The sequence below is a fragment of the Sciurus vulgaris genome (genome assembly GCF_902686455.1).
Source record: "Sciurus vulgaris genome assembly, chromosome: 17".
Taxonomy (NCBI): Eukaryota; Metazoa; Chordata; class Mammalia; order Rodentia; family Sciuridae; genus Sciurus; species Sciurus vulgaris.
This window is the reverse complement of record NC_136478.1, coordinates 74,448,984-74,517,872: the sequence shown is the minus strand read 5'-3', so window position 1 is coordinate 74,517,872 and position 68,889 is coordinate 74,448,984. Positions and strand designations below refer to the sequence as shown.

Here is a 68,889-nt window from a genome sequence, read left to right as displayed (position 1 = left end):
CGGCGGCACTGGCCTCCCTGACCCTGCGGGCATGTGGCTGTGGGCCCTGCTGCCTGCCGTCCTGGGCCCTCTCCCCAGCGTCACCCTCTCTGGGCCCATCAGCTGGCGCCTGCCAGGCAAGAGCTCCCGTTTCGACCGACCGGGGGACGTGGTGGTGGGGGGCAGCTTCTCCATCTTGTGTTTCGATGAGCTCACCCTGTTCAATTTCACTGCTCCTCCCGTGGGACAGGCCTCCTCATAGTAAGTGCCCGGGTGCTGGGTGGGAGATGCTGAGGGCAAGGGGGATGTAGAGGGCATCGCCAGGGTCATCGTGCGTGTCCAGGCTGGTGGGTGGTCACCAGCCTTCCTCAGGGTCAGTCCCTGTGTGTCCTGGCTGGTGTGTGGTCCCCAGCCTTCCTCAGGGTCAGTCCATGTGTGTCCAGGCTGGTGGGTGGTCCCCTGCCTTCCTCAAACCCTCCCTGTCCAGGTTTGATCAAGCTCTGAGGCCTAGGTGCTGTGTCACTGCTCTCCTGATGGCCCCCACTGGCCAGGCAGGGGTCTCATGCACCTGCGGTATGAGACCAGGGTGGGCACCCAGCAGAGGTGACATTAACAGCTCTGGTGACACTCCTGTGCATGTGGCCCTGTGGGTCCTGTCTGCCTGTGTCCCTGTGTCCTCCCGGACTCAATCCCACCTGCCTCTGCTCTCGGGGTCCAGCGTGGTCCTCCCGGCCGTATTTAAATGGTGGGCTCAGCTTTACTAAACGTCTGCCTCGTGTCACGAGGGCGCTGTGCTGGGACCCCAGCCAGGAGCCCGTGAGCCTGGAGGATGCCCTTCAAGGCCACCCTGGCGACTGATCCAGACCCTGCCTCAGCAAAAACGCACAGGGGCTGGGGTGTGGTCAGCGGCAGAGCCCCTGGTGCCCTGCCCAGTCCCAGAAGGGGCAAAAGAAAATGCCGACTGTCTTCCCCAGTACCTGCCTCCTTCCCCATCTGACTGGAAAGGAGCCCCAGGAGGCTCCATGTCTCACATGGCCCTCAGGTTGAAGTGAGCAGCGTGAACTGTGGTGTGGGCACCCTGTGCTGCGCTGGGACAGGGGTCCTCCAGGGACGGCCGAGCTCAGAGTCCAGATCCTGCCCTTGGTGAGGTGGACATTTTAGGTGGCTTTCCTGGAGGTTTGAGACTCTTCAGTCAGCCTCGTCTCTGCCCAGCTGAGGGTTGTGGGCTTTGTCCTCCCTTCCTCCCCTGCAGGGGTTCTGGGGGTCCCCCTGTGGGCTGTCAGGTCCCTGGGCATGTGCCTGACCCTGCCCTTTGTCCAGCCTGGGAGCGGCAGGGACACAGTCCTGCTGTCTGCCCTGTGGGCAGCGTCAACATGGGCTTTTCCACTCAGCCTGTCCCTGTGGAGCTACCTGGTGGCCCAGAGCTTTGTGTTTGCCGTGGAGGAGATCAACAGGAGCGTCCACCTGCTGCCCAACCTGACCCTGGGCTTCTCCATCCGCAACTCTGGGTGTTCAGCGCACGGAGCCGTGTTTGAGATGATGAGCTTTCTCACGGGGCAAGAGGAGCCCATCCCCAACTACACCTGTGGACCCCGTCTGCCCAGGGTTGCTGTGGTCGGGGACACGCGGTCAGCCCTGTCTGTGCCCATGGCCAGGCTTCTGGGGCTCTACAATTTTCCCCAGGTGAGTCTCCCCAGAGCCTTCACGTGAGCTCACCCTCAGCAGGGCAGCAAGGGCTAGGGTGTCGGGAAGGGTACTGAGCACTGTGCTCTGTGCCTGGTTCCTTGTACCTCCCTGCTCTCTGTCCAGTACTGTCCTCCAGGTCACCTTCTTTTGAGTCAAGTGCAATGCAACTGATCAGTGAGAAAGCTGGGGTTCAGAGGAGTGGGGTTCGACCACTCACCCCACATGCAGGTGCCGGAGCTGAACCTGAGGTCAGGAATTCCCCATGTCCAGGTCCAGGACCTGGACTTGAGTCCACAAATCCCCATGCCCAGGTCCAGGAAGTGGACGTGAGTCCAGAAAATCCCCATACCCAGGTCCAGGAGCTGGACTTGAGTCCAGGAAATCCCCATGCCCAGGTCCAGGAGCTGGACTTGAGGCCAGGAAATCCCCATGCCCAGGTCCAGGAGCTGGACTTGAGGCCAGGAAATCCCGATGCCCAGGTACAGGAGCTGGACTTGAGGCCAGGAAATCCCCATGCCCAGGTCCAGGCGCTGGACTTGAGTCCAGGAAATCCCCATGCCCAGGTCCAGGAGCTGGACTTGAGGCCAGGCAATCCCAACCCCAGGAACAGGAGCTGGACTTGAGGCCAGGCAATACCCACCCAGAGCCAGGAGCTGGACTTGAGGCCAGGCAGTCCCCACCCCAGGTCTAGGAGCTGGACTTGAGGCCAGGCAGTCCCTGACTCAGCCACTGTGTCACCTCCCACCCTTCCCGAGTCACACTCTGGTAGCCCCAGCCTCCTCTTCCTCAGTGCTGACCGTGATGAAGGTGATGTGGCCACAGTTCACCCCTTGAGGTGGGCGACTCAGTGGCTCTCACCTCAGGGTGTGTGCGGGTCAGCTGAGGGTGGGAGAGCAGGGGTCTCCCTGCACAGCCCACCTGGCAGCTGCCGCTCCAGCCCCCACCCGAGGCAGGCCCTGTCCTGCCCTGTCCAGGTGGGTCCCCTTGGCCAGCGTTTCCCAGTGTGACTCAGCTGCCCAGGTCCTCACTCCCCAGGGTCCTGCAGGCTCCCTGTGGTGCAGGTCAGCCCCTCCCTCCTCTCCTTGCAGTGGGCACTGCGTCCTGTGCAGGGGCCCCCTGCTGGCCGCCCGTCGGGTCCTGGGCGTGTTAACTGTGCTCTCTGGCCGCAGTGCCCCTTGCCGTCCACGAGCAGGTGTGGGCCTGTGGGCCTCCCGTCCCCTGGTGTGGCCTTGCTCGCTGGCGGAATGCTGCCTGTGTGGTCTCTGAGGCCCTCGTGCTTCCCAGAGCCTGCTGTTTGTCCTCCCTGCTGGGCCCGTGCCCACCACCTGGAGTGGAAGCCCTCAGCTGGAGGGAGTTGCTCTGTCCTGCACTGGGCTGAGTCTCAGGCCTGCTGGGCATCGTCCCTCACCTGAGGGCGGATCCCTGGAGCCAGCATGCTGTCCTGGGCTCTGGTCCTGGACAGCCCCACTGTGGGTGCTCTTGGAGGCTGGTCCCTGGTGGGCTCCTCTCCAGGTGAGGCTCCAGGCCTGGTCCCTGGCACCCTGAGCTGGTCCATTTCTGTCCTGCCGATTGTGACGGGGCCTCCTCCCAGCAGCCCCACACCTCACCAGACCCCTCTGAGCATGGGGGGGACCCGCCCTGGCCCGTCGGGCAGACGCCACTCATGTTTCCGGGAGACGTTCACGCCCCAGCTCTGCTCCAGCTTGGGGGACCTGCTGCCCTGATGCCCAGGGAGTGCTGCTGAGGTGCAGGACTTCCATGGACAGTCGTGGGGAACCCTGCAGCGCAGAGGGGCACACTGGCCACTCCCTCTCTCTGGCTGTCCTCCTTCCACTCTTCAACCTGGGGGCCTGGCCTGAGTCCTGGTGCTGACCTTCTCTCTCCCACTGCCCGGCCCTTCCCTGCAGGTCAGTCACTCATCCACGCTGCCCATCCTCAGTGACAAGGCCCAGTTCCCGTCCTTCCTTCGGACGCTGGCCAGTGACCTCACATCGTGTTATGCGGTCACCCAGCTGGTGGTCCGGTTGGGGTGGACCTGGGTGGACATTCTGGCCCAGGATGATGACTATGGGCAGCAAGCCAGCTCACTGGCTGCCCAGGAGCTGAGGCAGGCTGGCGTCTGCATTGAGGCCCATCTCTACGTGCCTACCCAGCAGTCCCTGGAGGAGACAGAAGCCCTTGTCCAGAAGATGCACATCTGCACTGCCACAGTGGTTCTGGTCTTCCTCAACAACTCGAGTTTCCTGCTCGTCCTCCAGGGGCTGCTGGGCCTGCAGGTCTCGGGCCAGGTCTGGGTCAGCAAGGACAGTCTGTACATGACCATAGCCCTGACCCTGCCAGGTGCCTCTGAGGTCCTGCATGGATCCTTTGGCCTGATGGTTCGCGGTACCCAGGTACCTGGCTTCCCCGAGTTCTTGGATCACCTGCATCCGAGCCAGACCACAGAGGACATGTTCATAGAGAGGTTCTGGGAGATCACCTTTGGGTGCACGTGGCCCCCGAAGAATGGCTCAGTGGCAAGGGGTGTCCAGTTCTGCTCAGGGAATGAAAGTATGCGAAGCACTGAGAACTCTTCCTGGGAGGCTCGACAAATGGACATCGCGTACACCCCCGTCTACGGCATCGCCCACGCCCTCCAGGACCTGCTGGGATGTGAGCACTGGGCTGGGGCCTGTGCAGACCCTGGGCGCGTCCTGCCCTGGCAGGTGAGCAGAGGGTGGAGGGGTGCTGGTGTGCCCGTGCAGGGCTGGAGCGAGACGCACTCCTCAGCCACAGGCCTGCTGTCTGCATCCTGGCAGGAGCACGGCCGGGGACCCAGAGCCCCCCATCGCCCAACCACAGGTGAGTCACGGGGCCGTGGGGTCGCTCCATTAGCAGAGCCGGGATCCTAGCGGAATTCCAGGTGCAGGCAAACCTCCCAGTAAACCCCCAGGTAAACCTTCCAGAGCCCCCTTCCCTGTGGAATCCAAGGCCGAGTCTGCTGAATTTACCTGGCTGCCCCAGCACCACCTGTGAATTTCCAGAGACTCAGCACAAGAGAGGAGAGCGCAGGTCAATGGCCAGGGGTGTTGGGACCTCGTCCAAGAGGACTGTGCCCAAGTGCATGGGTGAGCCCTGCAGGCGGTGGTGAGCCGGGTGGGCAGCAGCCCCTGGCCTGTCTGCAGAGGATGGCGTCCTAGTGCTGATCACCAGGGGCCATCAAGGCGACCCATTCCCAGTCGTATCTCTGACCCAGCATCATCCTTGGGAGCAGGGATGCACAGCCACCGAGAGAGGAAGGAGTCTCCTGGCCTCCATGCAGAACCAAACTGTGAGTGGTCACCTCAGCCTTGCTGGCCAGCTCCTGGCCAATGAGAGCAGCCCCAGGGTCTGGAGGTGTCCTGAGTTTTGACTTCCTCACCAAGGTGTGATCCTCAGGCCTGGGCAGCAGCTCCTTCTGGTGGACACTGGACAGGAGGCAGTAGGAGGGCGTCGACCTGGTCACTGGGGTGCAGGCCAGAGGCCCCACCTGAGGTGAGCGTGGAAGTCTCAGGGCCGGCTGCTGGCTCGAGGGAAGCCAAGGTGCTGAGGCTGAGGACGGGGTGCCCTGGGCAGGTCCTCTCAGGCCGCCTGGGCCTCTGCTGTGTGCAGACACCCTCCAAAGCCCAGGACCGGTTCGGCCGAGCACTGGGTGCTGAGTGCTGAGTGTCGGGTGTGGGCAGAGAGCGAGATGAAGCCCATGTGGTCCAGGGTCTCCCATGTGCTGTAGGGGGACAGAGCAGAGCTGGGGCGTGGTGGAGGTGTGGACCAGGGAGGTCCTCTCTCTGGGGAGACCTGTGAGCTCCCAGGTAGACGGTGGGAAGCGGCTGCCAGGTAGGTGTGGGGCAGGGTGGGGTAGGTCCAGCGGGAGTGCAAGGCCCAGTGTGGGGAGAGGCAACAATGGCCAGGCAGCTGGGCCTCGCCTGCCATGGTTAAGGCCGTGGACGTGCTCCCTAGTGAGCAGGGCCCCGCGTTGAAGCCCCGCCAGGGTGGCCTGCCCAGGCGTGTGATGGAAGGCCGAGGGCTGTCCCAGCCCAGGCGGCCCTGGAGCTGGGTGTTAGCATTCGGTGGGTTCCTCCATCCAGGGCGACAGGGCTCAAGTGAGGTGTGCGGCCGCCTTGTCCTCAAGTGTGTCTGGACTCTCACACTCACCGTCCCGTCGGAAACGTCCCTCTGCTTCAACAGGAAGTTAAGCTCTGAGACGTGCGCGGGCCCTGCTCACTCTGCAGGCTCTGGTGCCCATGTGGCCAGCGGGCGGGTGGGCCCTGCGTGGAGCTGTGCCCGCTGAGCACTGGGGCAGTGGCCTTGGCCTGTACCAGGCCCAGGGACCGTCCTCGGCCAGTCTGCAGCATGGCCCTTCCTTCCCCAGCTGCTCCGGCCCCTCAGAAAGGTGCGCTTCAAGACCCCGGACGGCACCGAGGTCACGTTTGATGCCAACGGGGATTTGGTGTCCAAATTTGACATTGTGCGGGGGCAGAAGACCCCCGAGGGCTCCTTCCACTTGGTCCACATAGGCGAGATTGACCCCCGAGCCTCCTCGGGGAGCAGCATGACCGTCCACCTGCCGGAGGACCTCCAGGTGAGCCTTCGGGTACCTGGAATGGGGTCCTGGAACGCTGGAGCTGGAGGGAACCTCGGAGGCCAGGGTCCTTGTCCCCAGCACATGTGTGACGTGCCCTTGGCGCTAGGCGGCACCAGGAAGCTTCAGCCCTGTGGGTCAGCCCTGGGCCCCGTCCTTAGGGGACAGGCCTCTGCTGAGTGTGACTGGAAGGGTCAGCCAGGCCTGGGGTCCACCCCGTGATCCCAGCTGCTTAGGGGTTGAGGCAGCAGAATCCCTCAGCCCAAGCCAGCCTGGGCACGTGGGTGAGGCCCAGTCTCAAGAGGAGTGGGTGGCAGGTCAGTGGTGGAGGGCTGGCCGCGCCTGGCAGGCCTGGTTCCCACCCAGAGGAGAGAGTCATTCTCAGCTGCAGGAGTGGGTTGGCCGTGCATGACTCTGTGTGTGATTGTGAATGGGTCTGTGTGAATGTGCATGTTTCTGTGTGTGAGTGTGCAGGGAGTCTGTGTGTGTGCATGTGTCTGTGTGTGTGTGTGCATGTGTCTGTGTGTGTGAGTGTGCTTGTGTGTTTGTGTGAGTGTGCATGTGTGTTTGTGTGAGTGTGCATGTGTGTTTGTTGTGAGTGTGCATGTGTGCTTGTGTGAGTGTGCATGGCTCTGTGAGTGTGCATGTGTGTGTGAGTGTGCATGGGTTCTGTGTGTGTGTGCATGGCTCTGAGTGTGAGTGTGCATGTGTTTGTGTATGAGTGTGGATGTGTTGTGAGTGTGCATGGTTCTGTGTATGAGTGTGAATGGGTCTGTGTGTTAGTGCTCATGTGGTCTGTGTGTGTGCATGCATGGTTCTGTGTTTGTGAGTGTGAATGGGTGTGTGTGTGATTGTGTGCATGGCTCTGTGTGGGGTGTGCATGGTTCTGTGTGCGTGAGTGTGAATGCATCTCTGAGTGTGTGTGTGTGTGTGTGTGTGTGAATGTCTCTGTGTGTGAGTGTGCATGTGTCTGTGTGTGTGTGTGCGTGCATGTTTCTGTGTTTGTGTGTCTGCGATCTGTGTGTGTGTGTGCTTGGGGTCTGTGTATTAGTGTGCATGTGTCCGTGTGTGTGATTGTGCATGGGTGTGTATGTGTGTATCTGCGGTCTGTGTGTGAGTGTGCCTGGGGTCAGTGTGAGTGTGTGGTATGTGTGCTCAGATTCTCAGTGTCTGAGGGCAGGTCCTGGAACCTGGGAAGGCACACTTCACACTGTCTGGTCAACTCTGCCTCCTTTGTCCAGGTGTCCAGGTGGAGCCCTTGGCAGGTCCGCTCACTCACTGCAGGGCTGGGCCGCTCCAGTCTGGCTCTGGTGGGCAGAGACACACCTGTGTCTCGGGTGGGATGCACTGCGGTTGCTTCCGCAGGCAGGCTCAGGCCCGCTGGCCACCCGTGCCCTGCGGGTCGCTGGTGACTCCCTGCTCTTGGTCCCCAGGTGCCCAGCTCCGTGTGCAGCAGGAGTTGCGCTCCAGGGTTCAGCCAGACCCCCCGACAGGGAGCCCCCCACTGCTGTTTCGAGTGCAGCCCCTGCCCCGAGGGACACTTTGCAGAGCACACAGGTGAGGGAGGGAGGACCCTGGACCCAGGGGCCATCATGCCCTGCCGGCCTCTCAGGTGGCTAGTCCCGGGAGCTGTGGACCACACCCTTGTCTGTGCCCACAGTAGGCCAGGACCTGCCCGCCTGCTGGGCACTGTGGGCACTGATTCCTGTCCTCTCTGTCCTCCCTGGGTGTCTGTGTGCCATTCCCCTTGTCAGAGGACAGCAGGCGTGCGGCCCCTTCCCAGGGGACAACAGGCGTGCAGCCCCTTCCCAGGGGACAGCAGGCGTGCAGCCCCTTCCCAGGGGACAACAGGCGTGCAGCACGTTCCCAGGGGACAGCAGGCGTGCAGCCCCTTCCCATGGGACAGCAGGAAGTCCTCGGCCTTCCTAGGGGACAGCCGGCAGCAAGAGCAGGCCCTTCCCAGGGGACAGCAGGCAGCAGGAGCAGGCCCTCCCCCTGTCCTCCTGGTCTGCACTGTACCCGTCTCAGCACAGGCCTCTCCTGAGGTGCTGGGTTAGGTCCTGCCCCGTGGATCCTGGGGAGCTGGTGAGCCCAGGGCCCTTCCCGAGGTCAGTTCCTGCCCGGCTGGGGAGACTGTCCAGGTGATACCTGTGCCTCCTGCCCCGTCTGAGGTGGCCGCCCAGCACAGGTGACCTAGGGCCGTCCGTGGAAGGCGCTGGGTGTGAGCCGCGGGGGGCCCTGGCCCCCGGCCTGTGTTCCCACAGACGTGCAGCGCTGCCTTCCCTGCCCCGAGGAGCAGTTCCCGAGCCCGGCCAGAGACCGCTGCCTGCCCAGGACAGAGACCTTCCTGGCCTTTGAGGAGCCCCTGGGACTGACGCTGGCCACAGTGGCGGTCGGCCTGGCCGGCCTGGCAGTGCTAGTCCTCGGGCTGTTCCTGAGGCACCGGGACTCGCCCGTGGTCAGGGCCAACAACAGGGCCCTGAGCCACACGCTGCTGGCCTCCCTGGCGCTGTGCGCCCTGTGTCCCCTGCTCTTCCTGGGCCGCCCCACTGCCGTCACCTGCCTCATGCGCCAGACCACCTTCGCCGTGGTGTTCACCGTGGCCGTCTCCTGCGTCCTGGCCAAGACGCTGACCGTGGCCCTGGCCTTCAGGGTCACCAGGCCCGGGTCCAGGGCCCGGGTGTGCCTGGGCCCCCGAGCCTCCTCCTCGGTGGTCCTCGTGGCCTCCCTGACGCAGGTGGCTCTGTGCGGGGTGTGGCTGGGCACCTCCCCGCCGTTCCCAGACAGGGACGCGGACTCTGAGCCCAGGCTGGTTGTCCTGCAGTGCCAGGAGGGCTCCGGCCTGGCCTTCTCCTGCGTGCTGGGCTACCTGGGCCTCCTGGCGGGGGCCACCTTCTCTGTGGCCTTCCTGGCCAGGGGCCTGCCTGCTGCCTTCAACGAGACCAGGCTCCTGACCTTCGGCATGCTGCTCTTCTGCAGCGTCTGGCTGGCCTTCCTGCCCCTGTACCACAGTGCCCGGGGCAAGTCCACCGTGGCCGTGGAGATCTTCTCCATCCTGGCCTCCACGGCGGGGCTCCTGGGGGGCATCTTCATCCCCAAGTGCTACATCATCCTGCTGAGGCCTGAGCAGAGCACACCGGCCTGGCTGAGGCCCGGACAGGGGGTGCTGTGGGACAGGCAGGGCCCGGGGCCCCGCAGGAGGGCTTCCCACAGACCAGCACCTGTATGCCCAGGACATAGGACACCCGGACCCTGGGCAGAGGACACCCAGGTCCTGCGTGTCGGGCTCAGCACTTCTGTGAGTGCTGGAGATCAGAAGGGCCCCAAGAAGGGAGAGCTCGGCAGGGTGCCGACGGCCGTCGTGGAGGGTGGACCTGGGTCCGTGGTGGACGGTCCTGTGTGTGCTCAGTGCTCGAGGTTTCACAGTGACAAGAGCCAGAAACGGGCTGACGTGAGTGGCCGCAGCAGCAGGAGGAGCATTGTGGGAGGGGCGGGCGTCAGACCCCTGCACGCTGGTGGATGCAGGGAGGACCCGTCTGGCACTTCCTGAAAGGTGGACACGGAGCTCCCAGGGCCTGGGGTCCCACTGCTGCACAGGGCGCGGGAGATTGAGCACCTGTCCCCCACAGGGAGAGCGAGGGTCAGGGAAGCCTCAGAGCCCAGCAGTGGGAGCCAGGTCCATGTCCGTGTCCCGGGAGGGGGAGGCAGCACGAGGCTGCCCGTCCTGGAAGGTCCTGGCCCTGAGGAGGACGCGGTGGTGCCCAGCACGGCAGGACAGGCTCTGCACACTGCTGCTGAAGGGCCCAGACTCAGAAGCACAGGTGGCTGAGCCCTGGACGGAGCATGGCACGGGCGCGGGCAGGGGACAGTGCGGTCAGGGCTGCCTGGGGCAGGGAGGCTGGAGCGGGCGAGGACCCAGGGTGCAGCTCTGTTTCTGGTGACGGTGGTCAGTCCACTGTGGGTGAGGGCGCACCTCTAAGTGCTGAACCGCACTGAGCGCACACGGGTGGACGGGGCTGGGCTCTGTCTCAGGGTCGGCGTGGTGAGGACGCACGCCTAGTGCACAGTTGTGGACGGTGGTGACGTCCTGGTCTCAGCTGTCAAAGTGAGGAGGGTATGTGTGGACGAGCCAGCAGTGCAGGAGGCCATGCGGGCGTTGCTGTGGCTGTGTCTCAGTGCCCAGCCTCGTGGGCAGGGTGGAGAGGGGCCCTGGTCCAGGATGGCCAGGGTGGGCAGGTGGTGTGACGCGGGGCTGGTCTCCATCGGTCAGTGTGGCAGAGCCGCCGTGAGGACGGTGTGCAAGGTGGACGTGCAGCCCTGGCCCAGGGGTTCCTCCCGTGTGCGTTGACCGTTCTGAACCCTCCTTGAAGGACTAGCGATGCCGGAGACCACGCCTCCCGGTGCACCCAGCTAGCGTCACCTGTGCCTATGTGGGGACACCCTGGACGCAGGCAGGTCCCTCTGAGGTCCAGTGCCCCAATCTGTGGCCCCAGCCAGCAGCTCTGTGTCCCCCAGGCTGCCTTGTCGTCCTCCTGTGACCATGTGAGGCACAGGGGTGGGGAGCTCGCCCGCCAAGCTCCTGCCAGATCCGTGGGTCCTCCCAGGCCCTTTCCCTGTGCTGATTTCTCCCAGGCGATGACTTGAACAGTCCCCTGTCCCCTGCTGTGTCCCCTGTCTGGCGGGCATCAGGGAAGCCTCACGGAGGTCGAACTGAGGTGCCTCCAAGGGCACTACGTCTGCAGGTCCACGTTTCTCCTGTGGCCTGAGGAGGCCCAGGGCCACCCAGCAGGCTTTCCTTGTTGTGGTGGCGAAGTGACTTTTTATTCTGTAGAATTTTGACACTTTTGGAAATACCTGGAGCACTTTGTGACGGGCATCCCTAGTGTCCCGGGAGTGCTGGGTGACAGATGTCACGAGTGTCCTCTGTGTGGCCACATTCCAATTGTCATGAATGTGCCCTGTTCAGCTGTGGGACAGGGTCACTATTGTCCCATGAGGTCATGTGACATGGTCATGCGTGTCTCCTAGTGTCCTTTGAGAGGCGTCCTGAGTGTCCCCTGAGGTGGTGTGACAGGGTCATGAGTGTCCCCTGAGTAGGTGAGTGGAGTGCAGTGACACAGGGTGGTCCAGCAGTGACTGGGACTGGGGTCTCTGGTGGCCTCATGGTGTGGCGTGCCTGGTGCCTGGGGGTGTTCCTGAGCAAGGGCACAGGATGCCCAGCTGCGGTGGCAGTGCCCTGCATGAGGAGGCTGTGCAAGGGTCCTGGGGGCTCTGACCTTGACCTAGGCTCGCAGCTCCGGGAAGGAAGGAACTCTTAAGCTGGACAGCACAGTGTTTCCGCAGCTCGCTTCCCAGGTCCCTGCCGCCTTACAGTGACTTCAACAACGGGCTTTCCTGAGAGCTGCTCCAGCTCCTCAGGGTGCACTCTGCAACTGTGGGTTGCAAGTGGGAAACGCTGCAGGATGTGCTGGTCTCTGTAACGCTGCTGAGTAGGAAGAATCGCCGTTGCTAGTCTTGAACCTGAAATGAGCCCTGTATGAATGAAGATTGCGGGTGAGACTCTAGAGCTGCGTCTCCGTCAGAGGGCAGAGCTCCACCTGATCCCACTTAGTCTTCAAGAGCTGTGTCTCTGAGTCTTTTTTTCCCATCCCGCCTCTCCCCTTGTGGCCTGGGCATGTCGGTCATGCTGGTCGTGACAGTTGGTGGCCCGTAGGGAGCAGGACACAGGGGAACTTTCTGCAGCCAGTGGAACAGGTACACTCCCGGAGGTGCACCTATGAGCCAGAAAATCCCTCACAGGTGAGGTGGAGGGCAGTGGTCAAGGCAGGAGTGAGACGTGGGAAATGCAGGTCCTCAGAAAGGGTCATGGCGGGTCTGTGCTGAGGGCTCTGCTGAGGAAGAGCGGCAGTGTGTCAGAGAGCACGGTGTCAGGATGTGTGCACTGTACGACTCAAACTGACTTTTTCTGAGCTAAAAGCACACTCTGACCTGATGGTGATGTTAGGATTGAGGGTTTAAGTTTTTTTTTTTTTTTTTTTTTTTTTTTTTAAGAAAACTCCTGTTTTTTGAAATTCTATACATATTAATTTATTTTCTGATCAGTATTATTTTATCTAAGTATAATAGTTATGTAATAGTTATTACCCTGTTTGTTCAGAAGCCAGGTTCTCCAGGGTTTGCTCTTGAATACATAAAAAAATTCCTTTAATCAGTCCTAAGGAGGACAGAGACGTGGTCATGTAGGGAATGAGTCTGATACCCATGGAGGACAGATAGCCGGCTACCTGAAACCTTTGATGTGAGTGTCCATCTTGGCTGCTGGGTTTCATAGCTGGTGTCTCCAGTTGGACAGGCCTGTCCCATGATTATGTCATAATATCAGAGTCTGCTGGGCTCTATTTTAATTTCTAATAGGTTAAATTGAATAGAGGCTTAATATTCATCACTCACACGGCCTTCTACCTGGGGCTCCACATACAATAGTCACAAGGTCTGCTTCCTGTCTTTTTGGCGTGTGTGCACACCTGTGTACTGTGTTGTTGGATGTATGTGTTATTATGTGGTCTCACAATTGGCATTTAGAGAAATGAGCATGCAACAATTAAAATTTGAATAAAGAGATGGATCCAAACACCATAATTGAAGCAATCAATCAAATGGAACATATGCTTAAAATTCCAACTGACAAATCGTTTTCTAGGTGTTCAGACAATAAAGTGTGATTTCTACTAAACGTCCATAATGTGTCGTCATTTCCATTGCTTCTAAGACATGTCTTGCAGTGAAAGACATGGTTCACACTGCTAACTACATTTGTCTGACATTTCCATTTCACAGTTACAATGGGTAAATTGTGGTGGGCTGACAGATTTGGCTCCATGGAAATGTTTAGGCCAGGCCATGTGGGCAATGACTCAACAGGCTCCGTGTTACGTAGGAAATCCTTCTCCATGGAAACCCCCCACCTGTGTATCCATCTGCAGTTGCTCAGCATGACTTTCTGGCAGTACAAAATGTCGAAATGGCCATTCTCATGTAATGAAAACTTGTTGTCTGCTGCATTCCTAGTTTCCTAAGCAATGCACCATGTCAACCGTGCTGCCAACAGCGAGTGTCGAGATGTCTTCACCATTCTTTAGTTTGTACCTGAGTGAGGTCCTTCAACCCACTGCACGCTCTGCTGACGAGTTCAGATCCCATGATGGTTGTTTGTAATGTTGAATCACAGCAACAGACACTTTGGATCAATGTGGTTTTGGTATAAGAACCCAGCAACCCTGTGGTCATGGCTGTTCTCCCGATAGCCATTTTGGGGGCATCTTGTGAGACAGCCAGCCGGCCGGCTTAATGAAGACTCTCAAAGTTGGACTTCTCAGTGGTGATCGGTCTGTTCTTACGTTGACCCCATGACATTTGGAGGCCTGAGTGAGATCCTGGCTGCCTGGTGGGCATCCACTGCCCACCCCTGACCTGGGAACTCCTGCGGAGGGAGAGGCCACAGCGGTGCTCCTAGGGGAAGGCCTGAGAGACGTTCCTCAGCTCCAGGCTGCATGGTGTGTGGGTTCCCAACCAGGACTGAGCTAAATTCTCCCAGAGTCTCCTGTTTCTGCACCCCAGGGACGGGTAAGTCTGTTTCTGGTGGATCCGCACCTGGGGACTCTGAGGAAGGCTGGACGTAGCCTTACTTCCCGAGTCCGGGACTGCCCAGGCCCTCAGGGCAGGAATCAGGAGTGGCCACTTGTCGTTGTCTTTGGTGTCTTACCTGTTCTATGTTTGTCCTTTTCTCTCTCTTTTTTTTTCTTTTTTTGTATGTGGTGATTTTAAAATTTGTTTATTGACACATAAGAACTGTACACATTGAAGGGATTCATGTTATATTTCCACACATACATACGGAGTGCATTGTTGCTTCCATCCACTCTTCTACCATCTTCCCTCACACCCTTCCCAGTCCCTAATAAGCACTTTATGAGGTAGTTCCATATTCCAGGTAACTTTTTTTAAAATTTCCATAGTTGAAAGAGAATGTACCAAATTGCAGCTATTTTCAGAACAGCTGGCAAAAGTAAGCAGTCTGTATATGAAAGTGAATATTTATGGAAGGTTTATGACATTGAAGGTAAAAGGATCATTAAACAGAGAAGACTGTGGACCTATGAGATGCTCAATAATGTATGATTCTGTCAATTTTTAAGTGAACCTGATAGCCAAGCAGCAGTGGGCCATGCCTGTGATCCCAACTCTTCAGGAGGCTGAGGGGGGAGAATTTCAAGTTCTAGAAGAGCAGAAAAATTTAGGAACGCCCTTTCTCAAGGAGAAAAGAAAAATAATGCGTATCTGGTACAAGGATGTAAAAAATCCTCTTACATTTAGGGCGATCGTTAAAGGGTCACAGGTATGCACTGGTCCTTCATTGGGGTTTTGCTGCTGGTGTTAACGGTTTGAGCACACACGGATGATTCTGTCTTTTCAAAGGTTATTAGTTGTACTGTGTCTCAGGAACTGTCACTTGACTTTTATTTCCTTTTTCCTTCTGCAGTTCTGGGAATGGAAGACACTTGTACTAAAGCTACATCTCCTAGGTGTTTATCCTTTGGAGACAGGGTCTCTCCCAGTTGCTCAGCCTGGCTCCAACATGCACTCCTTCTACCTCAGCTGCAGCAGCTGGGGATCCAGTCACATGCCACCGTGCCCGACTCACCTGTACGATTTCTTAAAATACTAAAGCTACTTTTTGAAAGTTGAACAATCTTGGTCCTCACGTCACAGATTGAACAATGACCACCACCTGTGGCTTAGAAAATTTAAATGACACTTAAGTCTATTAAAGGTTGAGATAAGAATTTGATTCTGAACCATATTTGGTTATTTGATATTTAAAGTCTAAAGCCTCCTCTCTCTCTCTCTCTCTCTCTCTCTCTCTCTCTCTCTCTCTCTCTCTCTCTCTCTCTCTCTCTCTCTCTCTCTCTCTCTCTCCCACTTACTCCTTCTTACTTAGGCATTCAGCAGGAGGGAAACAAAACAGGTAGCTGAGAATCCACGTCAAGACTGCAGAATTAATCTCTACCTTCTCTCCTAACATTCCTCCCCAAGAGGTCCCAAGTTGCAGTCTAGCGGCCTCATAAGCGAGGTCCCCTGCATCCTGCAGGACTCTGACCTGGAGCTTCTGCTCTGTCAGAGTGGTGCGCACAATGTCTCTCTGGAACACCTGTCCCATTCTGAAACCAGCCCAGGTCCTGGAATTGCCGCTCCCTTCTCAGCGCTGCCCGAGTTTTACCCGCCGCTCCGCTGATGGAGCCAGAGGCCACAGTTGCCTTGGGCCTGGACAAAGCTGGCCGCTGTGTGCGGGGCCCTAGGCGGGGCCCGCGCCGCCAGCAGGTGGCATCGCGGTTCTCCAGCGCCGCCCCCAGAAGGCAGGAAGCCCTTGGCTGCTTCCCAGCGCTGCCCTCAGCTGCGCGGGGAGACCTTTCTCCGCGCTCTCCAGCGTCCCTCCCTCTTCCCAGGCCGCTAGCGCCACCGTTCCCGCTCGGAGATCCCGGCGTTCCCAGTTGCTCTCTGACCAGCCGCGCGCCCCCGACGGTTTTGCGCTCACGCATTTGCACGAGCCTGGGGCGCAGCCCGCTCCTGTCCGTGTGTCTCCAGATTGTCGGTGGCAGCACGGCGCGGGCGCCAGAGCGGACGTCGGTCCTGGCGTCCAGGCTAGTGGCGGGCCTTGCACGATCCCGCGGCACCATGTTCTCTGGCCCGCTCTCGCGCGGTCGCAGCTCAGCTAGCGGGTCCGTGCGCGGGTGCTCACCGTCGCCAGCGCCGGCCCGGGCGCCTCTGCGGCGGGGCCCTGCCTGGCCGCGTCGCGCGTCGTGGCTTCGGCAGGCTGGACTTGGAGCGCCTGTGAGTCCCACTCCTCGTCCGCCCAGGGACCGCGGAGTCCACGAGGCGCGGCCGCTGCCGGGTTGCCGGCCCACGGAGGCCCTGACGGCCGTGGCCGGTCGGAACCTAACACCGCGCGATGGCGGCGTCCCGCGCGGACCGGCCTCGGGTTTCCAGTGGGATGTGGGGTCCTGGGCCTCGGGCTGCGCGCCCGCCGCTGTGCGCAAGCAGGTCCGCATGCCCAGCGCGACGCAGTGCGCTCGGCCGGTCGCGCCGGGTCCAGCCGGGCAGCTGCGAGTGCCCTTCTCCTGGAAGACCAGCTCAGTGATGGCCACGGAGCGCGGCCGCGGTGTCCTCCTCCTACCACGCTGGGCTCCCGGGAGAGTCCCGCTTGGAGCCCTTCGGACTGGCACCTCGCGGAGAGGAGGCAAGTGGCCGCCAAGGCCATCTCTGGTGGCGCCGCTCCCCTAGCTCCATAGCCAACCGCCTGCGGCCACCTGGACGCCGCGCTCTCCCAGAACTCGGGAGCACCGGCCACGGCCACGTTTCTGTGTGTCCTTTTCTGTCCATTGCTGCCTTGAGTGTGGACGAGGGTCGGTCTCCCTCGTGTTGGTCCTACACACCCTTCAGCGCGTATTGACCAATTTCCAGGAATTCCCGAGAAGGGCCGAGGCGACAGGACCCGCTGTGCCATCTTCTCTCTCCCTCAATTCTCGGAGAGAGAATGGCCATTTTCCAGGTCAGATGGCCTCCTCGGGGGACCACCAAATTGTCTTTGGGCAGCCTGGACATCCTGATCAAATGTTTTATAGTCAAATTTAAAAAAAAATGGCTAACGAGCTTTTAACCTCGTTCACTAAAGCTTGCATTAAAACGCAAACTGCTGCCAGGAGGAACTTCCAACTATTGCAGTTGGTCAACCAAAGTGCCAGGCCAACATTTGGTGGCGGCCTCCAAGAGACCAGGAGAACCGGGTGGGAACAAGACGCCACCCTGAGGGGCTCTCCCAGGAGACCAGTGGAGGCAGCTCCCTTGCTGTCTCCTCGGGAATCTCCTTCAGGGAGGGATGGGGCACAACCTTGTCCCTGTTCTCTTAGTTCCTCTTCATCTCCGATGAGCCACCACATCAGGACAAAAAGACTTAAAATTCTGTTTCTTTGAGTTCATAATTTTGATCTGGTGCGCCTAAGTCAATTTTTGATCAGACCTGTTTTATTCAAGTATGAAGTTTTCTTAATGCTCTGTGTCATTCAGAGGCCAGTTTACGAGGGTCAACTCTCAGTCTAATGGGTTTTAAAAAATAAGCTATGAGGCCTTTGTCCATCTATTTTATGTATATGTGTAAAATGTTTGGTTCCGAAATTGACATGTGAGCTCATCAATGAAAATAATAAAAAAAGAAGGATCCAAATACCTGAACTTCACATGATTTAAAAGGTTCAATTTAAATTGGGTAAACAATTAAAAGAAAAGCTGTCTTTAAAACTTGCTAACTCACAAGTTTCTCTATGTGGTCACACAACTGAGAAAATGTTAATTTCATAAAATGTCTAATGTCTGTGGTTTCTCAATATTTTGTCAACTGTGAAGAAAAGGTTGATGCTGTCCAATACACTTCTGTGATATCTTGGCAGTTTTTACAAAACCTAAAGTAGATTTGACATATATGGGATGAATCATGGATTGATTTCAGGAGTTCAAAGTTAACTGTGAAAGATGACATCCAGTACTCGTAACTCCTTAAATTCCACAGGGTAACATACTTAAAGAATTTTGGTGCTTTCATAAATTGGTAAATAAAAAGAGTGCTTAAAATTACTTTGTGTTATCACTGAAAACTAGGTTACTAAAATTCTCAGGTATTATTCTATATAAAGGGTCCAAAAGTATGAACTATGTTTAAATAGAGTTCTATAAATCACCAAGTATTTCACCTTATGAAAATGGAGTAATTAATCTCAATTCAGAAATTTACAAGGGTTGTTTCAAAATATAAATTCTAAAAAGGGGATCAAAAGATTTAAAAATTTAAATGGTTGTAAGTATAAAAATATAATTAGTAAAAATTGCTTCTAGGTAAGAAAATCATTATGTGATAAAATAAAACTGTAATACATCTAAGTAAACAACAAGAGTGTCTAAGGCATTAAAAAGCATAAATTGAGGGTAAATTTTAAAAAGTTTGTGTGTACGTGTAATTAAACAATAGTTAAGTATTCAAGCTTATTTTGTAAGGTCAAATATTAATGCACTGATATTAACTGTAGTTCAGTCTATATGTAAAATGACAAATAATTCTTAAAGTATCAATTTTCTATTAGAATTGTGTCTGCTAATTTTATTCTCTAGAAGAGCTGGTCATAAAAATTGGGGTTTGTTCAACTCTGGCTAAACAGCGCCTGTTATTTTAGAGTATTGTACCCCACTCCAAAGTGTAAATTTTCTTTAAAAACTCAACTTGGTTAATATAAAGATATTAATGTATTCATAATGGTATTACTCTTCTTTATATATAGAATGTGTTCATGTCTTCTGGGTATAAAATCTTTCAAGGGAATGGTTTAAAGGAACATTTTATGAAGCTGGTGTTCTTCAACCTAAGGTTGTAATGGTAATTATAAACTTATCAGAATAGAAAATTTTATTGGGGATTTATTTATATCATTTAATGTTCTGTATCTGGACCTGAACCTTATGTCACCTGCTACACTGGGATAAAAATGTAAGTGTATTTCTAAAAGATAATGAGAGCCTGCTCTGTTTAAATGTTAATATCATGAGACAGGAAAACACTTTGCCACTTTATTACGCAAAAGGAAAGTTAATACGCTCTCAGCTTTCTAGATGTAATATTGTATTGTGTTAACTAACATTCACATAGACTTAGGAACCAATAGATGAAAAATTCGTGAAATGCTATTTAAAAAAAAGACAAAGACCAGCTTCAGAACGTGAGCACTTTACCTAAGATTTATGAAGAGCCCCCTGACCTGAGATGAGGCCCTGCCTCCCACCTTACTACGTGTTACTGTGGCTCCAGAATAAGCCAGACGTCAGCTCATTTAAAGTCATATTCAAAAGATTGGTTTTTGTTGTAAAATGACTGTGATCTCCAACAGGGGATATAATGTGTAGCTCAGCGAAAATTCAAGACGGCCATTACACAAGGAAATACGCTTTCACTGGTGTTAATTCCATTCTGTATTTTCCTTGTAAACTCTTCAACTGCTGCTGGATTAAGGTTTTGCTGAGGTAATGCTTCAAGAATAAACTATTTGAGTTAATTTGAAATAATAAGCCATCACGTATAGGACAGATAATATAGACCCCAGTTATTAAATGTGGGTCAATGACTGTAAAGCCATAGACATTAACGTAAAAGCCCAGCACTCCTACTGTACGACTGGGAGACTGAATGCTGGAAGTTTAAGATCACATTTACAGACTGAGACTAAAATAAAAGGGCCAAGGGAATCAGTATTTGGCTCTTTCCCTCAGGGTCAGCCTGAACCCAGGGAACAAGAGAACTTCTCTAAAAACTCTGCAACTCTGGGCCACAGGACCTGCTGATCAGGGAGAATAATGAGAGCACTAGAGGATAAAAGCCCATCAGTGCACCTGCTGCAGAGGAGGGTCCTCGGAAAAGGGAGACGTCCCTGATGCTTCCAAAAGAGCCACCTCGTCAAGGAGACCCTCCCAGGTGGATGGCACTAAAGGAGCTAAGAAGCTGCTCTCACGTTCCCCAGAGTGACCCCTGTGGGAACTCAGCTGACCCTTAACAGCAGATAGGAACAAGGTCAATTTGACCAGCTTGATCTTAAGCACCTAGAAAAAGAGTTGAAACCAACACACAGCCATTCACGGACATTTAAAATCTAAACAATACTTATTTTAATGTAACGTGACGTGCACACTTGTGTTATCCCCCAAAATAAGTAAAACTGGAGGGGACAAAGAAGATCCTTAGACAGAAATGCCTGAAAACTGTCAAGAGGAACTAGTAGAGTTACACGTTTTTAGTCAGCTTAAGGCCTACGGATCCTTCTAACCTCCAGTACAGGTAGACTCCATCAGTGTTTGCTGGCGAGATTCTGCAGCCCAAGTAACAAAAGTAAAGGGATCTCTAGTAAACACAGAGATCATGCCTGCAAGAAGATATTCTACGAACATCAGGTGACATTGGGTAACTTCACTAAACGCTGTGTTCACGTTCCCGGTAAGTCCGACAGTGCTAAAGATTTACAAATGAAGGCCTTATCCTCTCCAGCCTTGTTAGACTGTGTTAGGCCTTGTTCCGGGAGCAACATCTCAGTCCTCGCACCTCCTGGTAAGAGATTACTGATTTCTATCCTCTTCATGGTATTCACTGAGGGGTTCCAGATGCTACAATATTTATTTCGTATTACTCTCATTTCAGTATTCATATCTTTTTGTCGTTTCATGGAACGAGACTTTTACCCCTACACAGCCTCAATTTCTAAAAAGGGGGTCCAAAGTGCTTGCTCCATCCCTTGTGGCCCCCTCTCAGCTTGAAGCATCAAGAGCGCTCATTGCCTGTTTTCCTTACAGTAGTAAGATGTCCCTAAAATTAGAGGGGAGGTAATAAAAAGATCAAAAGGCAGTCGATATAGACAGGTAATTGGGTTTAAAATAAAGGCTGGTTTGGGTCCAGGAAGTTGGGGGCCAACGACGTTCAAGAGACTGAAATGCTAATGCCTCCGGAGCCCTTCCTCCACCCTTACCGAGAACCTGCCCCTGCTCCAACCTGTGGTTACGTCTCTCCAACAGGCTCAACTTAGGAGAGAGCCAGCCCAAGGGAGCACGGTTTCCAACACCCATTCCAGCCAGGAGACTACAGCCATGAACGTGTTTCCAGAAAACGGACAAATGCCCGGCTGAGATGGAGGACCCCTTGCTCACCATGTGGATCGATCACATCTGAGGCAAGACAACAGAAAATGGACAGCCCTCAGAGACTCCGACCACCCTCTAAAGATACGACTGAAAAATGGGAATCATGTTTTCTCTCTTGCTTATTCTTGCACTTGCAGCCCTTGGGACTTCCTCAGGCCCACATGACCAGCATGCTGCGTCCCCCGAGGGAACATGGTTTGCTTGTGCATCAGGAGTAGCTCCATGTCTGGCCCTTCACCTGTTGGAGGTCACCAAATGACGACTTCTGTGTTACTGTCCACATCACCCCGGATGTACTATTGTGACAGGGAGGGAGGAAGGGACATCGGGCGCTACTACATTGATCTAAACGAGCGGCCCCTGTCTTAGTTCCCCTCCTATGGCATTAGGGACAGCTGGCTGCACTGCAATGACCACTACACTCATTACAGTGCGACTTTGAACTGTTGTCTAAGGTCAGAGGTGTCCCGCAGTGCCGCCTGGCTCCTGCCCATTGCCAGAATGGTTCCATGACCCTGATGGCCCCCAGGGCCCCTCTGCTACACTTGCAGCCTCTGGGCAGCACTGACCGAGCTCTGTGTGTGTGGAGTTGGCAGTTCTCGTGGCTGCAGGGCAGTGTGGTCAGCGTAGCTGGCCGACGTGTACACGTCCTCTTGGACCTGGGTGTTTCTGGTGTGGGCAGGTTGAGCAGCCTCTGCACCCCGCTCCTCTCCTGGACGTAGCCCTTCCATTGTAGGCGCCGTGACCAGTGGACACTACAGGCTGGTCCGTGGACGCCTGCTGACCCCCTGCGTCTCTGTGGTGGCTGCGGTGGCATTCCTGAGCCCTTAGATGTCCTGCCCATGGTGTGCCGTCGGAATGGGCCTGGCCAAGCCGCCACACGTGCGTGTCATTTGGAGGCTCTGCAGTGCTGCCCCAGAGGGGCGGCACCATCCTGTCCCCACCAGCGACCAGCAAGGGCTGGGGGATCCTGGTCCACTACTGGTCCCCATCCTGCTGGTGCACCAGGCCTCACCGGCTGCCGTGTGCCTCCCCTGCCTCCAAGGTCATGGGGCAGCTTTCTTCTCCACAGCGCCGCAGGCTGTGGCCAGCCACCCTCAGCCGCCTGGCCTCCCTCCTGCCTGGACCTGGGCCCTGGACTCAGAGTGGGGGCTGAGGTTCTTGGCTGGGGCCCATGGAGCCCTGCTGCAGCCTGCTGGGCCTGGCCTCCTGCAGCTGGAGGACACGCCCCTCTCCAGGGGCCACACGCTCTGGGTTCAGGGCTTTGGGCCTCCTGGGCGCCTCTCCAAGCAGTGTCCTGGGGACCCAGAGCAGCTGCTCCTGGGCCTGCAGTCCCTCAGAAAGCAAGCAGGACCCAGGGGGCCCTCCCAGGCGGACAGAGGACGCCAGAGCCCAGCCCCTGCCGCAGGGAGCCAGGGAGCCAGGGGAGGAGAGAGAAACTTGTAATAGGCGTGGGACTTGGTGGCCACCCAGCGCAGCCCGGGGCCCCGCCTCCACAGGGCCTGGAGGCTGCTGGTCCACATGAGCCTCAGCCCCAGGCGCCTGGTCCAGGGCAGATCCAGGTAAAAGGCGCCGTCACTGCAGGACACAGTTCCACACAGGGGCTGCCACGGCACTGGCCTCCCTGACCCTGCGGGCATGTGGCTGTGGGCCCTGCTGCCTGCCGTCCTGGGCCCTCTCCCCAGCGTCACCCTCTCTGGGCCAATCAGCTGGCGCCTGCCAGGCAAGAGGTTCCATTTCGACCGACCGGGGGACGTGGTGGTGGGGGGCAGCTTCTCCATCTTGTGTTTCGATGAGCTCACCCTGTTCAACTTCTCTGCTCCTCCTGTGGGACAGGCCTCCTCAGAGTAAGTGCCCGGGTGCTGGGTGGGAGATGCTGAGGGCAAGGGGGATGTAGAGGGCATCACAGGGTCATCCTGCATGTCCAGGCTGGTGGGTGGTCCCCTGCCTTCCTCAGGGTCAGTCCCTGTGTGTCCAGGCTGGTGGGTGGTCCCCTGCCTTCCTCAGGGTCAGTCCTTCTGTGTCCAGGTTGTTGGGTGGTCCCCTGCCTTCCTCAGGGTCATTCCCTCTGTGTCCCGGCTGGTGGGTGGTCCCCAGCCTTCCTCAGGGTCAGTCCCTGTGTGTTCAGGCTGGTGGGTGGTCCCCTGCCTTCCTCAGGGTCTGTCCTGGGTGTCCAGGCTGGTGTGTGGTTCCCTGCCTTCCTCATGGTCAGTCCCTGTGTGTCCAGTCTGGTGGGTGTTCCCCAGCCTTCCTCAGGGTCAGTCCCTGTGTGTCCAGGCTGCTGGGTGGTCCCCTGCCTTCCTCAGGGTCAGTCCCAGTGTGTCCAGTCTGGTGGGTGTTCCCCAGCCTCCCTCACGATAAGTCCCTGTGTGTCCAGGCTGGTGGGTGGTCCTCTGTCCTTCCTCAGGTTCAGTCCCTGTGTGTCCAGGCTGGTGGGAGGTCTTCTGTCCTTCCTCAAGTTCAGTCCCTGTGTTTCCAGGCTGGTGGGTGGTCCCCTGGCCTTCCTCAGGGTCATCATGTGTGTCCAGGCTGGTGGGTGGTCACCAGCCTTCCTCAGGGTCAGTCCCTGTGTGTCCAGGCTGGTGGGTGGTCCCCAGCCTTTCTCAACCCCTCACTGTCCAGGTTTGACCAAGCTCTGAGGCCTGGGTGCTGTGTCACTGCCCTCCTGATGGCCCCACTGTCCAGGCATGGGTCTCATGCACCTGCGGTGTGAGAACAGGGTGGGCACCCAGCAGTGGTGACATTAACAGCTCTGGTGACACTCCTGTGCATGTGTCCCTGTGGGTCCTGTCTGCCTGTGTCCCTGTGTCCTCTTGGACTCAGATCCCGCCTGCCTCTGCTCTCGGGGTCCAGCGTGGTCCTCCCGGCCGTATTTAAATGGTGGGCTCAGCTTTACTAAACGTCTGCCTCATGTCACGAGGGCGCTGTGCTGGGACCCCAGCCAGGCGCACGTGAGCCTGGAGGATGCCCTTCAAGGTCACCCTGGCGACTGATCCAGACTCTGCCTCAGCCAAAACACACAGGGGCTGGGGTGTGGTCAGCGGCAGAGCCCCTGGTGCCCTGCCCAGTCCCAGAAGGGGCAAAAGAAAATGCCGACTGTCTTCCCCAGTACCTGCCTCCTTCCCCATCTGACTGGAAAGGAGCCCCAGGAGGCTCCATGTCTCACATGGCCCTCAGGTTGAAGTGAGCAGCGTGAACTGTGGAGTGGGCACCCTGTGCTGCCGGGACAGGGGTCCACCAGGGATGGCCGAGCTCAGAGTCCAGATCCTGCCCTTGGTGAGGTGGACATTTGAGGAGGCTTTCCTGGAGGTTTGAGACTCTTCAGTGAGCCTCGTCTCTGCCCAGCTGAGGGCTGTGGGCTTTGTCCTCCCTTCCTCCCCTGCAGGGGTTCTGGGGGTCCCCCTGCGGGCTGTCAGGTCCCTGGGCATGTGCCTGACCCTGCCCTTTGTCCAGCCTGGGAGCGGCAGGGACACAGTCCTGCTGTCTGCCCTGTGGGCAGCGTCAACATGGGCTTTTCCACTCAGCCTGTCCCTGTGGAGCTACCTGGTGGCCCAGAGCTTTGTGTTTGCCGTGGAGGAGATCAATAGGAGCGTCCACCTGCTGCCCAACCTGACCCTGGGCTTCTCCATCCGCAACTCTGGGTGTTCAGCGCACGGAGCCGTGTTTGAGATGATGAGCTTTCTCACGGGGCAAGAGGAGCCCATCCCCAACTACACCTGTGGACCCCGCCTGCCCAGGGTTGCCGTTGTCGGGGACACGCAGTCAGCCCTGTCTGTGCCCATGGCCAGGCTTCTGGGGCTCTACAAGTTTCCCCAGGTGAGTCTCCCCAGAGCCTTCACGTGAGCTGACCCTCAGCAGGGCAGCAAGGGCAAGGGTGTCGGGAAGGGTACTGAGCACTGTGCTCTGTGCCTGGTTCCTTGTACCTCCCTGCTCTCTGTCCAGTACTGTCCTCCAGGTAACCTTCTTTTGAGTCAAGTGCAATCCAACTGGTCAGGAGGAAGCTGGGTTTCAGAGGAGGAACATGGCCTGGACTACTCACCACACCTGCTGGTTCAGGATCTGGACTTGAGGCCAGGCAATCTTGAGACCAGATCCAGGAACAGGGCTTGAAGCCAGAAGTCCCTACCTCAGGTCCAATACCTGAGCCTGAGGCCAGGCGCTCCCCACTGCAGGTCCAGGAGCTGGACTTGCGGGCAGGCAGTACATATCCCAGGACTAGAAGCTGAGCCTTAGGCGAGGAAGTCCCAATCCCAGGTCCAGGAGGTGGACAGTCGTGGGAAATCCTGCAGGGCAGAGGGGCACACTGGCCACTCCCTCTCTCTGGCTGTCCTCCTTCCACTCTTCAACCTGGGGGCCTGGCCTGAGTCCTGGTGCTGACCTTCTCCCTCCCACTGCCCGGCTCTTCCCTGCAGGTCAGTCACTCATCCACACTGCCCATCCTCAGTGACAAGGCCCAGTTCCCGTCCTTCCTTCGAACGCTGGCCAGTGACCTCACATCGTGTTATGCGGTTACCCAGCTGGTGGTCCAGTTGGGATGGACCTGGGTGGACATTCTGGCCCAGGATGATGACTATGGGCAGCAGGCCAGCTCACTGGCTGCCCGGGAGCTGAGGCAGGATGGCATCTGCATTGAGGCCCATCTCTATGTTCCTGCCCAGCAGTCCCTGGAGGAGACGGAAGCCATTGTCCAGAAGATGCACATCTGCACTGCCACGGTGGTTCTGGTCTTCCTCAACAACTCGAGCTTCCTGCTCATCCTGCAGGGGCTGCTGGGCCTGCGGGTCTCCGGCCAGGTCTGGGTCAGCTCAGAGAGTCTGCACATTGCTATAGCCCTGACCCTGCCAGGCGTCTCTGAGGTCCTGCAGGGAGCCTTTGGCCTGATTTTTCAAAGTAGCCATGTGCATGGCTTCCCCGAGTTCCTGGCTCATCTGCACCCGACCCAGAGACCAGAGGACATGTTCATAGAGAGGTTCTGGGAGGTCACCTTTGGGTGCACATGGACCCCCAAGAATGGCTCAGTGGCAAGTGGTGTCCAGCTCTGCTCAGGGAATGAAAGTCTGCAAAGCACCGAGGACCCTCTCTGGGAGGCTCGAAAAACGGACATCGCGTACACCCCCGTCTACGGCATCGCCCACGCCCTCCAGGACCTGCTGGGATGTGAGCACTGGGCTGGGGCCTGTGCAGACCCTGGGCACGTCCTGCCCTGGCAGGTGAGCAGAGGGTGGAGGGGTGCTGGTGTGCCCGTGCAGGGCTGGAGCGAGACGCACTCCTCAGCCACAGGCCTGCTGTCTGCATCCTGGCAGGAGCATGGCCGGGGACCCAGAGCCCCCCATCGCCCAACCACAGGTGAGTCATGGGGCCGTGGGTTCGCTCCCTTAGCAGAGCCGGGATCCTATCGGAATTCCAGTTGCAGGCAAACCTCCCAGTAAACCCCCAGGTAAACCTTCCAGGGCCCCCTTCCCTGTGGAATCCAAGGCCGAGTCTGCTGAATTTACCTGGCTGCCCCAGCACCACCTGTGAATTTCCAGAGACTCAGCACAAGAGAGGAGAGCGCAGGTCAATGGCCAGGGCTGTTGGGACCTCGTCCAAGAGGACTGTGCCCAAGTGCATGGGTCAGCCCTGCAGGCGGTGGTGAGCCGGGTGGGCCGCAGCCCCTGGCCAGTCTGCAGAGGATGGCGTCCTAGGAGTGCTGCTCACCAGGGGCCATCAAGGCGACCCGTTCCCGGTCGTGTCTCTGACCCAGCATCATCCTTGGGAGCAGGGATGCACAGCCACCGAGAGAGGAAGGAGTCTCCTGGCCTCCATGCAGAACCAAACTGTGGGTGGTCTCCTCAGCCTTGCTGGCCAGCTCCTGGCCAAAGAGAGCAGCCCCAGGGTCTGGAGGTGTCTAGAGTTTTGACTTCCTCACCAAGGCGTGATCCTCAGGCCTGGGCAGCAGCTCCTTCTGGTGGACACTGGGACAGGAGGCAGCAGGAGGGCGTTGACCTGGTCACTGGGGTGCAGGCCAGAGGCCCCACCTGAGGTGAGCGTGGAAGTCTCAGGGCCGGCTGCTGGCTCGAGGGAAGCCACGGTGCTGAGGCTGAGGACGGGGTGCCCTGGGCAGGTCCTCGCAGGCCGCCTGGGCCTCTGCTGTGTGCAGACACCCTCCAAAGCCCAGGACCGGTTCGGCCGAGCACTGGGTGCTGAGTGCTGAGTGTCGAGTGTGGGCAGAGAGCGAGATGAAGCCCATGTGGTCCAGGGTCGCCCGTGTGCTGTAGGGGGACAGAGCAGAGCTGGGGCGTGGTGGAGGTGTGGACCAGGGAGGTCCTCTCTCTGGGGAGACCTGTGAGCTCCCAGGTGGACGGTGGGAAGCGGTTGCCAGGTAGGTGTGGGGCAGGGTGGGGTAGGCCCAGCGGGAGTGCAAGGCCCAGTGTGGGGAGAGGCAGCAATGGCCAGGCAGCTGGGCCTCGCCTGCCATGGTTAAGGCCGTGGACGTGCTCCCTAGTGAGCAGGGCCCCGCGTTGAAGCCCCGCCAGGGTGGCCTGCCCAGGCGTGTGATGGAAGGCCGAGGGCTGTCCCAGCCCAGGCGGCCCTGGAGCTGGGTGTTAGCATTCGGTGGGTTCCTCCATCCAGGGCGACAGGGCTCAAGTGAGGTGTGCCTTGTCCTCAAGTGTGTCTGGACTCTCACACTCACCGTCCCGTCGGAAACGTCCCTCTGCTTCAACAGGAAGTTAAGCTCTGAGACGGGCGCGGGCCCTGCTCACTCTGCAGGCTCTGGTGCCCATGTGGCCAGCGGGCGGGTGGGCCCTGCGTGGAGCTGTGCCCACTGAGCACTGGGGCAGTGGCCTTGGCCTGTGCCAGGCCCAGGGACCGTCCTCGGCCAGCCTGCAGCATGGCCCTTCCTTCCCCAGCTGCTCCGGCCCCTCAGGAAGGTGCGCTTCAAGACCCCAGACGGCACCGAGGTCACGTTTGATGCCAACGGGGATTTGGTGTCCAAATTTGACATTGTGCGGGGGCAGAAGACCCCTGAGGGCTCCTTCCACTTGGTCCACATAGGCGAGATCGACCCTCGAGCCTCCTCGGGGAGCAGCATGACCGTCCACCTGCAGGAGGACCTCCAGGTGATCCTGGCGGTTACCTGGAACGGGGTCCTGGAACGCTGGAGCTGGAGGGAACTTCGGAGGCCAGGGTCCTTGTCCCCAGCACATGCGTGACGTGCCCTTGGCACTAGGTGGTACCAGGGAGCTTCAGCCAGGCGGGTCAGCCCTGGGCCCCGTCCTTAGGGGACAGGCCTCAGCTGAGTGTGACTGGAAGGGTCAACCAGGCCTGGTGTCCACCCCGTGATCCCAGCTGCTCAGGGGCTGAGGCACAGGATCTCTCTGCCCAAGCCAGTCTGTGCACGTGGGTGAGGCCCAGTCTCAAGAGGACTGGGTGGCAGCTCAGTGGTGGAGGGCTGGCCGCGCCTGGCAGGCCTGGTTCCCACCCAGAGGAGAGAGTCATCCTCAGCTGCAGGAGTGGGTTGTCCGTGCATGACTCTGTGTGTGAGTGTGAATGGGTCTGGGTGAGTGTGCATGTTTCCGTGTGTGAATGTGCATGGTTCTGTGTGTGAGTGTGCAGGGAGTCTGTGTGTGTGTGCATGTGTGTGTGTGTGAGTGTGCAGAGTTCTGTGTGCGAGGGTGCATGGGACTGGGTGTTAGTGTGCATGTGTGTGTGTGAGTGTGCATGGGTATGTTTGTTAGTGTGCATGTGGTCCGTGTGTATGTGTGTGTGCATGCATTTGTATGTGGAGTGTTCATGCAATCTGTGTTTGTGTGTGTGCATGGTTGTGTGTTTGTGTGTGTGAGTGTTTACGGGATCTGTGTGCTTGTTTGTGTGTGCATGATTCTTTGTGTGTGTGCATGGGTCTGTACGTGTGTGAGTGTGCACAGGGTCTGTGTGTGAGAGGTGCATGTGTCTCTGTGTGTGTGTGCATGGGTGTGTATGTGTGTTCACGGGACCTATGTGTGTGACTGTGCATTGTTGTGTATGTGTATGCATGGGTCTGTGTGTGTGAATATTCACGGTATCTGTGTGTGTGTGTGTGTGTGTGTGTGTGTTGATTCTCTGTGTGCATGCGTGGGTCTGTGTGTGTGTGAGTGTACAGGGGGTCTGTGTGTGTGTCTGCATGGGTCTGTGTGTGTGAGTGTGCATGAGCTCTGTGTGTGAGTGTGTGGTGTGTGTGCTCAGATCCGCAGTGTCTGAGGGCAGGTCCTGGAACCTGGGAAGGCACACTTCACACTGTCTGGTCAGCTCTGCCTCCTTTGTCCAGGTGTCCAGGTGGAGCCCTTGGCAGGTCCGCTCACTCACTGCAGGGCTGGGCCCGCTGCAGCCTGGCTCTGGTGGGCAGAGAGACACCTGTGTCCTGGGTGGGATGCACTGCGGTTGCTTCCGCAGGCAGGCTCAGGCCCGCTGGCCACCCGTGCACTGCGGGTCGCTGGTGACTCCCTGCTCTTGGTCCCCAGGTGCCCAGCTCCGTGTGCAGCAGGAGTTGTGTTCCAGGGTTCAGCCAGACCCCCCGACAGGGAGCCCCCCACTGCTGTTTCGAGTGCAGCCCCTGCCCTGAGGGACACTTTGCAGAGCACACAGGTGAGGGAGGGAGGACCCTGGATCCAGGGGCCGTCAGGCCCTGCCAGCCTCTCAGGTTGCCAGTCTGTGGACCACACCCTTGTCTGTGCCCACAGTCGGCCATGCCCGGCCCGCCTGCTGGGCACTGTGGGCACTGATTCCTGTCTTCTCTGTCCTCCCTGGGTGTCTGTGTGCCATTCCCCTTGTCAGAGGACAGCAGGCGTGCAGCCCCTTCCCAGGGGACAGCAGGCAGCAGGAGCAGGCCCTTCCCCTGGCCTTCTGGTCTGCACTGTACCCGTCTCAGCACAGGCCTCTCCTGAGGTGCTGGGTTAGGTCCTGCCCCGTGGATCCTGGGGAGCTGGTGAGCCCAGGGCCCTTCTCGAGGTCAGTTCCTGCCCGGCTGGGGAGACTGTCCAGGTGATACCTGTGCCTCCTGCCCCGTCTGAGGTGGCCGCCCAGCACAGGTGACCTAGCGCCGTCCGTGGAAGGCGCTGGGTGTGAGCCGCGGGGGGCCCTGGCCCCCGGCCTGTGTTCCCACAGACGTGCAGCGCTGCCTTCCCTGCCCCGAGGAGCAGTTCCCGAGCCCGGCCAGAGACCGCTGCCTGCCCAGGACAGAGACCTTCCTGGCCTTTGAGGAGCCCCTGGGACTGACGCTGGCCACAGTGGCGGTCGGCCTGGCCAGCCTGGCAGTGCTGGTCCTTGGGCTGTTCCTGAGGCACCGGGACTCGCCCGTGGTCAGGGCCAACAACAGGGCCCTGAGCCACACGCTGCTGGCCTCCCTGGCGCTGTGCGCCCTGTGTCCCCTGCTCTTCCTGGGCCGCCCCACCGCCGTCACCTGCCTCCTGCGCCAGACCACCTTCGCCGTGGTGTTCACCGTGGCCGTCTCCTGCGTCCTGGCCAAGACGCTGACCGTGGCCCTGGCCTTCAGGGTCACCAGGCCCGGGTCCAGGGCCCGGGTGTGCCTGGGCCCCCGAGCCTCCTCCTCGGTGGTCCTCGTGGCCTCCCTGACGCAGGTGGCTCTGTGCGGGGTGTGGCTGGGCACCTCCCCGCCGTTCCCAGACAGGGACGTGGACTCTGAGCCCAGGCTGGTTGTCCTGCAGTGCCAGGAGGGCTCCGGCCTGGCCTTCTCCTGCGTGCTGGGTTACCTGGGCCTTCTGGCGGGGGCCACCTTCTCTGTGGCCTTCCTGGCCAGGGGCCTGCCTGCTGCCTTCAACGAGACCAGGCTCCTGACCTTCGGCATGCTGCTCTTCTGCAGCGTCTGGCTGGCCTTCCTGCCCCTGTACCACAGTGCCCGGGGCAAGTCCACCGTGGCCGTGGAGATCTTCTCCATCCTGGCCTCCACGGCGGGGCTCCTGGGGGGCATCTTCATCCCCAAGTGCTACATCATCCTGCTGAGGCCTGAGCAGAGCACACCGGCCTGGCTGAGGCCCGGACAGGGGGTGCTGTGGGACAGGCAGGGCCCGGGGTCCCGCAGGAGGGCTTCCCACAGACCAGCACCTGTATGCCCAGGACATAGGACACCCGGACCCTGGGCAGAGGACACCCAGGTCCTGCGTGTCGGGCTCAGCACTTCTGTGAGTGCTGGAGATCAGAAGGGCCCCAAGAAGGGAGAGCTCGGCAGGGTGCCGACGGCCGTCGTGGAGGGTGGACCTGGGTCCGTGGTGGACGGTCCTGTGTGTGCTCAGTGCTCGAGGTTTCACCGTGACAAGAGCCAGAAACGGGCTGACGTGAGTGGCCGCAGCAGCAGGAGGAGCATTGTGGGAGGGGCGGGCGTCAGACCCCTGCACGCTGGTGGATGCAGGGAGGACCCGTCTGGCACTTCCTGAAAGGTGGACATGGAGCTCCCAGGGCCTGGGGTCCCACTGCTGCACAGGGCGCGGGAGACTGAGCACCTGTCCCCCACAGCTAGAGCGAGGGTCAGGGAAGCCTCAGAGCCCAGCAGTGGGAGCCAGGTCCATGTCCGTGTCCCGGGAGGGTGCAGGCAGCACGAGGCTGCCCGTCCTGGAAGGTCCTGGCCCTGAGGAGGAAGCGGTGGTGCACAGCATAGCAGGACGGGCTCTGCACACTGCTGCTGAAGGGCCCAGACTCAAAAGCACAGGTGGCTGAGCCCTGGACAGAGCATGGCACGGGCGCGGGCAGGGGACAGCGCGGTCAGGGCTGCCTGGGACAGGGAGGCTGGAGTGGGTGAGGACCCAGGGTGCAGCTCTGTTTCTGGTGACGGTGGTCAGTCCACTGTGGGTGAGGGCGCACCTCTAAGTGCTGAACCACACTGAGTGCACACGGGTGGACGGGGCTGGGCTGAGCTCTGTCTCAGGGTCGGTGTGGTGAGGACGCACGCCCGGTGCACAGTTGTGGACGGTGGTGACGTCCTGGTCTCAGGTGTCGAAGTGAGGAGGGTATGTGTGGACGAGCCAGCAGTACAGGAAGCGATGCGGGCGTGGCCGTGGCTGTGTCTCAGTGCCCAGCCTCGTGGGCAGGGTGGGAAGGGGCCCTGGTCCAGGATGGTGTGACGCAGGGCTGGTCTCCATCGGTCAGTGTGGCAGAGCCGCTGTGAGCGGCCAACGGGTCCATAAGTGTGGACGTTCATTAAAGGTAAAAGGAGATGAAATGCCAGAAATGTCAATGACGTTAGGAGAGCAGCGACTTGGGGAGATGTCTGGTGCTGCACCCGCTGTCGGAGCTCGCGACTGTCTGCAGTGGCGACATCGCCTTGGGTCCCTCGCCTGGCGCTCCCCGGGATAGGTGGGCAAGGAAGGCCCCACGGCTGCGCATCCAGCGTGATCTGCTCCAGTTCCGGAACTGGGGCTTCCAGTTGGGTTCTGAATCCGCAGGATTCTAAGAGATAACAGAGTAGAGGGCACCAGCAAGGTCATCGAATCCATGTCACTATCAAGAGACCACAGGTGCCGCGAGCGTCTGCACTGTCACCGTGGACCGGCTGAGAAACGCGGAAGAGGGTCTGCGCGTGAGCGGCGTCGGTGCCCGCGGGTCCGGGAAGGGAGCCGGGCACGGCCGCCACACGCGCCCTGCGCTCCGGAGCGCAGCGTGCGCTCACTGCGCTCCGGGTGGGAGGTGGCGGTGCCCGGGCTCCGGGCTGGAGGGCGGTCAACTGCCACTCCCCGACGGCCGCGTCGCGTGCGAGGCCTTCTGGGGAACCTAGTGGGATGCTCCGGGCGTCCACGCGCGCACTGACCAACAGCCCCAGGCCCCGCCCCTCCGCCTGTGACCCGGGGAGCTAACAGCCAGGTTTCCAGGCTCTCCCGAGGGGCGCCGGCGCTCCCCACCGAGGCTTCTGCACTGCCAGGTTCCTGCGAAGTGCAGTTCTGATGCAGGCCGGGACGCTGGACCCCGGGCGAATTTTCAGGAAGCCGGTGTATTTAAGCTGCAGCGGTCCACAGGGACTGACCGCTTAGACTCTCTGGACCCCACTCTAGAAATTCTTTTAGATTTATACTTGGCCGGGTGGTTGGTTATATGACGGTGGGTGGTTACATAGCAGGTACTTTTTTTAAAATTTATTTTTATTGTAAACAAATAGGACGCATGTTGTTTCTGTTTGTACATGGAGTGACAGCATACCATTTGCGTAATCGTACATCTACATAGGGTAATGGTGTTTGATTCATTCTGTTATTTTTTCCTTCACCCCACCCCTCTCACCCCTCCTTTCTCTCTATACAGACCCTCCTTCCTCCATTCTTGCCCCCCTCCCACTCCCCATAAGTGTCAGCGAGATCATTCGTCCTTTGGTTTTTTGAGATTGGCATAGCAGGTAGTTTTAATCCCATATTTTAGGTGAGACAGAGGTTTCACAAATTTTTACCAAGGAAAACAGACGTAGTAACTTTTTGCACAGCAACAAGCTTGAGACAGAGTCTCTCACACCTGTTGTCTGCAAACCTAGCATTTATGAGAAAGAGGAAGCTTCAAATCACATTGAGCTCTCTGCAGAACTCCTGTGAAATCCTTTTGACACCTTTGGAAAATCTTGCTGACAAGAAGCCTAATTATGGTGAGGGGTCCGTGGAAAAGCTTACATCTTAGAATCATGGTGGTGTGGTGGTGGGGTGGCTGTGGCCTGACTGAGGGACTGCACCTCTCAGAATTCTCCCCCTGCCCTCTGGCCAGAGACCTGGGCCACATGCTTGCACTGGCCAGTCTGGGTTACCTAGTGAGGCCCTGTGCTCCCTGTTAAAGCACCTGGGCTAAATCTCCATGACCACAAAAGTGGGGGGATGGGCAAAAAGAAAGAAAACGAAATCGTATGACATTATTTATCAAAAATATCAAAAATATGGAATGCCTAGGAATTAATCTTAGTAAGAGTGAGACCAGCATACTTAAGTGCAAAACCCTTAGAGAAATCAAAGTTCCTAAATGTGCGATTCTCCTGCCCCAGCCTTCCGAGTAGCTAGGATTATAGTGGTGCCTGCAGGGAAGCAGGTGTGTGTAATATGGAGATAGCAGGGTTAGCGGTAGCAGACATGAATGTCTGGTTGGCAGGCTGTGGCCCTAGGCCACATCTGGCCAGCATTTGCGTAAAGTTTTGTTGGATAAGCCACACCCACTCTTTTCCATGTTGTTTATGGCAGCTTTAACTGTTAGAACTATAAAGTTGCAAAAGACTGTGTGCTCCAAAAAAACGGAATACATGTCATCAGCCTTTACAGAGAATTCTGCCAGTGCCTGAAGTACAGCTGTCTCTATCCCACTGAGGGAGGACCAGGGCAGGGTTGCCCACAAATCCTGATGTGTGAAAAAACAATCCACAGAGAACAGTGGGCAGCAAGCATGTGCACAAGTGTCATCAGCAGTCAAAAGTGCAGATAAACAAGTGTGAGTGTGAGCTGTGTTGAGGCAGATAGCACCTCAAGCACTCGGTCTGCATAGCCTGTCTTAATACAGCTCCTGTTAAGGCAAGCACCGTTGTCCCTGTCTTAGAGATGCCAAAAGTGCAGGCAGAAGAGGCCACTGGCAGTGAAAGGTTGGTAGGGGTCTGAAAGTCTGCTGGTTGCGGCACAGAACTGGGAAGATGACACTGTCAGCACTCATGCATGGCTGTGGGCGTGCCCTCTATGTTGGACCAGAGGGTCCCGTGGGCGTGCCCTCTTTGTTGGACCAGAGGGTCCCGTGGGCGAGCCCTCTTTGTTGGACCAGAGGGTCCCGTGGGCGTGACCTCTTTGTTGGACCAGAGGGTCCCTGGGCGTTCCCTCTTTGTTGGACCAGAGGGTCCCGTGGGCGAGCCCTCTTTGTTGGACCAGAGGGTCCCTGGGCGTTCCCTCTTTGTTGGACCAGAGGGTCCCGTGGGCGTGCCCTCTTTGTTGGACCAGAGGGTCCCTGGGCGTTCCCTCTTTGTTGGACCAGAGGGTCCCGTGGGCGAGCCCTCTTTGTTGGACCAGAGGGTCCCGTGGGCGTGCCCTCTTTGTTGGACCAGAGGGTCCCGTGGGCGTGCCCTCTTTGTTGGACCAGAGGGTCCCTGGGCGTTCCCTCTTTGTTGGACCAGAGGGTCCCGTGGGCGTGCCCTCTATGTTGGACCAGAGGGGTCATGGGTGTGCCCTCTTTGTTGGGTGGCACTGTCAGTGCCCACAAAAGACTGCATGGGAGCATCCACTTTGTTGGGTGGTCTTTTGACTTCAAGCCTCTTGTCCTTGTTTTGTTGGTTGTTTGTCTCTTACTTTGTCATAGGAGTTGCGTGTCAGTTCTGGATACAAGTCCTTTGCCAATGAGTGTGTGCTGACATTTTCAAAATCAGATTTTAGCTGGGCGCCATGGCACAAGCCTGTAATCCCAGCAACTTAGGAGGATCGCAAGTTGAAGGCCAGCATCAGCCACTTAGAGAAGGCCTGAGCAACTGAGTAAGACCCTGTATCAAAATAAAAAATAAAGAGCTTGGGGTGTAGCTCGGTGGCAAAGCACCCCTGCGCCAATCTCCAGGACTACCAAACAAATGGAACCTGCCAAACTCTAGCTAATCGAATCCAGTGATGTAGTAAAAGGACAAAGTGGAATTTCAACAAAAACTAATATAATCCTCAATATTAACAAACTAAAAAATAAAACCCAATATCATTATCCTAATGCATTCAGAAGATTTTTTACAAGATACAACATCCATTCTGGATAGAGAAAAAGAATCAAAACAGAGCAAGCTCTTTTGCCAATCTCAGAATAGAAAGGAATGTCCTCAACATGATAAAGGGCATCTATAAAGAACTTACAGGCAACATCGTAGGTGATGGTAGAAGACTGAAGACCTTTAAGATCAGGATGTCTGTCTCACCACTTGTATGTGACACTCTAATGGGGGTTCTATCCAGGCCACTCAGGAAAATGCAACAAATGGAAGGAGGAGAAACCACTGTTATTCACAAATCTCACAATTTCCAGTGCAGAAACTCTGGCGGAATCTACACAAAATGCTATTAGAACTAATAAACGAGTTTATCAAGCAAGCAGTAAACAAGATCAATACAAAAATCAGTTACACTTCTATATACTTTAAAAATTGTACAGCAACATTAAAAATACCTTTTTACAGCATATAAGTATGAAATATGCCAGATGTGGGGTTGTGGGGTCTCACACTTTTTATTCCAGCAACTTGGGAGGCTGAGGCTATAGGATTTCAGGTTTGAGGCCAGCCTCAGCAACTTAACAAGACCCTATCTCAATCTCTGGTTAAAAAAAAAAAAAAAAAAAAAAAAAAAAAAAAAAAAAAAAAGGAGGAGAAGAAGAAGGGAAAGAGGGAAAGAAGAAAAGAAATGGTGATAAATTCGACACAAGATGTGAACTATGTGCACATCAAAAAACAAAATAAAATACTGGGTTGGGGATGTGCTCAGTGGTAGAGTACTTGGAATCCCCAATATGTATGCACACACACATCCAAGATACACTTGCATGTGTATCTACAGCTAAAATGAACACTTCTAAGTAAACTGAGAAATACACTTGTTCACATATCAGAAGACTCAATATCGTCTGTAAGTCAATTATCCTCATTGATAAATTGATTTATAAATTCCATGAAAACCCAAGTCAAAATTCCAGCAGGACTTTTTATACAGATGGAATCCTATGAAAATTCAAAGGATCTAGAATAATCATTCTGAAAAGAAGAAAGTCAAGGATTAATACTACCTGATTTAAAGAATTATTATAAAACTGCAGTAATATAAACAGTATTGTATTGGCATAAATATAGACAAATACATTAAGGGAACAGAATAAATAGTCCAGAAATAAATCGATGCATATGTGGGCAACTGATTTTTGACAAGGTGATGCAGCAGAGGAAAGCTCACTTTTCCAAGAAATAGCATTGGAGCAACAGGGTATCTCTCAGCTGATCCTTACACTGCATATGAAAAAAATCAATAGATCTAAATGGAAAATCTGAAACTATTAAAATTCTAAAGAAAAAACTAGGACAACCTTTGTGACCTGGGACTAAACAAAGATTTCTGACATGTCATCAGGAACTATTCATAAAAGGGAAAAAATTAATATATTATACCTCATCAAAATTTAAGACTTCTTCAAAAGAAACTGTTAAGAAAATAAAAAGAAAGTCACAGTTTGGGAGAAAATATTTGCAAAACATATCTGATAGAGAACTTGTTTCCAGAACATGTAGAGAACTCAAAGTTCGACAATAAAAATAGTCCAAGGATTTTTTGTGCAGGGGTGGGGGTGTACTGGGTATTGAATTCAGGGGCCCTTGACCACTGAGCCACATGCTCAGCCCTATTTTGTATTTTATTTAGAGACAGGGTCTCATGGAGTTCTTAGCACCTCACTCTTGCTGAGGCTGGCTTTGAATTTGAGATCCTCCTGCCTCAGCCTCCCCAGACGCCAGGATTGCAGGTGTGCACCACTGCACCTGGCTCAGCCCAGGCTTTTAAAAATGGACAAAAATATTTGAATAGAGAGCTTGCCAAAGAAGATATGCAAATGAAAAAATAAGCACATGAAAAAGTTCAACAAATCACAGTGAGAAGCCTACACACACGCATTAGAATACCACATGTTGATAAAGTTGGGAGGAATTGCTCTAATTCATTGCTGGTGGGCATGTAAATGGTACAATCACTTTGGAAAACTAATTGGCAGTGTCTTAAAATGTTGAACTTATACCTACCACAAGATCCAGCCATCTACTTGTAGGTGTTTATTTAAGAATTAAGGGACTATCTGCCCATTCAAAGACTCATAAGCAAATGTACTTTATTTTTAGTCATCCTAGCAGATGTGCTCATGTCATTTAGGATGGGAATCAGCAATAGTGAAACAGAATCTATGCAGCAATGACCTGTTCTTTGTTTACAGAGAAACCATGCAGTTCCTCCCCTGGGCTAAGATCTAAGACACCAAGTCTGACTACAATTCTCTTCCCTTTCTACCTCAGAGATTGTCTTAGTCTGTGCAGCTACCATTCAATACCTGAGGCTGAGTAATGTATAAAGGAACGTGTGGCTAACAGTCATTGGGGCTGGGAACCAATTTAAAGGTGCTGGCAGGTTTGGCAACTGTGATCCAACAAGGCACCTTAAATGCTACCCCCTCACAGGGCAGAAGGCAGAAGGGCAAACCGGGCTACAGAGAATGTGTCCCCATCAAGCCCTTTATAAAGGCATTAATCTGTTTGAGGGCCTCACCCTCATAACTTAGCAGGTCCCTAGGCCCCACCTCCCTGAGCCTGAAGCAGCTCAGACACAGCCTGGCTACCCATAGAGGTGTGTCCAGGACGGCACACCCTGGATGGTGGCATGGGCTGGCCTTTGCCACCTCCCAGCACACAGGGGTACTGGGTGGGAGGGAGTGTGGGCCAGAAGTGAGCAGTGTCTTCACACACCTGTTGCTCAGTCCCCAGCAGGGTCCCTAGGTCACAGTTCTGTTGGGGGACCTCTGTGCTCCGCCTTGTTCTGGGGATCCTAGGCAGTCCTCGATGGGAGTCTTCAGCCCACTTTGGAACACTGGCCCTCCAACATGGCACTATGGATGGCTAACACATACATTTGTCCACAGTGCAGCCACCAGTCACCAACACCAGCAGGAGCTGCCGTCTCCCCTTGACAGCTGCCTTGCTTTGCAGGGACCGCGTCCTCCTGGCCTGTCTGTTCACATGGAGGCCAGTGATGTTTAGACGGAGCCGGAACCCGTCGCTGCTCTGGTCACACTGGAACCTAACATGGTGCTTTGTCTGGTTTCCTGACACCTCTGGATGAGGGGATTGCGGCCTCTCTGCATGAATGGAGCCATCTCGTCTCTTGGGACATGAATCTTAAGGAGAACACTGAGGTTTGGGGAGCAGGTGTTCCGTGACTGCATATTACAAAACAGCTTCTGTGGGAGAAGATCAGTCACCTATCTGTCATTGATCACTGAGGGAGTAAAGGTACACTGTGAGGTCACCACCTTCCCCTCGGTCTCAAATGCTTTCATGGCTACAAAAGGGCAACTTCCTGAGATTCTTCTTTGCTTGTTAGCATTTCCTATACGAATGCTTGGGTCATTTTCAAGGCTCAGGAAATACAAATGTTTATTACTTCCTTGCAGGCACAAACAGAAAGAGTCTGTCTAGGTGGACCTTACAGTCAATAAAACAAATGAAGTGAGCCGATTTTAGGTAGCGTTGGCACGAAGAAAACAAGAGGGCGATGAACTGAGAACTAGGGAGGACTAGTCAGAGCTGGTTAGTTTCAGGATGTGATGGCCTCGCTGAGATATGGAAAAAAAGAAATGACTGTAACTTGAGAAAGAATATTCCTGCTGGAGGAAACAGCAAGAAAGGCCCGGGGCAGGAATGGGCTGGCCTTGTTGGAGGTGGCTGGAGTCCAGGGGTGAGTGGGCAGGACATGGACTGAGACTGCAGACTGCCCTCCTGTTTCCTAAATCATGAACTGGAGTTGGGATTTCGCTCAGACCACAGCAGGGGCCTGAGATCCTAAGGTTCCCTGGGCTGCCCGCAGGGGACGGGCTGTGGGGTGAAGGCACGCCCCTCTCACCTCCAGGGCTGCTCCTTCTGCAGCCTGTCTGCATGGTCCTGAGTGGTGGGAATTGTGGGCATACCCTTCAGACTGCTTTCCTCCCAGAACCCACTCTGTCCAAACTCACCTTCCCACTGCCTGGGAACCCTCCCAGCACCTTGCCCCTTCCTCCTTACTTCTTGTGTGACTCTCAAATTCAGTGGCTACTCCCCTCTGCGGTCAGCAGAGTGCCAACGCAACTCATAGGACGGCTGGGGTGAGCTTCTGCTGGTAGCAGAAATACCTCTAGGATCTCTCTTGCACAGTGCTCACTCAAGTCCAGAATCCTAAATGGCTACCCCGTGTTTGGGTTCAATTCCTAGTTTCCTCTCTACATTAGCTGCCCAATCAGAGTTTTAGGATGAAAGGCCTGGTTCTAGCCCCCAGGTCCCATCCCAAGGTGTAAGTGGAAGAGTAGTAGTGAAGGAAAACTTTAATCAGGACGTTCACAGCAGGACGAGAAAGGGACAAAGTGAGTCCTGGCATGAGTCTGGGGTTTAAACAGAGGAAGTGGGGCAGGGGACAGGAAGTACGCACAATTAAAAAGTCTTGGTCAAACTGTGCTCTGGTTGATCGTTTTCTCATTGCTGGTTCCCTGAGGTGGCTCTGGAGAAGTCTTACCACTGAGGTGGCCATTCAGGACTCATGACATGATGGCTCTTGCTTGTGTGTGTGTGTGGGGGGGAGGACAGGGCAGTCTCAGTTTCTATCATGGGGTGACTGATCCCTATCATAGTGATCTGCCTGCAAGGTCATACTGTTGAGAACTATATTAGATTCTCTTATCTTGGTGTCCTTGGTCTTGGAGGAGTGAGGATAATACAGGGCTGATCCACCTTATTATTATTATTTTTTGCGGTACTGGGGACTGAACCCAGGGCCTTGTGCTTGCGAGGCAAACTCTACCAACTGAGCTATCTCCCCAGTCCGCATGAGTGGTTTTTAGATGCTCCTTAAGTGTGTAACGTGCCTCCTCCACCCCTATTTCTCCTCACTCGTGTCCATCTCTACCTGCTGCACTACAGCAACTTAAGTTACACGCCTGCCCGCCCCACCTCTCCGCCGTTTGCACACGCGGCCACCGTGCCTTTTCTCACTTGCTCCTCCCCCTCGACTCCTGCCCCTGCCCGCCCCACCTCTCCGCCGTTTGCACACGCGGCCACCGTGCCTTTTCTCACTTGCTCCTCCCCCTCGCACTCCCGCCCCACCTCTCCGCCGTTTGCACACGCGGCCACCCTTCGCCTTCGCGTCAGAGCTGAGCCGCTGCTTCTCCACCGACAGCGGCCGCCTGAGCCACCGCTCCACGTCTCCCTCGCGTGTCCTCCTGTCCTCCCGACCCTGGCGAGCCCGGCGTGCTCCGGCAGCCGCGTGACTGGCTGTCAGGAGCCCTGAGCTGGGCGGCCGTGAGAAGCCACTTTCCCACCGAGGGGGCGAGCCCGGGGGGACGCCCCGCCTAAGTCGGGCCCCAGGGCCCTGGGCGCCGGTGGCTTCGCCGGGGACCCGGGGCTCGCTTCGCTCCCCGTCCCGCTCCGGAACCGCGGTCGCGCGGGCAGCCGCCCCACGGGAAAGGCCGGGCCCGACTCCGCGCAGTTCCGCGGTCGGAGGCGCAGGGCGGCCGGGCCTTCTCGGCGGCGTGCCCCGCAGGCGAGCGGGGCTCAGACCCGGGTTCCTCCTCTCGGGGGACCGGCACAGCGCGCACGGCCCTCGGCAAGCTCCTGCGGCGAGATCGGACGGCAGGCACAGCTCGGGCCGCGCCCCCGGGCCTCAGAGGCGGCGGGTCGCACGGAACCGCGGCCCGCGCGCCGACCCTGGCGCCGCTTCCGGCCGGGACCGGAAGCGCGGCCCTGTGAACTACAGCTCCCAGCAGTCCCCGCGGCACGCCCTGGTCGGCGCCGGGGGAGCGGCCGCCATTGTCCGCGGCCGCGGTGAGGCCTTCGCCCGCGCCTTTGGGCCGCAGGTGCCGCCGCCCGAGGCCGGGGGACGGGAGAGTGGGCGCGGAGAGGTGGCGCCTGCGGTGGGGGCCGGCGCGGCTCCGGGGCGGGGCCTGCGCCTGCCCTTCCCGCGCCCCGTTGCCCTCGGCCCGCGGCTGCGGCGGGCGCGACCTGTCCCCGCCGCGCAGGGGGCCGCGAGCCAGGTAAGGCGGGCCGCTCGCGGGGCCCGCCCGGGCGGCAGTAGGGCCCGCTCCCCCCGGCGGCCGCGGCCCCGCCGGCGCAGGAGGCGCCGCGGAGGACGTCAGCTGTGGGTGGGGACAGCCCGGTGCCTGGGCGTGCGGCGCGGGCTGGCGTCAGGTCGCCCGCCGCGCTTTGTTCGCGCCCCGGCGGGACAGTCCGCGCGTGGCGCAGGCCTGCAGCCTGGCAGCGTGGGCCTCGCGGCCCTGCTGGTGCTCTCTTTTAACGATAAGACTCACGAGACACAGGATTCACCGTTTTAAAGTGTGCAGTTCAGTGGTTTTGTTGCATACCCATAAAGTCGTGCCACCGTCCCCGCGCTCCAGTCCCCGACATCTTCATGATCCCCGAGGACACTCCTGCACCCACTGTCCCCTCCCGTCTTCCACCTTCAGACCACTACTCTGTCTGCAGGTCGATCTTACAGTGATTTTTGTTGATCATCCGAAAGTTCCATCTAAATCGACTCCCTTTCTTGGGAGTGACAAATTCGCATCCTTATCCAGGATTGTACTCCGGGTTTATTCCAGTTACCCCTCATTGCTCTCCAGAAAGTCTGCCATGTGTTGACATGTGAATTATGTTTTCCTACCATGCTTACTGGAGTCTTGTTTCCGCCGTGGGGGATTCTCGTTTCCACTGGTCTTCTGTGAGAAAGGACCACTTCTGTCTTTTTCCACTTTTGTCTCTAGGCTGGGAATCAGGCTCTCTTGGGCAGGTGGTGCTCCTGGACAGGCACCTGGTTGATCCGTCCTCAGGGATGGCGGCCATCAACCCGTGGGCCTCCAGGGGTGAGTCCAAATCACGTGTTGTCTGGGCCTTACCTAGATGGGACCTGGATCAGGGCTTAGGGCTTTTGGGGAGAGGATTAGAACTGGTTGCTGGTTAAGGGGAAAAAGTTGTTGCCATAAATGACCAACTTGTGTGTATTTTATAGTCAGCTCCTGAAAAGTGTCACTAGCTCAAAAGATTTTTTTGGTGATTTGTGGAGTTTCTTGGAAGAAGTCTTGTGTATAACAGAAATGTCCTTAATGCCTCCATGTTTTTTACTTTTACTCATTTTTCTTTTTTTTGGTACTGGGAATCAAACTCAGCAGTGCTTTACATTCCTAGTCCTTTTTATTTTTTATTTTGAGACAGGGTCTCACTGAGTTGCTGAAGCTGTCCCCTTGAATTTTATAATCCTCCTGCCTCAGCGTCTGGAGTCACTGAGATTACAGGCATGTGCCACCATTCCCAGCTGCATTGATCTGTGATTTAAAAACAATGTTAACTGATAGTATGATGTCAGTGGTATGTTTTGTCTCTAAGTGAGATTCTTCATCACTAGACATCAAGAAGATATCCTACTTGTTAACTGTTTTAAAAAAATGAGATGATACTGTATTTGTCAGATACCTCAAGCCATTTACAAGGTTCTGTTTTTAATTGTCCTATAGTTAGATTGTAGCAATACATTTCCTAACTCTTACCACCAATCCTTGTGCCTTGGACTCTATGGAACTTTGTTGTGCCCATCAGTGAGGCAGTCTCCTTTTCCATTTTGTCACCTTTATTCACTTGGCTTGGTGTCACAGTCCTAACCTGATCCTTCTGTGCAGGTGCCCTTGTGGACCAGTCCTGGGGGATGGCAGCTGTTGACCCGTGGCCCTCCTGGGGTGAGTCGAGAACCTGTGTCCTTAGCTATGTTGACTGCCATGTGCGGCCTCCCTCTGCAGTGATCTGCCACACTGGGGTTAGAGCTGGGGACCCAGGCATTCTTTAGGGTAGGGGGATTCTTGGTCCACATGCGTCACTGAGGAATTGGAGAACTGAGGGGGATAAAGTGATGGTGTCAGTCCCAGGACAGGATGTATGCAAATCAGCGTGCAGCCATTCTGGGCTCTGGCCCAGAAGGGCTGTGAGTGGACCCTGCTGCTCAGAGGCAGCGCGTCCTGGCTCAGGGTGTCGGGACTCGTGTGTGCAGGTAGATTTCCTTTCCTTTTCTGAGCCCCATGTCCTTCATCTGTAGGAGGAGGAAGTGAGTCTACCCCTTTCTCATGGAGGGAGGGACAGGGACTGGCCCTCCTCAGCCCCCAAGGAGGAAGGGCTTATGTGGTGGAGCTTTTGGAAGGAAGAGCTGCCTCCATGACTTCTTTTTCCTTCCTTAGCTCTTTGTCCTCAGGACCCTGTGTGGCACGTGGAGTGGAGCAACGAGGAGGGGAGGAGGGCTGCTGGGCACCCAGCAGACCAGGTCCAGGTGAGATGGCCTTCCACTTTTTCCTGAAGGGCCACCATATTTCCAAAGGACAGGTGTCCAGGTTGTCTGGCTATTGCGATCATTGTGGTTACTCAATTTACAATAGCAAAAGAGTTGGGGTAGAAAAGAAGTCAGCCAGATGTTAATGCTTCCTGAGTATAGATGGGGATGATTGAGTCAGTTGTCCATGGTTTACAGCCTTGCCACACAGCCTGTCCAAAGTGCTGAGCCACAGCTGTGCCTTGGGTCCTGTGCAGGACGAAGGACAGCCCCCTTGGCCGGCAGCCCCCGTCTCCTCCTCCCACCTATTTCATGTATTCAGGACCTGATTGAGGCTGATGCTGTATAGTGCGCTCCTTGATGTAAGGAGTATAAGGACAGGAGTCAGTCTGTACCCTGAGAACCTCCCAGATTACTTTCCAGGTCATCCGCTTGCTTGATAATGCCATCTCACAGCTGGCCTGGGCTGCATATGTTCTGTGGGGTGGGCCCTGCAGCAGCTCAGTGCAGCCGATGCCTAGGAGACCGGTATCCATGTTGCCAGTGGGCATGGAGCAGCTGGGACTCTTGTTGTTGGGGGTGGGGTACCTGAAGATTGGAGCCAGGGGGTGAGGGGATGTACCAGCCAGGTGGGCATTGCTGGAGTAGGGCCTGACCTGCAGCACCTCAGGTATGTTTTGGGGCTGGGGGTGCACTGTATGGCGAGCGTCTAGACAGAAACTGACCCCAGGAAGTTTTCAGACTGGAGAGATCAGAAAGAACCCTGCTGGGCCCTGTGTTCTGGCTGCAGAGCTGGGACTCCACCTGGGAGTGATGGAGCATCTCAGAGGTGTTGGGAGCAGCAGGTACCACATCCAGATGTGACTGGAAAGGTGCTCGTGGCAAGTGTGGAGGGCAGGGGGTGTGGGAAGCAGGATGGCAGCTCAGGCCTGGGAGCTGGGGAGGAGAGCAAGCTAGGAGATAGAAGGGAGTCAAAGCAGGAGACCGGTCAGGACCCAAGGTGGCTCCTGAGAGAAGTGGAATTGTGGGACAGGTGTGGTCCCTTCCCCTTCCTGCCCAGTCTCCACCAGAGGCAGGCACTTACAGTTGTTTTCATTACAGCTTCATTGAAATATCCACATAAACTTTGCTTTTTAAAGTGTATTTCATTGGTTTTTAATATACTCACAGAACTGTACGTCCATCACTAGCATCTAACTCTAGAACATTTTTATCACTCTGAAGAGAAATCCAGTCCCCTCTAGTAGTCACCCCGTTTCCCTGCCCCGAGCCCTGGCCACCACTGATCTGCCTTCTGTCCGAGGATTTGCTGGGTGCAGTCGTTTTGGGTCCGTGGAACCACAGTGTCTGGCTTCTCCACTTGGTGGGTGTTGGCAGGGCTTGTGCCCGTGGTAGCGTGCATCAGTACAGTATTTCCTTTCATGACTGAGGCACAATTTTAACTTGTTTCCGTTTCTTAAGGTTATCACATGTTTCTGAGTGGGAGATTTTAAATCTGTTTTTTTCTAATTCATCAAACTTACATTTGCTTTGTTGATTCCCTGTTATAAAAGGTGAAGAAAATAGTTTCATTACTTTATTAGGTCTTTTATTTATAAACTAAAATAACAAATCAAGTAAATGTGAGGTACTGTGTTATAAAAAGCTTTTAAAAATAACATCACTTTAAGCCTCCTTCGAAATTTAAGAAATTTATAAAATCTGCATTTTCAAAGCTGAAAGGTGAAGTGAATCACAATTGTGTAGTCCCCATGTGGCAGTCTGCTTCCTGGGAAGCAGAAGGGCCTGAAGGCGTGATGTGGGTGGTGCTTACTGCGTCTGAACCTGGGCAGCTGTGGGGCCCACTGCTGTCATTGTGCACACAGTCATTTCTAGATGCCTAACGATCAGCAGCAGTGAAAGCAGCCTAGGCTGAAAGACGGGCCCTGAATCAGTCTCCTTGGAACAAGTTAGCTGTAACAGAATGCCATGAAGAAACCCGACTGACCACTGTGCTCTACCCTGCTGTTAATTTATGTGAGGGTTTCTGAGAATTTATTAGAGTTAATGCTGAGAAAATAAAACAACAGTACCCTCTAACGTCTGAAGAGTTGTGATTTCTGAGAACATGCTTCTGGCCCCTTCCCACACTCACTTTGAATTTTTTCCTGTGGGAAACTTGGACTTGAATTGTGAGATTTTGATCAATCAAGGTCTTCAGGAACACAGATGAGCCTATGTCCTTTTATCGTTCCTTCCATGTTAAATGTTTATGGAAATAAAGCATCCACCTAGTGAGAACATCAAATGCTGTCATCCCTCATTATCTGCACAGTCTATCTTGGAAACAAGCTACTTAGTGAAGTGTTGGGTAGCAAGAGTCCAGATCCTGTTATTTTGAGAAATAGAGAACCATAATAACAACAGTGATAATATCTCAGTCTCTCTAAAATGCCAGCCAACTTCTCCAAATAAGAAATGCTTCTAAACCCTTCTGCAACAATTCACCAGGAACTTCTGCATGACAAGCAGGTGTATAAAACACCAGTAATACTGTGCACCCATTCTTGGCCCTACTTGAGGATGTTGTACACAGTCTAGTTATGTTTTTCTCTGCAGAGAGATTATATTAAGATACTAATAGCAGGCACTGCGGTTTTAGCTCAGTGATAGGGTACTTGCAAATGAGAGGTCCTGAGTTTGATCCCCAGTACTGGGGGAAGAAAAAAATATCAAAGAAACAGTTGCACAAGATTCCATGAAGGAGCAGCATGTGGAACCCAGGTGATGAGTAATCAGGCAGTGTCCTGTTGGTCAGACAGCTCAGACTTCTCTCAGCCCCTCACAGTGGTTGTGTGTAAGCAGGTACTGGGAAGTGCCTAGCTGAGTGCACTCATGCACAAGGGTGAAGTGCAAAGAGTTCTTGGGTTTGGTGGGATGTCTTTGCAGCCATCTTGGGAAAGGAGGTCTAGCTTGGAAAGGCTCCATTAGAGCTGAAGGCCTCACTCCAGAGAAGCAGGGTTTGTGTAGGGGTCCCTCATCTCTGCACTGGGGAAGGACTTGCCTTCAGCTCCTGGGCTTTGCATTTCATGTGCAGTTCCGCAAGCTGTTTGCTGACCTCTTACCATCCCTGAGGTGAGGCCACTAGCATGGGGGGTATTCAGCAGGGCAGTTTCTTCCTGCGTTTAATCCTCAGGCCTCCCAGTTTGATAGTATCTCTTTTTAAATTCTGGAAATGTTTATTTTAAATATTGTTTTGACTGATTGTTCAGTTACAGAAAGATATAAAAAGCACCAGGGTAAATACTATTCCCGTCACTGAATGAACAGTATCGTTTGGTCACATTTGCGGTGTTCCTTCTTTACCTTGTCCTCAGTGGCTCTTGTCCTTCACTAGAGCTGCTAATCATGAATTTGGTGTGTACTCTGAAAATGCATTTTAGTTTTCATACATAAACTATGTAGACAACGGAGATACACAATCGAGTCTTTCTGAAGTTTTTTCCCCTGTACCTGTTGCTTCTTTAAAGCTTTCATTGTGGAACTTGGATGTTGCCTGTGTTGGTATAGGTGGGTCTCCAGGTGGCACTGCAGGGACGCTCATCCTGCCGTCCGTTCTTATGGATGGGCCTGTAAGGCCTGCCTCTGTCGTTCTCTCTGAACCACAGCGTGGGAATGCTCCTGTGTGAAGAGCTCACTTAGCTACCCTGAGCCTCCAGGTGTGCTGCTCTGTGGCTCTCCCTGGGCAGCCTCTGCTGGGCTCCCCACTCAGGGAGAATGTACCACTTCCCTGCATTTTTTTGCCAGGTCCTTTAATTTTTGATGACCTCACGACCAACAAGGCATGTTGCATTATTTTAATTGGATTACTAGTGAGATAGAAGATCTTTTGTTGTCTTCACTGGCCATTTGTATTTCTTCTGTGTCATTCCCCTGTGCCTAGGTTTCCAGAGAATGACATGCTGACGTACTGACGTGTAGGTATTTCCCGTGCATTCTGGGCCCTCGTGTTTCGCCATGAATGAGTTGTCTTCTGTTTGTTGCTTGTCTTAACTTGTGGTGTCAGATTTTTTTTGGTACCTTTTTGTCAGATGCATGACTTTGTTCGTGACTATTTCTCTGCAGGTGTGATAGTAAGAGGACTGTGTTTTAAAAGAGCTTTCTTCTTTTCCTATTCTGCCTTGTTTTCCACTAGGGTCTTCCCAGGCTGAAAGCCTGAGAGTAGACTAACAGTTCATTGAAAGTTGGGTGCTGGTGCTGTCTGGCTCTGTCCTTCTGGCTGCCGCGGTTCATCTTCCTGTGTGGCGGGTGTGTCTGTCTCCTGTCCCAGGGTCCTCTGGGCTGCGGATACCAGGGAAGGGCTGTGAGGCTGTGCGTGTCTGCTGCAGCTGAACAGATCCTGCTTCTGAAAGCACCCCCCCCCCCCGAGGCAGTGGGCCTCGGTGGGCCAGGATCCGCCTCAGCTCTGCTTCCTGTCTCAGCTCGGGCCACAGCTCCGCACCCCGCAGGCCAGCCTGCAGAGGTCTCAACTCCGGCATCAACCTGAGAGCCCCCTTCCCACACGGGTCCAGCAGGGCCGTGGGAGGTGGGTGCCTGGAGAACCGTGCTGAGTCAGTCCCCGCCCGAGTCCCTCCTGCCTCGCTCTGTTGTTGAGGTGGGTGCAGGTGTGGTGCTCTGAAAGCCCATGTGCTTGGGCTTTGTGCGCTTCTCTGCCCTGGGTCACATCCAAACAGAAGCCCAGCGTGCAGACAAGGAAGGCCGTGCGGCAGCAGGTCTGCGCAGGGCTGAGAGGAAAGGCAGGGAGTTAGCACTGAGTCCACTTGGAGTGGTTCACAGGGATGTGGTCAGCACCGTTTAGGTACTGCAGAGGGTCAGAGCTGAAGGCAGGAGTCCACCTGGGGCCTAGAAGTCACCAGGCAGCAGGGGTCTTGGTGTGAGCTTCTGAAAACAGGCCTCCTGCACTTAGTGCACGTTTGCTGCCCCAGACACTTGGTGCGGATGGGAGAGGGCTGCAACAGCTGGCCATGGGGTGTGGGCAGACCCCCAGGGACTGCAGCAGGGTCAGTTCCTCAAGCCGTCACAGCGTGAGGGCGGAGAGTTGGTCGTGATGAGCTCAGAGTTGGCAGGCTGTGTCTGATCTGTGCCTAGCAAGGATGAAGGGAAGGCCCCAGAAGAGAAGAGAGGTGGGTGCTGCCGGGCGGGGAGGGTCTGGGGACCCTCAGAGTAGAGGTGATGCTCTGCATAGGTCTGCTCGGCAGGTGTCCGTCTTGGCTTGACTGCCCTGGCGACAGGGCTGTGGCCCGTGAGGACCATTGTGGGCACCTGTCCTCACCAGCTAGCGTCACTGGAATGGGGCAGTTGTCCTAGGAGGCACCTGTCCAGACCAGCTAGCATCACTGGAATGGGGCAGGTGTCCTAGGAGGCACCTGTCCACACCAGCTAGCGTCACTGGCAGGTGTCCCACAATGGGGCAGACCTGGTCATCTTTGCTGTGGTGATGTGGGCCTTGCGTGTCCAGTTCCCCAGTGTGGACGCTGAGAAGCTCCCCGTGAGACCCAGCCCACGCTGGCCAGATTCTTGAACATCTCCAGGAGGCCCTTCACCTCTGGTCTTGTCTCCCGGGCTGGCAGTCTTGTCCCTGGGAACCGTGGAGGGGGTGACCCCTGGCTGAGAGACACACGTGCTCTTTAGGAACCAGTGACCTTCAAGGACGTGGCTGTGGACTTCACCCAAGAAGAGTGGGGGCAACTGGATCTCGTGCAGAGGACCCTGTACCGCGATGTGATGCTGGAGACCTATGGGCATCTGCTCTCTGTGGGTAAGGTGACACCACGAAGATGGCAGTGCCCCAGTGGCTGCCAGGCAGGGCTCCCTTTGAGAGGCGCTGAGGGACCCTGAGCCCAGCATTGACACCAGGTGGGAGGAGTGTGCCCACTCTGCCCCAGTGGGATGGCCTGAGTTCTGGTCAGGGCTGCCTCGAGTGGGCCTTGCGGGGGACTGGACAGGGTCTGCCTCAGGTCAGAAGTCGTGGGAGGCTGGGGCAGGGTCTGCCTTTGCTGTCCCCTGCTGGGAACACAGTCCCGCTGTCCCTCCATGCACAGGGAATCAGTTCACGAAGCCCGAGGTCATCTCCCTGTTGGAACAAGGAGGAGAGCCGTGGCCGGTGGAGCAGACTTGTCCTGAGAGCACTTGTCCAGGTGAGGGCAGCCCTGTGAGCGGGGACTTCCCCAGGGCTCTCCCTTGAGCAGGGCTGAGGCTGGGAGCCACCTGCTTCAGAACCGTGGAGAGTCCTCCCAGGGCTGCTCCGCGGACGCTGAAGGTCCTGCTGCCGAGTGAGGCTCAGCGTGAGGCCCTGCCTGCCTGTCAGGGAAGCTGCATGGTCGCTGAGTTTCCAGCCTGTGGTGCCGCTGGGCTCACTCATGTTCCCTGCTGTCCTTTCTCTGAGGTGACTTCTCTTTCATTTACCTACTTTAAAATTTTTCTTTTTTCTCTTTTTCCCAAATTGTAACCTGTGGCCACAAATTCTTTAAAAAAAAAAAAGAAAGAAAAAAAAGAAAAAAGGAAAAGGAAATAGTCTCCATGTAGGTAACGTATCCATGTCTCAAAACAAAGCTGCTGAACTGGAAAGCTGGAACTCTCCCGACTGCTCCCTGCTCTCCTCGGGCTGCTCTGACCTGCCTGCACAGCAGCACTCAAGTGCACACACATGGGCAGGGGCTTCTCTTGCTGTGTGTTTTCCAGTTACTTCCCTGGTTGTTCTGGGCACTGCAGTTAATATCTCAGTTCATACCAGACTCATCTAGTCAGCCCCAGTTTATGTCGACAGTATTCCAAGCTTTGCTTCCGTGTGGCTTGTCTTCCTGTGGTGCCTTCTCATGAATCACATCCTTCTTCATCGTGTCTAGCACAGATTTTATAACTGTTGCTCTGTGTTGTTGTCTTTTAAATCAAGTGGAAAACAGGAGTTACCTGCTGAAGACGCAGGCGCTCTTGCCTGCACCTGCGGTTGCCTTGGTGGTCTTCATTTAGAGCCGCGGCTCCTTCCTCTCCCTCAGGGGCTCCCGTTAGCATTTCTTGTGGGAGGGTTTGGCAGTGTCTCAGGTTTTGCTTACCTCAGAATCTCTTTGGCTCCTTTGCTTTTCAAGGGTAATTGTGCTGGGTATAGAATCCTTGGTGGACAGTGTTCTCCTTCTTGGCCCAGGTTTCTGTGAGAAGTGACCCTCTTGTTGTGCTCCCCTGTGTGAGGTGTTGCTCTTCTCCTGCTGCTCGCGGGGCTCCCTCTGACAGTTTCACTGATGATGTGTGTGTGTGGCCTTCTTAGTTGGAGCTTCTCGGAGCTTCTGTGGGCACTCACCCCTGAGCGTGTCCTTCTCGCGGTCCTGGCTGAGTGCTGCTGACCCAGCTGGCTGCATTGCCCCGGCACCCTGAAGGTGGAGGCCTGACCAGCTCCCTCGAGGCACTCTGCAGGCCTTGCGTCCCCGCCGGGCAGGACAGGCCAGCCTTGCCAGCCTTCCTAGGCAGCACACTGCGACTGTTGTTTGGGAATGAGGCTGAGGTACAGCTCCAGCTGTGTTCTCGCCCAGCCCACAGGCGGGCTGTTACTTTCCAGGGCTGCGGCTAAGCTGGGGAGCCCCTGATAGGACTAGGGTACATTAAGAAAAAGCCACAAAGCCTACTGTCCTTATTGATACTCAGTTACTGTTTTTCTTGTTTAATGCTCTAGGCCTTTGGTTCATTTATAGAACTCTGAAACACTGATTTTGATGGTTTAGCCGGTTTTAAAACTGCCTTTCTGGAGGGGCGAGGGTGTCAGTGTCCTCGCTCGGCCAGGATCACGGACCTCGGTCTTCTGTCTCATCTGGAGTTGTGCGCTCAGTGGGCCCCGGCTCACGCAGAGCTGGACTGATGGTTCCTTTGGTCTCACGTTTGGTCAGCCACTGTCTCCAGTTCCTCTGGAGTGATGAAAGGACTGTGTGAAGGTGCACTCATGTCTCAGAGCTGTAGTGATGTTTGTGATCGCTGCCAGCTCCTGAGCAGAGCGGAGCCTCTGTCATGATGAACTCAGGTGGGTAAAGAGAAGAGTGGTGCATGTAAGTGAGAACCTGGAGAGAGGCAACAGTCTGGTCCCACTGGAGGCTCGTGGGATGTGTGTGATGGCCACCAAAGGCTTCCGCACACTGACCCCCAGAGCGTGTGAACAGGGCACCTGGTGCGGCAGATGGGGCCTTTCAGATGTGAATAATTAAGGATCCTGAGATGAGATTATCCTGGCTTATCTGGGTAGATTCTAAATGTAATCACGAGGGTCGTCACAGAAGTGAGGCAGGAGGGTCAGAGACACAGGGAGAGGGGACAGAGGGGATGTGGGAGTGCTGTGCTTAGAAGATGGGAGCAAGCTGCAGAGCGCAGCCGCTTCTCGAGACGGGGCGGGGGGCAAGGACAGAGCCCTGCCCGGGCGCGGGAGGCACACCTTGCTGGCTGCCGCCTTCAGGACTGCACCACAGCACCTGTGCTGCCGTGAGCCACTGAGCACTTCCCATGGTAGCACACTCCTGCTGCGGTGGCGTCCCTGCCTCAGCAGGATGACATCTTGCTGATGAGAAGGGAGGGCTCGGCAGTTGCTGGATCCGGTCTCCGCCAGTCATCAGGGACGTTCACTGAGGGAGGGGCATGCCAGCATTTGACTGCAGGTGGTTGGGCTGCGACTCCCTTGGCTGCTTGGTCCCATGGCTCTTCCCAGGCCACCTCTCTTGTCACTGCTCGAGAAGCGACTCTGCAGTGCACAGGAACCGTCGGTGTCCTCAGCCCACAGTGGTGCTGCTCTGAGCTGGGGAGTCGTCTCACCCGGACTCCATGGGATGGGAGTGATGTGAGAGTGTCTCACCACAGGTGGCTCCTGCTGTGCTGGTGGAGCTTTCTCCCGCCCCAGCCACCTCCTTTTTTGGGGCAGGTGTCAAGTTGGCAGTTAGGAAGGTGGTCTGACACAGAAGTGAGTTAGGATGCTCTTCAGTGATTTGAACGTGATTTGTTAAGCCTGCATGCTCATCTTTCATTTAGCCAGTTATTTCTTTTGTTTTTTTTTCCACACCTAAAAGCATTCATTGTGTCCTTTTGTCAGGAGCCCCAAGACCACCCTAGGTTCATCGACTCCAGAACACACAGGAATCACTGTGCTCAGAGCAGGGGTTTATTACAGTGGAGGCATACAAGCAAAAGGAAAAGGTGTGCAGGGCTCAGCCCTCCTTCAGCTCTTCAGTGAGGTACACTGGCACACGACATGCTGACGCTTGTGATGCGTTTTCCGCTGAAACAGCTGTCCGAGCCTGGGAGTCTAGGGTGTTTGGGGCGTTGCTCACTCGGGCACAGTGCTGGCATTCCTTACTGCGATCTCTGAACTCCAGCCACCCAGAAGGGAAGCAGATGTTTGTCAGGAACGGCAGGGCTTGCGCAGATGCCTGGATGAGCAGGCAGTGTGCTTCAAGGTCTGGAGCATGTTGAAGTCTCTTGCCAATTAGAAGACTTTAAGACCTCAATTCCCAGGAGCGTGCAAGGACCAGTCCTGGAGCAGGCTTCTTGGTAGTGTGCAACATTGAGCACACAGTCCTGCAGAGTTCGTTCATTCCCGTATACCCTCACTCTGGTCCTGCTTTTCATGGGAACACTCTTCAGTGGTGTGATTTGTGTTCTGGTTGACCATGCTCTTTTCATTTTTCTCTGCTGTGATATTTCTCTGGCATCCAGAGAACAGATTCTCCCTTGCCTTCCAATAGCACGGACAAGGAGGCTGACCACCCTCCAGCGTGAGGCCTCTCTCTGTGCCCTCACACTTGTTTTCTGTCTCTTGCAGAGTGGACGAGAGATCACGAAAGCAGTGCATTGACCCCAACACAGAGTGCTCTTGATGAAGGACAAGCCCATGGCATGGAGTTGAAAAGATGCATATGGGATGAGCCTTGGTTCTCTAGGTTAGGAGTTTTGGGATGTAAAGACCAATTAGAAATGTACCACACAAACCAGAGTACAGCTATGAGGCAGATGGTCTTCATGCAAAAGCAAGTCCTGTCTCAGAGAGGGTCTGAATTCTGTGAACTTGGGGCGGAGTATAGCCAGCGCGTGGACTTTGTTCCATGTCAGAGGGTTTCTCAGTTAGAGCATTTCTATAATCCTGATATGCATGCTGAAAGTTGGAGGTGTAACTCAGCCATAATGTATGCAGATAAGATCACCTGTGAAAACAGTGCTTATGATCAGGCCCTCTACCAGTCTGTCCACCCTGTTCACCCTGTAAAAATGCAAACTAGAGATAATTTTTTCAAATGTACTGATGCTGTTAAATCTATCAATCACATAATACATTTTGGTGATCATAAAGGAATGCATACAGGAGAAAAAGTGTATGAATATAAGGAGTGCCATCAGATCTTCAACCAGAGCCCTTCATTTAATGAACATCCAAGACTTCATTTTGGAGGAAACCAGTATGATTACAAAGAATATGAGAATATCTTTTACTTTTCATCCTTTATGGAACATCAAAAGCTTGGTACTGTAGAGAAAGCATGTAAATACGATGAGTGGGAGAAGGTCTTTGGGTACGACTCGTTCCTCACGCAGCACACCAGCTCGTGCACCGCGGAGAAGCCCTGCGAGTTCAGTGAGTGTGGCACGTCCTTCCTCTGGAGCTCTTACCTGATTCAGCACAGGAAAAGCCGTGCTGGAGAGAAGCCCTGCCAGTGTGACAAGTGTGGGAAGGCCTTCAGGAATCGTTCCGCCCTCACCAAACACGAGCGGACCCACACGGGAATAAAACCCTACGAGTGTAACAAGTGTGGAAAAGCCTTCAGCTGGAATTCTCATCTTGTCGTACACAAGAGAGTCCATACAGGAGAAAAGCCTTACGTCTGTAACGAGTGTGGGAAGTCTTTCAACTGGAACTCTCATCTCATTGGGCATCAGAGAACTCATACTGGAGAGAAGCCTTTCGAGTGTACGGAGTGTGGGAAGTCTTTCAGCTGGAGCTCCCACCTCATTGCCCACATGAGAATGCACACTGGAGAGAAGCCCTTTAAGTGTGACGAGTGTGAGAAGGCTTTTCGGGATTACTCAGCCCTTAGTAAGCACGAGCGAACTCACTCTGGAGCCAAACCATACAAATGCGCTGAGTGTGGGAAGTCCTTCAGCTGGAGCTCCCATCTCATTGCACATCAGAGAACTCACACGGGGGAGAAGCCCTATAACTGCCAGGAATGTGGCAAGGCCTTCAGAGAACGCTCAGCCCTCACTAAACATGAAATCATCCATTCTGGAATTAAACCCTACGAATGTAACAAATGTGGGAAATCCTGCAGCCAAATGGCTCACCTCGTTAGGCATCAAAGGACGCATACCGGAGAAAAGCCCTATGAGTGCAATAAATGTGGGAAATCCTTCAGTCAGAGCTGTCACCTGGTTGCTCATCGGAGAATTCACACTGGTGAAAAGCCCTATAAATGTAATCAGTGTGAGAGGTCCTTTAACTGTAGCTCTCACCTTATTGCACACCGGAGAACTCACACTGGAGAGAAACCATACCGATGTAATGAATGTGGGAAAGCCTTCAATGAGAGCTCGTCCCTCATTGTGCACCTGAGAAACCACACTGGGGAGAAGCCCTACAAGTGTAACCACTGTGAGAAAGCCTTCTGTAAGAATTCCTCCCTTATCATCCATCAGAGAATGCACAGTGGAGAGAAGCGCTTCATATGCAGCCAGTGTGGGAGAGCCTTCAGTGGCCACCCGGCCTTGCTTCAACACCAGAGGAGTCACAGTGAGGAGATGCGGTCCTTGAATTGATCAGAGAGTTTTTGTTTCTTGTACATTTGATAACCCTTTGGAGAAAACCCTATAAACATAATCGAGGGAAAACTTCTCATTAAGAATTCAAGATGTCCCCGTTATTATTCAGTAGGAAATACCTTAGAAGAAACGGTATGAATGAAAAAGATAGGGAAAGGGGTCAGCTCATCAGCCCTCCAGCCTCAGATCTTCACAGGTGAGAGAGCTCTGGGCTCCGCACCTGGCCCACCAAGTGCTGGAGGTGCTCGAGGACGTGAGGGGAGCAGGGCACCCTTTAGTGAGTGCCTGTGCCTCTGTGGTCAGTGTGCTTTGTCAAGGGCGGCCTCATGCAGAGTCATGTGACTGGCATGTACTTCCCATCGAGCTGTAATATTGGATGGAAATCTTTATGACAACATTTTGTGCATAATTGCAGAAATGCAGATAGATTTTGCTACTATAAGGGGAGGGTTTAGGTGCCCTTTAAGGGGTAGAGTATGGGATATTAATCTGAATTTAAGAAAGGAAATAGTATAGTTCTGAGTGGGGAGTTTGCCATTGGTCAAGATGAACCCCCTTAGATGAGCAAGTGGGATCACTGAGGGCAGACGGGTTGCTGCCTGGGAGGGTGAGACTGGCGTTGGGTTGAAAGGTGACACGAATCACGTGGGGTGCCAGTGTGCATAGTGCCTGTGGCTGCTCTCGACTCCCTCGTGGGCTGGTAGTTTGTAATCCGTTTTAGGCAGTCACTATACGTTATAACTGTGGATATGGCTTCAGCGTGCATAACAAAGGAATGAAGAGGACATAGAATTCTGTGTACATATCTACTATCACAGATCTAAAAAACGTGTGTATGGATAAGGACCCGTGAGACCCCTGGAGAAATTAACCCAGTTAATTTAAAAAATGTTTTTGTTTTGTTCTTCAAATACCCATAGTACTTACCACGTGCTGTTTGTGTTAAATGTTTGTGTTAAATGTATTAACTTGTTCAACCCAATTGAGTAGGTACTACTACTGTCCCGGTTTTACAAGGGGGGAACTGAGGCAGAGATGCTGGGGAACCCAGCTCATGATGAGTGGACCCGAGGTTGGCGCCAGAGTCTGTGTCCCTAACCACTGTGCTCTGCTGTCTCTTGAGTGGTACTTCACCCTCCTGTTCCCGCTTTTGGTCAGTGTTTCTATGGTAGAGATTTGATAATAAAATTCAAGAAAATCCTAAGCAACAGGAAATGAAGTCTCTGTCTCCTTTGTCCTGAAGCATTGCTGTTAGAGTAAGTTGAGCTCAGATCACTTTGGAATAGAAGAAATCTGGGTTGGTGTTTGGAACTGCTGCACTTCTGGGACCTGGGTTTCCTGGAGCGTCACCGTGGCAGCTCTGAGGATGGGGGCAGTGGCCTGGAGCACTCTCTGGAGGACAGTATGTCACTCTCTGGTGACATGGGTGTGCACACGTGGCCTGTGCATGGCAGAGCATATCCCAGGGTCTCGGTGTCAGTGTGCTCTGTTGATCTTCAGGTCAAAAGGAGGCTTGACCCAGGGAGGTGAGGAGGGGCGGGGAAGGGGCAGGAGAGGTCCATGCGCCTGGACCGAGGGCCCTTCCTGGTAGGCTTCAGGCCACAGGAGGTCCGTCTTGTCCTGGAGGGTCACGACGCCCAGTGCTGACACAGGGCCACGCTCCGTGGGGGATGAGCGTCCCCACGTGCAGGCCTTGTGCACCCGTAACACTCGAGGAGTGTCACAGGAGTCCTGGAATCTCCTTGACGCGTACGAGGCCCCCGCAGAGATGGACTCACGGGTCTGTAGGAGACACTGTCCAGAGTCACCCGCCAGCATGATGAGATCGGACCCTGAGTGCTGGGGTGGGTCCTGAAGCTCTGCGTAGACCTCCAGCCACGCACAGGTCGCAGTGTTCCCCAGCTTATCCTGGTCACTTACCTGAGGACCAAAACAGACTCCTGTGACTCAGCCCAGTGGGAGCCAGAGGAAAGCCATGACCGCTGGGTCCTGGACATCCCGCCCCTCACAGCTGCACACAGCGCTGGAGGCAGTGCTGTTGGTGTGCTGCTGGTCCAGGACCGAGGACCCCCTGTTGCTGAGTCCTGCCTGCAGGTGACTCTGTTGTGCCCCTTTCACTATGTCTTCCATTCCCCAACTCTGAAACCTGGTGGACCCAGTCCCGTCCACGTCCCCCTTCACCTTCCTGCTCTGGGTCTCCCTTCCCTTCCACCTTGGCTTCTTGTTTTCCCTTTGTCGCCCACCGACTGGCTTCTGTCCCTTCTAAAACTCACTGATGGGGCGCTCACTTGCATCTCAAAGTCTCAGCTCCTGCCCCACTGTGCAACACCATACCCATCACAGCTCTTCATGTCCCGATCTCTCGCCTGATGGCTCTGTCCCCTGTCCTCCACGGCCAGGCGCTCCCTTCCTGAGCCAGTGGACTGCAGTGCCTGGACGCCCACGGCCCACTGACTGGCCCCTCAGCCAGCACACGCGTTGCTTCCTGCTTCCCTGATTAGATTTTGGTCATTTTTTTGCTGCTGTGACCAAAAGACCTGACTAGAGTAACTTCAGAGGAAAAAGTTTATTTGGGAGCTCCAGATTTCAGAGGTCTCAGTCCACTGACGTCACACTCCCCTCCTCAGAGCTCAAGGTGAGGCAGGACATCATGAGGAAGAGTGTGGCAAGGCAAGCAGCTCACACGATCGGGAAGCAGAACCTCCCCTTGCCGGATACAGCTGTCTACCCCAAAGCCAGGGCCCCAGTGACCACACCCTCCCTCCTGTTACTGCTCAGCTAATTCCATCAGGGGACTCCTTCCCTGCTTGGGTCAAGGGTCTCATGACCCGGCCGTTTCTCCTGTTTGTTGTCTCACACAAGCTCCTGGGGGACATCTTACATCTAAGCATAATGCAGATGGAGCCCTCGCATCCCTCCACCTCCTACTCACCCTCGCCTCACACGCACTGGGACGTCCATTGGATGTTGTTTAGGTCAGCCTTTGCGTCACTGTGACAAAAATACCCAGCAAGGACAACTTAGAGAAGGCCAGGAGTTTGGGGGCTCATGGTAAGCAGGTTCAGTCCATGGTGGGTCAAGTCCATTGCTCTGGGCCCCAGGGAACATCCTGGCCAAAGGGCTCAGCAGAGGAGAGCGATTCAGCTCACAGAAGAGCCAGGAAGCAGAGAGGCCCCGGGGAGACCCCCCCCAGGGCATGCCCCAGTGACAGTACCCACCCAGTCGGTCATCCAACTAGAGAGGACGGCTGGATCAGCGGCTTCACCCCGATACTCCTGCGTGCACCGGAGCTCTGGGGCCACCTCACACCCAGACCACAACACGTCTTGGGTCCACTTTACGTGTCGTGAAACACGTCTGTGTCTAGATGGTCTGTCTTCATTTAAAGTCTGTTCTGTTTGACATTCCTGTTCAGAGGCGGCACGCCTGCGTTGTCTGTCTCTCGTGTTCAGAATCCTTTGCCTCTTTCTGTGGACGGTCCCTCCATCTGCTCTCCAGTTTGCGACTGTGCCTCAGCTGTGTTTGCCATGCTCTTTGTTTTCTCTGTTTTGCGGACCTGACATCCCACCTGTTACTTTTTGGCTGGGTCTTATTAAAGTGTACGCAGACGGGTTTTAGGTCCCGTTCCGTCTGTTCTAACACAGCTGCTTCCCACGGGATCTGGAACACAGGGTGTTATTTTTCTTTCGAAATAATGTTCAAGAGAATCGCTATCACCTCGGCCATGGGTGCACTTCCCTCAGGGCCCTGGCTCTTATAAGTGCCTGAGTTAGGAGGGTCTGTCCAGGCGCCAGGGGCTGTTACGACTCAACCCACACGGCAGCCCCTCGGGACACACTTCACCTCCTGGGTGCTGGGGAGGGGAGCGGGGCATTGGCAGGGCGGTCTCGTGTTCCTCAGCTACTCACGGGTTTGGGCCAGGAGCCTGCCCTGGTTCCCCCGGGTGTCTGGACCAGAGCTGGGGTCCTGCAGGGTTGGGCAGTGGAGGGCAGAAGCAGACCCCGCAGTCGAGCTGCTTCCGCCTGTCACCCCACAGCACGCAGCCCGGCTGCCCCGCTGGGGCTGCCTCGGCTCTGTCCCTGCGCTCCATCTTTTGCCCTTGGGCTGTGCCGGCTGCTCTTGGAGCGGGAGGTGCTGTGCTGAGCTGGCTCGAGGAGCCAGAACTGGAGCTGGGCTCTGAGTCCACCTGGTCAGGGGAAGCTTCAGGAGCCGTGCAGGGCCTGCCCCACAGCCACTCTTGGTTCTGCAGCCCCTGTGCAGGAGCAGCACAGGGCACGGGTGGCAGGGCCAGGCCTGGAGAGGTGGCTCTACCTGACGCCGCGGCCTCCCGCACTGACCCAGCCCTGCTCTGCCCTGGCCCTCTGCTGAGGGTGCACACTGTCGAGCACACTTGCGAGGTGGCATTTGTCGTGCTTGCTGCCATATCCCCAGATGGCTGCGGGAGGGCAGGCCTCCCATGGCCCATGCGCATCTCCAGAACCTGGGATGCAGGTTCCCTGCACGCTGACGGGCCAGTGGCCAGTGTGCTACATCATCCCGGCACCAGGCGCAGGCTCCAGCCCGCTCACCGTGGCACGAGCAGCGGAGGACTGAAGGAGCAGGGCTCAGGTGTCCTGGGTGGAGCGCAGGAAGAGAACCGGCGTGGCCGCGTGGCTGTGGCCTCAGTGCTGCCCAGCGCCCCCATTGGTGAGGGAGCAAGGGGCCGCGTGCCCGTTGTTTCCAGGCTGGTGTGAACGGGACAGGGAAGACACGGGGTCCCTTGCTGCCTCCCGCTGTCGGGTGAGAGCCCCCAGGAGGACAGAGCGGGACCCTCCTCCAGCAGCGTGCCTGCGGGGGCCTCAGCGCCACGGACCAGGCACCGAGGTCCTCCTGGCCCTGAGCGCCTTCGGCTCTGCTTCAGCCTCGGCACCGCCTGGCTTAGCGGGTGTCCCCGCTCGCCCCGTCAGGTGCAGGAGGGGCCGCGTGTGGGGAGGGAGGGCTCCAGGCTCCTTCAGAAGGTGGCTCTGAAGACAGCCATGGCCGAGGTGGCGCCTGGGCAGTGATTTCCAGGGGTGGGGGCCCGTGAGGCGCGGAGGTGCAGGTGCACAGGGGCGAGGCTGTCCAGGCCTGGTGCCTGGGAGAGGGGACGTGTGTGGAAGCCAGTGCGGGCTCAGCGCTTGTGCCCACCAGAGCCACAGGCAAGCTGCTGGCCCTCAGTAGGACAGATGGGGTGTGGGGCGGCCCCGGCAGGTGGGGATGGGGGAGGTCCTCCTTCCTGTCTGTGGCTGGACACCAGCAGGGGAGCATGGGCCACCGTGGAGCCTCAGTGGTGTCTGGAGAGATGGGGGTGCGACCTGCCTCAGGAACGGGCCCAGGCCCGGTGGGGAGAGAAGAGGTGCACTTGGCTGTGCCTGGGCGACATGCTGCCGGAGGCAGAGGCTGGGGAGGCCATGCCGCGAGCCGCAGGGAGCCGGACAGACAGGCGGGGTGCAGTCTGGCCACCATGGCCACGGTGGCAGTCAGCCCACTGGGCAGGTGATGACCAGTGAAGTCACGGCTGACCCAAGTCAGGAACAGCAGCACTCAGGGCCAGAGCAAGGAGCAAGGCCCAAGTGACCCCGGAGAGGTTGTCATCCCCCAAGAACTTCAAGCATCAGGGCCGTGGGGACAGCAGGGCCAAGTCCACAGGGAGATGTGGAGATGGGCGAGGCTGGAGGCTTCTTGAGGTGCAGGAAGAGACTCAGTTCCCGTAGGAGTCGCTGTGGGTTGGGCCCAGGCTCTAGCCCAGGGAAGATGCTGGGAGAGGGGTGGTGTCCCTGGACACAGTGGAGCTGGCCGGCGTCCCTGCAGGTCGCTCCAGGGTGTGCTGGCCTCTCTGCCCACCTTGAGAGAGGTGCTGTGGCTGGGGTCGTCTGGGGTGGGTGGGTGGAAGCAGCTGCTCCCTGGGCCTGAGCGGTGGGTCACCTTGTGGTATGGGGCAGCGACACCTCTGGAGTGTGGTGCAGGCGGGCCCGGCGCCTTTCTTTTTGTCTTTGCTTTTGGATTTGAACAGAACCCAGGTCTGTTCTACCTCTGGGCCACACCCACAGCCCTTCTGTGGAGATGGATCTGTTAAGCTGGACAGGCACGGACAGGCAGACCTCCCTGTCCCTGCTACGACGAGAGCCGGCAGTCCTCAGGGCCTTCTCTGTTTTTCTCAATGAGCACGGCTTGCTTCATTCCGTCCCTGAGGTGGCCCTGCCTCTCCAGCTCCTGCCCCTTGCCCTCTGGAGGCAGGGACAGGTCCCCCTCCCCCACCGCCTGGCCCTGCCCTGGCTGGCAGGTTCCGTGAAGTGACTCAGCGACCTCACAGTGGTGGCTCCGCCCCATCACTGAGGTTCTGTGGGGCAGAGCTCCTTAGGGAATGCGCCCTCTCCTCCCTCTGGCCTCCTGGTGGTTTGGAGTGATGGACACAACTCCAGGTTCTCTGTTGCTCCTGCTGCTGTTCCCGCTGGGCCACCTGCCTCTCGTGTGCTTGGCTCAGGGAGATGGGGTTCGCGCCAACGGAAGCAGCAGCGACCTGACAGGTAGCTGCTGACTGCGTCCCCTTGAGAGTCAGCCGCTCGGGAGGCGGGTGAGTGCCCCTTTCACTGCCCCAGGTTTTCTCCTCAGGCAGTGAAGAGCCACCGGCTCCCGCCAGCCTCCCCGAGTCGCCCGAGTCGCCCGACAGGGCCTTCAGCTTCACTCATTCTGGCTCTCCACAGTTTTTCTCCCCTCTCTCAGGTGCGTGGCCTTGCTCGCCTGGGCGAGGGTGGAGCGCTGTTCCCGCAGGTCTGTGCAGTGCCACGGGCAGGCGTGCTGGGAAGCAGGCCCTGCGTCCTCCACTCCCTGCCAGCCTGCTCCTCCCGGCCTCTCCGCCAGCCCCATGGGGACCCCGTTAGGGACCGTACTTCCCTCCCAGGCCACTCAGCTTTGCTTTCTCACTTGAGAATGGACGCCGTCTATCTTGGAAGAGCAGAGCCAAGCCTGGCCACCTGTGAAGCCAGGCAACGCTCATCAGCAGCCTCGGCTCCGATGTGGGAGACGCGGTCTGCGTGGGGTCCGTGGGCGTCGCGTGTGCCGGTGTGCAGCCTGTGGGGTCCGTGTGCGTTGCGTGTGCCGGTGTGCAGCCTGTGGGGTCCGTGTGTGTTGCGTGTGCTGGTGTGCACCTGTGCCTGGGCAGGGGACACTGCCCTCGTCCACTGGCTCTGGCTCGTCTGCTGATGCAAAGCCCTGGGGCCTGAGATGTCCCAGCCCCTGTGGCTGCAAAGATGTGCCACATCCACACACAGTGCTTTCTGGTGTCGGGAGGTTTGTTCTCTGTGAATTGCCAAGGGCAGAACCCAGGGCCTGCGCCTGCCGGGCAAGGTCTGTGCCACAGAGCTGCGCCCAGGCCTGGCTCCTGCCCTGGGAGCCCTGGGTGCCAGCAGCACACCCACACTTTTGCCCAGCACCTCCCATGTGTCTCTGGGGCGTTGGGCTCTGCTGACCAGGAGCCTTACCATCTAGATACGTGGACGTGGTCAGGCTGCCTTGTCTGATGCCAAGCCATGTGCTCACCTTCCTGTTTGATCTCGAACCTGACTTTCTCTTTGATCCCCTTCAAAGCCATAACAGGAAAACCTGCTGGGCCCACCTTTGAGTCCACGGAGTTCCCGAGGAGTACAGGTAAGCTGGGGGATCCAGGAGGGTGGGAGTCCATGGACATCCAGGGCTGGGTGGGTGCTGGACACTCACCCCCGTGCTGGACCACCTCTCTGAGCAAACTCTAGCACAGTGCTCCCTTGGAGGGTCAGTGGTGAGAGTCCCACTCCACAGGTCAGGAGGCAGCAGGACTGATGCCAGCACAGGCGTGACCTCCAGCTTCCTGTGGGCGAGACGTGAGGCGCAGCCACACACGTGCTGGAGCAGCCTTTCCAACGGCACCTCTGCCTGGGCTTCCTCCCCTGGAGCACCCGAGGCAGGCCGCCTGGGTCCCACTGCTCCTGCAGCCTCTCAGACCCTGTGCTTCTCTTCTTTCCTTTGCTAAGGGCCTGGTGTGAGTTGGCTCCTCACCATCCCCTCTGTCTTAAACACACCCAAAGTCAGGAAGGAGCAGCCCAGGGGTGACGGCTCACGCTGGAGAGTGCGCCGCGCTCCTTCCTGGGAGGGTTGGCCCCCGTCGATGGGGAAGTGCTGTCTACCCATTTCCTCATCTTTGATGATCAGCTACCTGTCCTGCACATGCAGGGTCTTCCCAAAGCCCGGTGTACCTTTCGCTCCCTGGTTCCCAGCCCCCCGCCCCGGCACCTAGTGCCCTGGTCCAGCATCAGGACCCTACGTGTTCCGTGAGCCTGCACCAGGGATGGCCTGCAGAGAAGCTGCTGTCCCTGGGCTTCGGGGGTGGTGAGCTCTGACCAGGGCGGATGGTCTGTCTCATCAGATCCTGGAGAAGAGCAGCTTCTCCTGGCCCCTGAGCCCTGTTTTGTTTTGTTTTGTGGTGGTGGAGCTTCATTCTCAGTCATTTTTATCTTTATTTTGAGACAAGGCTGACCTCCTCAGCCTTCCCACTTGTGGGGGCCCCTAGCTGCTGATCATGTGGAGCGTTGCTACCTCCCTGTGACAAGAGGTGTGTGTTGAAGCCACACTGTCCCAGGTGATGGACCTAGGCCTGTGGGGCAGGTCCCAGGACTAGTGCCTTAGAAAAGGGGAATGGCTTGGCCCCTGTGAGGACAGCCGGGGTGCCCAGTGTCCAGCGCGAGTGGGGGAGCAGAGCTCTGTCCCACGAGCCCTCGGGATCACACTGCAGCAGGCTACATGGGATGCAGCACACAATGCACCTGCGTTCCCTCGCCGTGGCCCTCCCGTCTGAAAGCCAAGCCCACCTCCAGATCCTGCGGGTCCTCCGGGAGCGCACCGCGGTCCTCCCGCTTCTGTGGCAAAGCTGCTCTGACGCCTCTCCCGCGAGCCTGCTTCAGTCGGGCTTGGTTCTCACGCGCCCATCCTGCCTCTCCATGGTCTCTAACGGCCTCCCCGTGGCCACTTTCAGCCTCATGGCGCCTGACTGTGAAACCCCTTCCCTTCCCTCTGCAGCGTTCCTCTGTGAACACCCAGAGAGACAGGGAGTTGGGGGCAGGGAACGCGGCACCCACACCTCGCCTCTGAGGCTGGTCACGCTGCGCTCCGGGTGCCCAGGCCAGGGGTTGTGCGGGGGTCGAGCTACATGTCCGCCTCAGGGCTGAGCTGCAGGGCACTTGCAGCTGTCAGAAAACTCTCCATCCTGGTGCGGGGCGGCAGGACTCCTGGGCAGGGGGTGCTGCTCGCAGGTTTCTTTAGGCCCTCACAGTATGTGGATCCCCTGGCAATGTCACGACTTTTTAACATGAACAGCAATGCTGGAAAAACTACCTCACAGAAGGTATGGCAACAGCCATTTGAGAAGAGTGATTTGTAAAGTAGAAAGGTGAATTTAAGCAGCTTGCCACATCTACCCACTAGGTGTGCCTGCAATGAGATTTCATTCTTCACGCTTAAAGGACATCTCTTCCGAGCTGTATGAATGAATCTGGACTGGTACTGTATATTTTCATTGTAGAGGTCTTTCACCTCTTTGGTTAGATTGATTCCCAAGTATTTTTTTTTTTATTTTTTTTGAAGCTATTGTGAAAGGAGTTCTTTTCCTCATTTCCCTTTCAGATGTTTCATCACTTATGTATAAAAATGCTTTAGATTTATGCGTGTTGATTTTATAGCCTGCTATTTTTCTGAATTCATTGATGAGGTCTAGAAGTTTTCTGGAGGAGTTTTTTGGATCCTCTAAATAGAAAATCATGTCATCAGCAAATAGTGACAGTTTGAGTTCCTCTTTTCTTATTCATAACCCTTTAATTTCTTTAGTCAGTCTAATTGCTCTGGCTAGTATTTCAAGGACGGTGTTGTGAATAGGGTTGCTGTCCTGGATGAGTTCAGAAACACTGCCCACAATGTCATCCAGCAGGACGTAGAGTCCTCATGGACTGAAGCAGATTGGCCTGGCCCAGATCTGGGACGACCTCGAGCTGGAATCCATCAAGTGTACAGCAGACAAAGCATGGTCAAGTCCAGATCCATGGAACTCTGCACCTACCCTCCTGCTTGAGCTGAGATCTATTTGTTTAGGAATTTTGATTATTTGCTCTTTTGATCTTTGAATTATTAGAAATTTTACCTTGTGTTTTCTCATCCCAGTTCATCCTATAAAACAATCACCAACATTGGGGACAAAAAAAGAGGAAACTCTCCATCCTGTACCAGTGCTGGGAAAGGGGGAGAAAGAGGTCAAGCACGGGACGGGGTGTGGCCACAGCCACCTGAACCAGCAGGTTTTACATGAGGCTGGGTAATGTGCCTACTTTACCAATTGTCTTCTCCAATGTGCACAGACAGTAATTCCCTGGTGATTGTTTTAAGTTTCAGATACTGCAAAGAAGCGCAGTACATCTGAGCCTACGAAAACCAGCCACGGCTTCATAGCACAGACGATAACCCTGAAATCTGACTCTTGGAGCAGAGGTTTGTAGACTCTCACCTAACTCGCCCAGTGATCCCCTTTTACGACAGTACCAAATGACAGGAGGCCATCAAGGCTGATTCCTAGAACTAAGCCACTCTCCTTGCAGTGACATGATAACAGGTGAAGAATATTCATCAATGACAGGGGTTTCTCTGGGGACCAGAATGTCCCCAGATGGCAGGCGTCTCCATAGGGATCAGTATATCTATTAAGCAAGAGAAAGGGCTTTGGCCAAGGACTGGAGGTGGAGAAAACATGGTGTCAGAGGTTGTTGGGAAATCGTATTTGTAGATGTAGACTGTGCAATATAGCCTTAGTATTTAAAAAGCCAAGAAAACTATGTTTTTGATTTCGTCTCTTATTCTCTTTGTAATTCAGTGTGATTGACACACGGTAGTTGGTAATCCAGCTAAATGAGGTTTTTGAGCCCTTGTCTCCTTTCTGTGCCAGCAGTGATCCCACACAGGCCTGCTCTTGTTCAGGTGATCCTAATCGCGGGTGTGGCCTTCAGCACTGCTCTGGTGTGTGGGATCATGGTCTCCTACGGGATACAGTAAGTGCACGCGGAACACTCGCCACCCTTAGGTGACGACTTTGCCAGTGTGTCAGCGTCAAAGGACAACGACCTGTTGCTGTGCTAAGTTATTATAGTCATTGTACATTTCCAGACCCCTGTTTTCAAAATGCTGATCATGTTCAGGCTGGGTCATGATGTAACTGAAAAGGAAAAGAAGAGCAATGATACAACTTAGCATAACAGAAAACAGAAAAGTTTGCAGGTATTAAAGCAAAGGCCCGTTTTTGAACCCTCTGGACAGACACATGCTAGTTTGTGAAGAGAAACGTGTTTCCTATGGTGGGCTGGCCATGGGAGGGTGTTTGAAAGACTGGGGCCAGCATCCTCTGAGCATGGGGGTCTGGACTGACCTGATACTGTGGAATCACCCAGGCACAGGAGGAGGAGGTGATACTCTCTTTTTCTCTGCAAACTTGCTAATGCAGTCTGGGCCAACAGTAGCTTTTGGGGGAAGGCATTACATCCTCTCAGTACAAGTAAAGCTCTTTTAGGTAATTTTAAAATTAGTTATAAAATGGGGGCTGGGGTTGTGGCTCAGTGGTAGAGCACTTACTGAGCATGTGTGAGGCACTGGGTTTGATCCTCAGCACCACATATAAATAAATAAATAAAAGTAAAAAAATTGTCATAAAGTGACATTGTGCTGTAGGCCGAGTCTGCACACTGTGCTTCCTGCTCCCGGGAATTCCACCCACCTATCAGGAACAGCCCGGAAGTTCAAATGTATTTGCTCTTTGAGAATTAAGTGTGAGAACAAGGAACATATGTCACTAATGGGATATTTTTAGGGAAGCCACTCAAAGACCACCGTGGCATAGGTCAACTGAAGGCAAAAGGAGATGGAAGGTAAATGGGAGGTACTCTGCTAACTAGAGTGGAGCCTACTGATTGGTTCTGGGTTATCTGAGGTGACGATCTGTGTTGACTTAATGGTTGTGGCTGCAAAGTTCTGTGTTTCCTTACATGGGAAATGTGTTAAGGAATCCGCAGCTTCTAACGTAGCTCACTAGAACACTGCTGAGCTTCAGTGCTGGGTCAGATGCAGACCTGCCGTCAGCCCTGTGGCCATCACATCTGTCACCTGCCAGGGGCCCCGCAAGTTGCCTAGAGCCTGGGGCAGGAGGAAGAACACGTGGCCCAAAGAGCAGGCCTTTACGTCTGCTCTGTCCTGGCTTCTCTTTCCCAGAGGTAGATTTTGAAGATGCTAGTGGTGAGTTTGCTTTCATTTAAACCAGGAAGGTGAAATCCTAACGAATTCTAGTTTGGGTCTAGATATAATATTTAAACTTATGTTGTCACTTTCAGTTTTTAAAAAAGCATCCATTTCTTTAGTATTCTGGAAGTGAATAAGGATCATCAATAGGACCCCATCTTTAAGACTCATTATGGATTTGGGGGACATTCATTCTGACCTTTGAAAAGGTTGCAGTGCAGTATTCGTACTTGCGCCTGGGTGCTTCGCGCCCTCTGAACCCTGCGACTGAGGGGAAGGCGTCCCTCCACCCGCGTGTCACGAGCATCTGCGGCAGAGTTTACCAGCCCGTTCTCCCCACGCCAGCAAGTTCTGGATGCCCACACGACCATTCCCACTATGGTCTCTTGGAAACACACTAACCTTAAAGGACCTTCCGTTACCCAAGCCACACAGAACTGGAAGGGCAAGAATGTCAGGAAAAAGCAGGACCCTGTGTCATGGTCCACAGTGAGTAGGAGCAGCTCCAGGGTCCACTCCAGGACTGGACCCCAGTGGGCAGTGGCTTCCCTTCAGCAGCACTCAATTTAAGGGAGTGTCAAAACCTCAGCAATCAGGATAAGTACTTTTAAAGAGAGCACTTTTATGATTTCTATTAATGCAAAACAATACCCATAGTGTCCAAAATACCGACATCTTCAGTACAGAACCAGTAGC

At 55.5% G+C, this 68,889-nt stretch overlaps 3 protein-coding genes across 3 annotated transcripts; all 3 read left to right on the top strand.

Annotated features, from left to right (window-relative positions):
* Window positions 1–31: 31 nt before the first annotated feature.
* Window positions 32–9,812, top strand: LOC306648600 (vomeronasal type-2 receptor 26-like; the record flags this gene model as incomplete). Its single annotated transcript, XM_079118757.1, has 7 exons — window positions 32–240; window positions 1,371–1,662; window positions 3,573–4,317; window positions 4,410–4,506; window positions 6,070–6,262; window positions 7,696–7,819; window positions 8,527–9,812. The coding sequence occupies 7 exons, from the start codon at window positions 32–34 to the stop codon at window positions 9,810–9,812; spliced, it is 2,946 nt and encodes a 981-aa protein (XP_078974883.1).
* Window positions 9,813–21,901: 12,089 nt separating this feature from the next.
* Window positions 21,902–31,452, top strand: LOC306648599 (vomeronasal type-2 receptor 26-like; the record flags this gene model as incomplete). Its single annotated transcript, XM_079118756.1, has 9 exons — window positions 21,902–22,386; window positions 22,729–22,890; window positions 23,867–23,923; window positions 24,568–24,859; window positions 25,456–26,200; window positions 26,293–26,389; window positions 27,951–28,143; window positions 29,524–29,647; window positions 30,167–31,452. The coding sequence occupies 9 exons, from the start codon at window positions 21,902–21,904 to the stop codon at window positions 31,450–31,452; spliced, it is 3,441 nt and encodes a 1,146-aa protein (XP_078974882.1).
* A 10,203-nt stretch (window positions 31,453–41,655) lies between these two features.
* LOC306647912 (uncharacterized protein) lies at window positions 41,656–57,094 on the top strand. The gene is made up of 7 exons (XM_079117510.1): window positions 41,656–41,788; window positions 42,515–42,613; window positions 43,424–43,480; window positions 43,973–44,061; window positions 49,732–49,858; window positions 50,142–50,237; window positions 53,888–57,094. The coding sequence occupies exons 2-7, from the start codon at window positions 42,583–42,585 to the stop codon at window positions 55,870–55,872; spliced, it is 2,385 nt and encodes a 794-aa protein (XP_078973636.1). The 5' UTR covers window positions 41,656–41,788; window positions 42,515–42,582; the 3' UTR covers window positions 55,873–57,094.
* The last annotated feature ends 11,795 nt before the right edge of the window (window positions 57,095–68,889 follow it).

What these genes read in the sequence shown, in the direction of transcription:
- LOC306647912 (XM_079117510.1), top strand. Translation starts at nt 42,583, where the DNA reads ATGGCGGCCATCAACCCGTGGGCCTCCAGGG. An exon ending in ACCCAGCAGACCAGGTCCAG is followed by an intron (nt 44,062 to 49,731) that starts GTGAGATGGCCT and finishes CGTGCTCTTTAG; the next exon opens with GAACCAGTGACCTTCAAGGA. An exon ending in TCCTGAGAGCACTTGTCCAG is followed by an intron (nt 50,238 to 53,887) that starts GTGAGGGCAGCC and finishes TGTCTCTTGCAG; the next exon opens with AGTGGACGAGAGATCACGAA.